The sequence below is a fragment of the Ischnura elegans genome, chromosome 1, assembly GCF_921293095.1.
Source record: "Ischnura elegans chromosome 1, ioIscEleg1.1, whole genome shotgun sequence".
Taxonomy (NCBI): domain Eukaryota; kingdom Metazoa; phylum Arthropoda; class Insecta; order Odonata; family Coenagrionidae; genus Ischnura; species Ischnura elegans.
In genome coordinates, this window is record NC_060246.1 from 91414251 (window position 1) to 91471300 (window position 57050).

Genomic DNA, 57050 nt, shown 5'->3' on the forward strand with positions numbered 1-57050 from the left:
AAGAACTTCCACCACATCGTACCTCATATCATACAGGACTCGCTTGATACTCAATCAATCATCTAGAAAGTTTCAGAGCACATAGAGTGGCTCCTTTTCAACTTTTCCCTCTTCCTCAAATTTGAAAATTATATCTCGTCATTTTCTCTGTGGTCAAATTTTAATATTTGAGGTACTTACATGCTTAATGCTTACAAGATTTTGCTACGCATTTGCTGAATTTTTCGGTATCATGGCGTGAGCTTTAAACGAACGAGTAGTTTTCGCTTAGGTGGTGGTCTCTTCCCCCAGCCTCTCCCGGAGAATTCCTGCGGCCTTCTCAGGTAACTCTGGCAGTTTTTACAATTTTCGCCAGCCGTTTGCTCTTCAAGCATCTTTTTTTCGGTGATATAAAATCTGGTTAAATTCAATACTAGGAATACCAAACAGTTCTAGGATTGGAGGCTTTCTCACTCTTACAATGCTTGGACTAATGGCCGCCGCAATGACTTTGGTGCATTAACAAGCTTCTCCACGATTTTCAAATTCCTCTTTACCATAGATTATTTGACCCTCAAACGCCCCCAAAATAGTAGAGGAATGGTGGCAAATGGCGATATTATAGATTAAAAAATATAGTGTTTCGACAATTTTTCCTTGGGCTTCAGACGATTTTGGAAAGGGTCTATTCTATGATTTTTGTCGCATCTTGGCTCATTCACCCCAAACATTCGTAAAGGCCGTTTTCCACGGTATACGGAATTGCGCAATCTGACGTACGTGCGAAGGCGCAAAATTGCGTCGTGTAAAGCGGTGAATTGCTAGAACACATGCGAGAATGCGTGGATGCGAGACGGCAAAATAGCCCCTGTTCTAATTTCGTTCATGCATTCGCGCAATTCCACGCCATTCATTAGAAATGAATGCAGCTCTAACCTGCGCTATTCCGTGCCCCGTGTAAAACGGCCTTAAGAATCAATCAGTCACCGGTCGAAAGTGGGTTTTTAATTATACAGATACGCTACTAAAAAAAAGAAAAAATATTCTACCGGGCGAGAGGGAATGATACGTCATCTTAAGACATCGGTGAGGCAATGATAGGTGGGGAAGGGTTATGGGGAGCGTCTGGGATCTTCTCGGCCCCTTCTCCTCCAGCAGCAGATCCCCATCCCAGACTAGAAGGGAGGTAGGGGGGGGGCGGGAGTCCATAGGGGATCCGTTGAGAGCCTCCCCGTGAGATTAGCACTCAACATCTCGCGCCTATGCAAGCGGACCATCATCATCACCATCGTGTAGTACCAGACTTGATTCGGAGCGATCAGCTCCCCAAACTGCCGCAGTCTCCCTCGCGATCTCAGCTCAGTGGTCCGAAGCCGTTTACGTTTTGCCCGCGATACCTCCACGGGATGTTTACCCATCAACATACTCCCGCGTCGTCTCCTTAAACGCCTTTTTGCGCGGTCGCTCGCGGGTGCAAGCACGTCTTGAGGCCGGAGGACCGTTCGTCTTGTGATCACGCCTCCTGTTTATTGTTGCGAGTCGTCAAGGTAACTAGACGTAGTACTAACACTCAATTAACGTCAGTTGAGGTTGATGGTAACGCTCCTTCAATGTTTTCTACTAAAACATTATGTGCGCTAATTATAATTCTGCATTTTATGATCTTCTCAACCCTTGAACGACTTTGATGGAATGAGTTGGCGCTCAAATATTTCTTCTCTTATTTCGAAATTTCTATTCGAGAATTTCTCGATCGACCGAGAAATCAATCTCAAATTTTGGGTTTTCGTATCTTCTTACCTTTGATCAAATGGATTACTTGAAATTCGTCGCATCTATTTAAATGATTATGGGGTTCCATATGGAAATTTCTGGAAGTGTGATGTTTTCTATTGTCAGAGCGCTTCAAATAATCTGTATTGGAATCGGAAATAATTGGAAAACGCCATGCGTCTATACCTTCACAAAAATAAAATTCAACGTAGATATCTACAGGAAACACTAATTTTATGAATAGAAGCAAACTTATTCAGCTCATATCTTGGATACATGTGTGCTTATGATCATTAACTCGTTTGTGTGAAATTTTTCATTCCACAATTCGTACGGCTTATAATTAGGAAACTATTCGAATCAAATCATAGGCTCTGATTTGAAACGAATCCTATGGGTATATTTTCCTTCATACACAGTTATTGTGTCTAGATTTTTAAGATTCTAAATTTAATACTTTATAAAGGAACTTACTTTCATGGGTAGGGTGGTGTGTGACCTAATCTTATTTTTATTCATGTGGGAAAAATTAAAATAATAAATACCAATCACCTGCGGCTCTCTTTGATAGAGTAAAAAACACTGCAGTTTTTCTCGGTAATAACTCCATCTCTTACTCTTACAGTAAAAATTAATTTTTGTTGATTACCTTTGCGTATTGTGAGGTTAAAATAAATTCCAATGGATTTTTCGCAAGGAGAGTAAATTTCTGATTGATACCTTTATGTGTTTGTTGCAAAGTAGGCGTAAATGTGAACGATTATTTTTACCACTGTTTCTTGATGCTGTGCAGTGGCAACTAATAAACTTTTAATTTTTCTTATTTTGTGATAAACTGCTTAGGCTAAAGAAACCTCTCGAGAAGGCATAAACATTGGAATACTTAATATGAATCTGTAACTGTTACTTACTTTATAAAATGAGTAGGCGATCTCTATGATACATACCTATATCAGCTTTTGGAAGTGTACTCTTGAGCCCTTTTCTGGAACTCCAATGGAAAATCCATGGCATAAATTCCCTCTCAGACTGTATTCATGAAAAAATAAAGCCATCAATATTTTAGTATGAGTCCGTCTTTTTTTACATTTTTAGAGTTAGAGCTTCCGCATGGACCAGCAGTTTGTGTTCCATTTTTGATTTTTTTACTATATCATCCATTTTTTGGGTTTCAGATAAGCCCTATGGATGAATAATCTTAAAAATAAAGTGGGTGATCCTATGATCCTGGAAAAGATAGAGAATCTCCATTTTTTTGGCCCGTGACCAAACGTCCCTCTTCCAACCTTTGGATGACCTAAAAAGAGGGTGCCTCTTTCAAAAGCGCTCTCGAAGCACATTTTCTTGCCAGGAAGAGCATGAAATTCGCATAGGAAACATTTGCAGTAGAAAGTACAGACATTTTCATCATTTCATTAGTATTCTCATGTCTCCCTTAAAAAGCAACCAAATATTGAGGGATAATTATGTACTGAATGCCAAAATATTTAAGCGAAAATAATTGTTACCAAAGCATAATTGCGTTTTTATATCCTTTTACTTATTTTTTAAAATTTTGATTCTTCAATTGGGCAGCATTTGATAAGAATCTCATAGCAAGGTTAATTTCTCACTAAATATATTGTATTTAGAGCAATAAATATGATTGCGTGAATTGTCTTTTGTCTCTAAATTTTATATTTTTTATTTCATCCTTAGGTCGGTCTCAAATTAAAGTCTTTAACTTTTTTTGATGGGTTGATAAAAGTTATTGAGCATGTAAAAAATAGCATGAAGTAACGTGTGACGTGGTATTCAGTTATTCTAATTTATTATACCGTGAAGATGGGACAGCTTTGGAGGCCACATTATGAGGACTGATGGCCTAATAAAAAAAATCGCAGAAGGAAAGACGGAAAAGGAAAGTACTCGAATGAGTTACATAGGACAGGCTATAATGGATGTAAAAGAGAAGAAATGTATCACTATGAAAAAGCCAGCGGATTCGAAAGCGGAATGGAGAGCTGAGTCAAATTAATCTTAGGATTGTTGACTAATGATGATGATCGTTAGCTTAAATTAGGTATTTGCCTCGCTCTCCTCTTGACCTTGGTTTGGTATTTGTATTCTCAACTGTAGTAGCTTAACTAATGCAGAAACCCTATTTATGCATCTCTAGTTCAAACCAACGGAGCTATCAAATCCCTCTTTCAGTTTGAAAGCGTATAAAATCCAACGTAAACATGTTTGCTATCGCTACTTTTTATAAAAACATGGCCCCATCAAAAGACTGTGATCGTTGACTCGGAATGCTTAGCTTTTTATACAATTTTACGGCGCGAAGGTTCACAAAACCTTTTCAAGTTCAGTTTTAAATCGTTTGCTTTTGTTCTTTTCTCAGAGAGAATCATTAAATAGTTTAATATAAAATAAAGCATTAACGGCAAATGTTGTGAAAATCTGAGTCATCAGTAAAAGTTTAATTGTTTATTTAACAGAAGTTTTTGTTAAATTACTAAAGGTTTCGCGGTCCATGTTTGTAGATTTATGGCTTTTTGGGAATATCCCGCGTCAGGTTATTAAAATGGCCGACGTTTCTTCTCCTATGCCGGAGACCTCATCAGGGCGAATGACCGTGTTGTCTTTATTTCGCATCAATTTATAGGTGGTGGGTGGTGGTAGGGAGTTAGGGAGGGTTAGGGAGTAGGGTAGGAGGGTTAGGGACCCCTCCCTAACTCCCTACCACCACCCACCACCTATAAATTGATGCGAAATAAAGACAACACGGTCATTCGCCCTGATGAGGTCTCCGGCATAGGAGAAGAAACGTCGGCCATTTTAATAACCTGACGCGGGATATTCCCAAAAAACCATAAATCTACAGTTTTTGTTAAATTTATTAAATTGAGTTTATTTCTTTTTTCCCCTTTTTATTGAATTCAATTTTTAACGTTGATTACTGTCTTAAGAATTGAATGCAAAATTTTTTGCCAACTTTTTGGTATATTTTTATACCTTCATCTTTTTTGCAATGTGAAGATACTGCTTGGTCGTACTGGTCAGGTGAATAGTGTTCTCCTCCTACCCCCCCTGGCGCCGGGTTAGAATTTTGAACGTATTTATGTTGGCCACAGCTATATTATGGGCACTACTAGTCTCGATCTCTTCAAGCCATTTACAAGAGAACAATATTATTTCTCAAGAATACGACATTGCACATCCATCGGTCCTAAAGAGGCCGACTTTGGTTGAATGTCTCCCATATCTTCGTGAAGTAGAGAAACGCATATTCATTATACCGGGTTGAAATCCTGGTGGCGGCAGAGATTTTCCGTACCCTGCTTGAGTATCATGTGGGGAGCACTGTTAGGACGTGCACTTCGTCCGTCAAATGGAACGTTAAGCCGTAGTCCTCTTGTCGCCTTTCGTAAATAGGAGGCTAATGCCGACCACTGGGGGGTGTTTCAGAGTCTCCCTTTCCGAGCGGATCGGGAGACTTGACGCGGATTCTGCGTCACTTACTATCGGCCAGGCAATCCGTGCGTTTCAGACTGGCTTCCTATCGACTCAAGGCCGGCTTTCCTATCGGATAGAAGTCGAGTGGGCTAGAGGTGCCGGAAACTCATTCCCGTGGCGAGTGGAGATATGTTATATTGCTGTTTTTTATTAAGTATTTGGCTATAATAAAATCATACCACTTTATTTCATGAGTGCTGATATATGCGGATATTCTGATAGAGTAATATAAGTGCAAGTGACTTTAATTCTCGTGCAAATTAGGCGATAAATAGGCAGACTGTATCATTGACGGTACAAGTTCGTTTGCGTTGTTATTTGGACGAGTAATTTGGCAAAAAGAACGTGAAACAAGTTGGAATGCATGGCGTAACGACTTACAAATATGCAGGTAGCATAATGCATTGAATATGTGTCCGTGGGTTAGGAAGTATAACAATTTGTATAGTTTGAAATGATTGTGTGTGTGACTTGACATCGTAGTCACATCGAAATTAGACGTGGTTATGTACCTAATTCAGCTGATTACGTGGTACATGGTTTCAGTACATTCCATGTACATTCTAAATATTCATTTTAATATTAAATACTAGTTCAAGCATAACGGGAATAGCCACGATAACAACTATACCGAAGCTCCCTCATACCATCCTTCTATTTATAGGTTACAAATTTCGGCCTTTTTGTAACAATTGACGGTGGCGCAGCGGGTTAAGGCAGTATGCAGCGAGGTAAAGGTTATAGGTTCGACTCCCTTTTGCAGCGAATTTTTTTTTTGTGGAATTATCGCTCACTGAAATATAATTTAGAAGATGTATTTCAAGTTTCATCAGTAGCAACAATTTGTCATTTTCGTACCAAATAAAATGGTGTTATAGAAATAACCGAGAACGTGCAAAACAGATAACAAACTAACAAAATTATTTTGCGTTATTTTAACGTACATAACTCAAGCCATTACTAATAATGGACACTATTCAACCTATTTTAATCGCTGTATTTCCTTTCAGCGTACCTTCACTTTCACGGAAAAATTGTAAGACGTTTACGGCATATCATGAAGGCCATAACATCATTTATGATGGACAACATAGGCGGATCCAGGGGGGGGGCACGGGGGCACGTGCCCCCCCCAGACCCTCAAAAATATGCAAGATTTTTAATACGCTCCCATTATCATTGCATTCGTTTTGTATTACTAGGTATCCTTGTGCCCCACCCAGAACAAAATCCTGGATACGGCCTTGCTTGTGCCCCTCCCAGAAAAAAATCCTGGATCCGCCCCTGATGGACAATATTAATATTTAATTGAGATACTGAATGAAAATATGACAATTTGGTTAAACAATAGAGTAAGTAAACCATATGTTGTTGGAAAAAATGATGGATATCGCGACTACCAGTAGTTTAGTTCTTAAAAACAATCAACTATGCTCTCACGAGAATGAAAAGAACAAACTCGTTCAAAATTTTCCTTCACTCCCGTAATTTGCTCAAAACGACAGGGTATTACGTTAAAAAAAACTACAGACGAACAATTCTAAAATAATTTTACCCGGCAACAACGTCAATTATGTGACAATGTATCAATTAGCACTTATTTATGCCCGTACATACCTTTCGCCTCCCTTGTCAAGTATCAAATCTTGCGGGAGGTTATTTTCGCTGCTCACTTGTCAATTGAAAATTGTGACGTTTTCTCGTTTCCCGGAGGAGGATGACTGTTGACGTCATACCAAAAGCGGAACGCTTTCCGATAGTATGTGTGAAACGCACGGAAGACGAGCGTAGGATAGGTTCCCGATCGACTCGGAATGAATCCGTTTCCGACGCCGCCAATCCTACGAGACTCTGAAACACCCCCCTGGTTTCTCTCCACCTAACCAAACTGCAAATGACCAAAGATGTCGGTCGCCTCGTCCAATTATCTATCTTTGGTGGAGAGACCAAACAAAATTGAGGAAACAAGCTGGCGGGCAATGTAACTGGGGTGTGGCGCGAGCTGCCCCAGCGATACATGAGGCTCAATGTTCAATGATGGCCCAGAGATTTCTCTCTAGTTCTCCCATTGCAACCATGGGGAATAATTTCTAAACTGTAGAAGCACCCAAAAAATACGGAAAGATTGGCAACCCTACTAGTCGAATTAAATCCAGCCATCTTTATCTCAACTTTATCGTAAGGGAGATGAGAGTAAGGCGCGTGAGATGGAATTTGGAGGATGATAGACAAATATACTGAAGGCCGGTTTTATAATGTCTAAATAGCTTTAACCGGAACACGATATTGTCGTAACCTCAACTTGAGAATATTTAAAAGTTGAGATAAAACGAGTAGATCAGAATAACATTCAGTAACAGGTGATCTTAAGTGAAAGACATCGTTAAGTCTGATTTTCAAGTACTGAAAAAAGTTTAACTACACATTATAAACCGGCCCTTGAGAGCGTGAAGAAGGGCTTAATATCACCGGTGAGGTGAGGATTTTGCTAAAGGAGACTAAAAGGAGGCTATAAGGTGTGAATAAATCACATCGTTAAAGTTCATAAGGACGCTGTGGCCTGTAGTAGTGGAAAGAATATTCGGTAAGAAGCAGAAGGAGGAATGTTCATTGAGATAATCCAGGGAGAATGGCGTTGAATTCTAAAATTGAGGCGGAATGAAATAGGTTCTTTAGCTTTTGGCTCAGAGGTCAAAAGTTGAGTAGGCTGAGCCACCAAGCATGACGTGTAATGAGGACGCCACGAATTGACTTTCCGCAGCCGTGTTCCCTGCTCTCAGACTTACTCGTGCAAACTTTTCATATTCCCCTTGCAGTACAGTAATTTGACAAGTATTCAGTTGAAAAGTTATACGAACGATTACCTAGGTTCTCTACTCCATTGTGGAAATTATGGTTTTGAGTACGCAGCCCTGCTTCGAGTCTCGAGAAAGGAAAATCATTTATTTTTTTGCTGTAGGATTTTTGAATTTGACCGTCATAGCTCCTGAAGATCTCTGTTTTAATTATTTCCTTACCAGAAGTTATTGATAAATTTATTGACTATTGTATTTACAAATAGTAATGTAAAGCAAGTATGTGTAACTTTGCGTATGTCTGAGAGTTCCACCTTACTGTGGGCTTTATAAAGAATTTAAATGTCTCCATAAATTTTGTCCCTAGTTTTCTTTATTATTTCGTATATTTAGTTAATTTAATGAATCCGGCGATGAAATTAGCTAAAAATTTAGCGAAAATTAAGCTAGATTCCGAAAGATATTAAGTTATTAGAATATTTTCACAGTGTAATTTCTCGCCTCATGGCGCACGTTTCTTAATCTACGATTTAAAGACCTCGGTTCCAGTACCTGATACGGAAGCAGCTGAAAATTTTTTCCACATGATGACTTGATAATGTCATTTTTAAGCTAAATATCTTGGAAGTGACTAAACGGCCTAATCTGAAAATGACGCATCGACTAGTCGTTTGCGGTCACGGAGTGTATGGTCGGTTTTAATGGAATTAGCCTTTATCAGGAGAACTTTGTGGCATTTCCTTTAACGTGATTATATGGTTTTGAAAATGTGTCTAAGAGTGTTTACAGCTCCAAGGTCATACAACTTGTTCTTAAGTTTCGTTCCCTGTTAAGGTCTTGCGATTAGAAAAGAAAATGAGAAACAGGAAATACCTGTCGTCTTAACTACTTTGCCGGTACATATATCTATATTTTATCAGTATAAATTTGGAAAAAGAGAAAAGATTCTTGTGACCACTGATTATGTCAAATATGTGAAAGCTCTTAAGAGAACGCTTCACTACCGATTAGCCGGTCTTTTTTCGTTACTTATTTCTTTTTTAAATTACGCTACCAATTTGAATGTCTTGTCTTTTGGTTTCCATTTTATTTTATGTTGCGCATTAGGTTGCCTCTTTCCTAGCCGTCCACCAAATCACTTCCTTACCTAACCCTTTTATTTTCCCAGTGATCGATACGGTCTATCTGGGGTGTTTTTATTTCTTTCAATAACGCCATTATCATGAAATTTTCAGAATATTTTGATTAGAATTATGACAGAATTTGCTTGTATCGTATTTATGAAGGTTTGCTCCAAAATTTAGCTGTACAATTTTTTTAATTGAAATGCATTAAATTATTTTTTATTAAAATTTCGACGAGGTTTTATTCTATATGATTCCGTTAGAAAAACTATTCCTGTACATTTTTAAGACTTAACTCTCCTATTTGCGCTAATCTTCACTTCTTGCCTATTTTATGAGGGCCGCTCGCTACTAATGCAAATAGTATTATTTCAACCGCTAGAATAACGATTGTTACACGTATGTCTTTGATACAGCTACTGAAGGTGTCTTTTCATATTGTAATGAAGGTTTCTTAAGTTTTGGACGAAACCGAGCAATATTTCCTAGGAACTTTGATGAATGTGTTCAACGAATCCAGTTGATTAAGTGCGTCCATTATTTGCGTCAATAGCATCAATTAAATTACAGCGAATCGATAAACCATGGTAAAATCAGGTTCATCACATATGAACATTATTCATTTTTAACCGTACCTTTCCCATCCATTTTTCCCTCCACGTTTAGAATTTTGCCCCTGATTACAAAACAATGTAATTTTGATACCAATGCAGATTTTCTGGTGAGCTACTTTGGTGATTTAGTCGTAAGGGATGTAAGAATATTAGGAGCTTGAAAAATGTAACATAGTTAAGGAATGTATACATGTAAATGTCTTTGAAGCGGTATGCTAAGATAGAAGCAAAGTTTTTGAAAAGCAGTGTAGGAACCCTTGCAAGAAAATATTCTTCTCCGAAGAAAATGATGTCAAAATTTGTTTTTACAAAAGTGTTAGTTGCGAGCCAGCATTTTATGAAAGTATTATTTTGAGTGATTTTTCCTTAAATCATTGCATTTCTCAGATTTTTTGGAGTCTTATTATATTCCTGACATCTGTATTGGATTTTCTGTGTCCAAATAATCATGGGTCCAAATCATCCAAATAATCTTGAATATTTTCCTAATTTGATAGCTTAGCCCTAATGTAATCATTTTTTAAATGTTATTCAAAACCATAACACTGAGTAATTTATCGTCACGCTGAATTCCATGCGTTAATCTATAGTTATTGCTTTCATTCCTTGAGTTACCGAAGGTTCTTCTTCATGCACCCCAAGTAATTATCTCTTTTCTTCCTAGGAAGACAAATCCTTCAATGTTTTCCACAACTACTCGATATTGACTGTTTCTTCTAAAAATGTAATTCTCGATTTCAATAAGATGTGTTTTTATTACGAAAATTTAATGCCAGGACTAATTATTTATCAAGTTAATGAAGCAACTTAGGTGGCAGAGCATACAATATTTAAAGTTTAGCTAGGCTGATACGTCCGTTTAGATGACGTCAATTTTTCCGTGTGTAATAATGACCTGGGTCAACGACTCCATTTTAAAGAGGACGAATCACTCCTTCTCGACCAGTCGCATTTTGCCCGTTTTCGCGACAAATCAGTCGCTTAAAAAGTCAGGTACGTTATCATACACCTAGCATGAAATTCGCCGTGAAAAAAATCACTTGCCTTTGCCAAGATTCGAACCCGGATAAGCCAAATGATATTTTCATTGCGAACTACAATTTTCGTAGGTATAACTTTGCACATGGGAGCGTGACTGCGTACGAAGTCACTTATCCAATGCAGTGCTTAGAAATTAACTTATCATCTAGGAATTTTCAGACTACATATGCTTAGTTTACCCTTTACGAAATTTTCTTATATCTCAAGCATAAAATTTCTACGTCTTAGAAATTTTTGAGGTAAACTTTTATACGCGTAATATACAGAAAATTTTTATTAAGGGTCTACTCCATGAACCCCGGAAATATAATGATGATACCTATGTTTTCAGTGACCTATCACCAAAATAGACCAGCCGAGTGGGAGTGATAGGTCTTATCGAGAAGGGCCATTACTGTTCTCAGAGCTATGAATTAAAAATGCGAAAATGTTATTTCTTTTTTATCTGGATTTAAAGGTCTTAATTATTTTTATTGGCAGTGCATGAATGCAGAGCGGAATGAAATTGTCATCGAGGTGTGTCTGGGCGGTCCTCATTTTTGGGTTCAACGGGATTAGTTTGTCTGCCTTAGCCGCAGTCATTTCGACAACCGAATCTCCTGGCCAAGTCCACCCTCAAGCTGTCTGCCCGAATCAACTCTGCAGTTCATCCTCCCAGGAGAAGGTTCGGTGAGTTATTCTTCTTGCTAAGGAGTTATTACGGAGAGGTTTTATGTGGTTTCGATTTTCTCGATAATTTTGGCTTTATATTTATGTACAATCACTTGTTGCTTGTGCAGAATGAGATAAGTCATCCTTCAGCATTTATACGTGATTTGGTTTCATATTTTATTTACTGATAAATTTCAATTCAACTGTTCCTAGATGAACTAGTGGGATATCGAAGTTGTCATACTGGTAGAAATGAACCATTTGTAATAAAATGGAGTTAATCGTGTGCCCTTATTAATGACGCAGTAGCTTGGAAACCCGTTGGACTTAGATAAGTGGAGAATTACGAGCACTTCAATTCTCCTAGTAAGAAAAGGAACAGATATTCTGATCCGAAATTTTGAATTCGTATTTACTTTTTTTGACTTTAAAATATGTTAATCATGTATTTACTTCGCAGGATTTTAGTTTTTTGCTCAATTATGAGTCAGTACATATCAGGATGAATGTATTAAATGGAATGTTCTATTCCGAACATTTCCCTACTCTCGCCTCAAGAAGTGTTATATCTAAAGGTTGGTTGGGATGGGCGAGGGCACACCCCACACCATGCTTAGTCACAAGCTTTCAATATCATATATTCAGGGTAAGGGGAGTTCCTTTCCCTGAGCTGCCATGCACCGCGAGGATCTTGTTAGGACTATCCGAACTCCCGACAAGAATTCCAAAGGGTTCCCTCGGCAATTCTCTCAACTCATCCCTCACCTTCCCGAACCATCCTTTGAGTTGAATCTGCTGCGGAATGAGTTGCATTTACGCAGCTAGCACATTCGCTCAGTTGATTAGAGCGTTTTGCTAACTACGCGAAGGTCGATAGTGCGATCCCTTCGTGGGCCAAATTTTTTTTTTGCTTCAGCGGCAGAGGGTTCGGGTGAGATATCGAGCCAGTGGCGTAGCCAGGAATTTTGTTCGGGTGAGTCCAAAATCAGAGGGAGGAATTTTTGGAAAACAGGGTGCTAAGGAGAGGGTTTTTAACCAATTTTAATACTTTTCACAATCGAAAAACTTCACTGGTCAAAGAAATCTTCTGTACATTCATAATTTTCCAATATTTTGTCTTCTTTTATGAAGCAAAGTAATTGTCATGTTAAGTAAAAACTTTTGGGCTATGTCGCCCCGTCAATTTAGGGGTGGCACCAACATTTTCCGACCGACCGATGCTGACCGCTTTCTGAATTCGGAAAGCGACCAGTATCGTTCGGGAAACGTTGGGGCCATCCAAAACAATTGACGCGGCGGCATAGCCCAAAGTTTTTATGTAACATGACGAGTACCCGCGCAAGTTTTAACGAAGAATTACAGAGTAATTGTGTTTTATATTTCGGGGGGGTCCGGACCCCCCGCCCCCTTCGGTACGCCACTTTACCTACTATACAGGTCATGGAATCATGTGTTTGTCCAAACATGAAAATTGAAAGAAAGGACTTCATTGTCCTTAATTCGCTTATGAATGAAGACATTATTCTCACATCCTACCTGATACTGCGCATTTTAACTATTTATGAGACTACGTGGTTTTGATTCATCGTAATTAATCGCCAAATGTTCAGATTCTTTTGCATTAGTGTGCTGATTGTAGTTATCCACTGTTTTCAGATGGTGCAGATGTGATCCGATTTGTGTTAAATTTGGAGACTGCTGCTACGATTATGGCAAAGAAGAAAGTGGAAAACAGAACGTTGAATATCAGGAACCATTCGGAGAAGCGGAACCGAAGTGCACCTACGTACCCAATCTGGTAAGAAAATACAATTCTTTCTTGAATTGCAAAAAAATCTCAATCGCTCTCATAAAAAATGCCCAAACAAAATATAAAATTAAGTGACGTGTATTTATGATCAGAATGAAAGAAGAGAGAAGTATGTCCACAATCAATACCCATACTTGTAAAAGAAGTATCAATGGAAAATTACACTCCAGCAGCTTAGTTGTTGTAATAGAGGTTCCATTATTCCAGGCGTAGAGAACCTTTGGAACTGTACAAGTACTTCATGAGATTTTAACCTTAAATATATTGCGTGAATACCCTGGTGCAGCTGCACAAGGTAAAGCGACGCGGGGTGCCTCTTTAAGTATTTGATGGCTATCGAAATTCATGAATGGCATTTTTTGCGTTCCAAGGGATAAAAATGAAAGTACATATATAAAATTATTACTGCCCTTCACTTTTGGTATTTATACCGCCCACTATGCTTAATATTAAGAAATTGATTAATATTATTGTTTATTAATTTATAATTTTATATTTATTGATTAATTATTTAATAAGAAAAATTAAATAACTTTTATGAATAAATAAAAAAACTTTTCAAAACTTGCCGTCCCCTGAAATCTGCCGTTCGGGACCCGTGCCCCCTTTTCCTGCCCTGGTTCCGGGCTTGCCCAGAACCATTAAGTAAGTATAAGTATATACTCGCTCTATGCCAGAACCCATGCATCGAAAATCCTGTTTTGGAGAAATCGCTGGAGTCACGTACTTCCAGTGTTTTCCTCGACATTCCCATTCCTCATGTGATTTAATTTTGTGAACTCTTGGTCGTGGTTATGGATATATTTCATGAGTAACTGGAAAATATGCTGTGTGTGGGCAACTTACTAAATAAATAAACTGAATGTCGTCTTCCCTATAGCGCTAAATTTCGACCGGGACGCACCGAAACGGCGTAACGGCACCTCTCGGAGAAAAAAGGGTTATAATAAAAAAGTCATCGTTTTTATGCTTGGTTCAAAATGGTTCCTCATTGTAACTTTTATTACAAGTTTGATAAATCGGAATTTTTTTATGGGGAACTCTGGATAATATTTGAAAAATATTTATGAATAAAATGTATGATTATGCGTTCCCGTAACCTATACTTTTTAGAAATTAAGCACAGGCTCCCTATCCACTTATCTGAATGAGTTTCTTCCTCTCAATCCCCACTAAAATATATTGTCAATTCGTCAGGAGATAGTCTAGTTAACTCTTCCTCGAAGGCACAGTTTAGGGACCAACAGAATAGGGTGGTTTCCTATTATTTTTTTATTGCCTAAATTGAAAGATTATTACTCCTGGAGTTCGTATTTCACGCTTTTAAATTTTTAAATGACGATATCTATTTTTCGCGATTAAATGAAAAGTGAAAATTTTCAAGCGCGCGAAAACGCGACGCGTAAGTATGAATGCCGGGAAATCTCTCCGCGTGACGTATTTTTGGTTCCCGTTGCCGCCCTGCGAGGTGACCTTGAGGCGAGGCTTAGCGCTGATACGACGCAGGCTGCTAGCGGGTAGCCTAGTACCCTGTTGGCTGGTAGCGTTTGGCTTAAATAAGGATTATTAATAACTTATCAAACGAGGAAAACTTTCCGACCTTAGCCAGTTTTAATAAGTGATTATTAAGACATGTTTCCCTGAGCTCTGCGCCTCATGCATGCATTGGTAACCTCAGATGATTTATAACTCCTATCATCTCCTATAGAAACTAGGTCCCTGTGGCGTCACGTGGAGTGGCATCGCATGGGCGCCAATCTGGCCCTTTTCAAATGAGGATAAAAATGGACCATTGCCATTCGTCTAACCCGGTATTTCTAAAACAAAATAATTTGTGTATTATGAATACACTAATGGTGGGTAACGAATCGCAATCAATGCCTTTCGTTTTCTTTGATGAAGGAAACCACCCTATTCCGTGACGCAGGGGCGGTCTGGCCGTCTCGGATAGTCGGAAATCGTCGAGGGCCCAGAGGCCCAGAGCTTAGGGGGCCCCCACAATGCTCGCGTTTATCGTTTTTTTTACATTTCAGTGCAGATTCAAGGAATAAATTCACTAAATAGATAATAGAACCATTATGCATTATTAAACTTTATTAGCTGAGAAATTCTCACTTTTCGCTATATTTTTTCTTACGAAATTGCTAATTTCTATTAACACTTACCTAGTTTTTAAGAGCCAGAATAGCGTCAAAATCCATTTCCGGGAATGCAATTTCCCAAAATTTTCCGGATGAAGACCCCCGATTCCCTAGGTAAGGTGGGCCTAATCATGAGGCTAGGCCGAGAGCCCCATATCACCCCAGACCGCCGGTGCTTCCACGTTTTCTCCGTCTCATCATACTGTTGGTGGAAAGTGTAAATTCTTCTGATTTTCGACCATTTGCTGCCTTTGACTCCCGTATTCCGAGGCTCATCTGTCACTGCCGCACTGTAGTGAAGTCGTCAACTTATCTGCGATTAGGGCCTCATATTTTCGAGGTCGACGACGGACCGATAAATGGTAAAAAAAAAAAAGCGGTGGCAAAAAGCGGAACTATTTCGTTTTGTAAACTCTATTCGAGAGCTGATTAAGGATCCCATATTTTGTTTAAAAAGTTCCCTCATGGTAGCATCGCGGAATGTAAATGTTGAAGAAAGTTCTTTGAAAACGGCCGAATGGCTTACCTGCATTCAGTTTAATTTCAAAATCCTGAAAATTATATCTTTCCATATATATACTCCAAATTCCTCCATGTACGTATTTTCATCACTTTTATGCTTTCTTCCGATTGCCTTCATACTTTTATTTCTTCATACTTCATACTGATTATATACATACCTTTGAAATATGCACACAGCTTTGAGACAGTAAATTGCAGAGGCGAAGTAAGGGGATGAGCGGGGGAATTATTGATTTTAATTCTGAAATAATTCAAGTTATGGTAATCTTTAATGTGACTGTCCAATTTTTTTTATTTCACTAGTTTAACAAACATTGATGAAAATGAATTCATGAATATCTACAAGCCACTTGCTTAAGCATATTCCCAGAACTCATACGCCGCTAGGTATTGCATACCACCAAGGCGCCGCGAAAAGTAATGGGCCTATCTTTTAATTCTCGCAATTAAGAAAAAAAAATTCTCCTGATACTATAACGGTTATTCTACTGTATTTGGACAAATAATGGTTCTATAGAGTCTACGATTATGATTTTAAAAATTTTATGGAAAAAAAAACATGAACTAAACAATTAGTGGCACCAGGATGGTATGCAATACTTCTCAGTAAAAGGGAGGGCTCAGGGACCTCTTTGAAAAAAATTATAGTGGTGTAACCTATGCAGCTAACGGATTAATTTTGTACCCGATTTAATACCGAACAGTACTAGAAAGTTACCCTGATTACTGATATTTTTCTCTTTGCTCTGAAATTACAGTGGACAAACAGTCCCCCAGGCTCATCCTACACTATCCACTGCATGAATACTTCAATTTTAATAAGCCTGAAACATCGATGTGCTAGCTTTATAAATCCTGAATTGTACTGAAAAGACTTTCAGAACAATCTTTTGTAGCATATACTATGATAGAAATTTTAAATGACACAACATCATTTAAAACTTAGATTGCAGAAAATTACTTGTTTAAAACCCAATAATGCTGATTTTATTATTCTCACTGGCTTTGATGTTGGGTAGTGGGTAGTAGTAGCATCCATATATTTTCACATGAGGCCACTTTTTCAACTTCAAGCATGCATAACTTACATTATTTATAGGAAAAGTGACAGCATGTCCATCCATGTACTTTGCCAATGGTGGAAGGTGAAGGGAAGTGTTTCAAAGTCAATATGCTAAATTTAAATTAAATTTAAAAATTAAGAGAAATTTTATATACTTAATTTGAGTATTACTATTTATCTATGAAATTATGAGTTTTGAAAACTCTTCAGGAAGATTCAAAGCAATGGTACCAGAAAATAACCTCAGAATTTAATTTTCATTCTCAGGGATGGCACTTGATTGTGTCATCGTGTGCCTTTGGGTCAAAAGCTAGTCCAAAAGTCAACCGGTTGAGCGAGCAGCTTTGCAATGGCAGTGGAGAAGTACAATCCCATTTGCTTGACATCCCGGTCACCTCTGCTACAACTGGAAGGACTTACAAGAATGTTCATTGTGCTGTCTGCAATGAAGATGCGGAAAATCTTCTGCCACAGACAGCTGTGTTACTAGCTGATGGTGAATTTTCAGTGGAAGATGCTCATTATCTAGATGGTAGCCTCTCTTGGGTGCAAGTTTCTAAGTACTCGTCAAAAGGCCCTTTCAGTACTACAGAAGAAAATTCTGTGGGAGCAGATGACTATTCTCATATAGAAAGTGACTATAGTCCCATAGAGATGTTCAAGAGTGTCTTTTCCCCCCTAAACATGTCTCTCTCAAACCTAAATTTCAGTGACGAATTTCACCAACCAGACTTTTCTGATCCTGAAATCCCATATGGAGAGAGGAATCTTAATGACGAAATGGGAAAGGAAATGCCTCAGGAAAACTTCAACAAGGTCACTCCTCCAGAATTTACTTCAGACTTAATGAGCAACTCCAGTAACCGCCATGCCTTAAGAGCTCTAAAATACTTGTTGAGTAAAGACTTTTGGGGAGATGTTCACTCTGCATCAAGTTCTACGAAAGGTTTTATGGACTTCAGTGGGGAATTGATGCAGCAGAAGGAGAAACAAAAAAAATCACCTGAAAACTTCAGGAATACATCAAGATATCAACTGTTTCTCAGTGGAGAGTTCATGCAACGTTGTAAAAATGTAATCAATTCTTGTGAAAAAAGTTGGGAGGGGTGGCATGATGATACCCATAATCTATGTATCTCATACACAATGCCAGTTTATAAGTATGCAAAAGGAATGGTTTCAGTATTCAAAAATCCACATTGTGCTTTGTGCAACCATGTAGCTATTGATGAACTTGAGTGTCTGAATAGGCTGCCTGTACCATTTAATATGGAGATTGAAACTTTTATTTCAACACAGGTGAACTTCAGTTTTGGTAATGTTACTGCTGGGCATGAAAAATGTGGTATGAAGACTGTTTGGGACCCATTGTTTAAGCAATGCTACCACCTTGACGATGAAGAAGGAAACAGAAATTATTCAATGACGGTGTATCTAACTCCCAATCCCCCGACCAAATCTTCTGTAGTTCCAAAACAGGATGAGACTGTGCTTGAAAATGCTATAAATTTTGATGATGGTTGTAAAAATACCACATTAATGACAATGAGTGATGTCCAATGGTACTTGGGGTATGCTTTTTTTGGAGTCTCTATGACTTGCCTTATTTTGCATTTGGTCTCATATGCATACCCAAGGAAGTTTTTTGAGTTATCTTCCGGGGAAAACTCAAAATCATTTTATTCGTCTCCTACGTCCCTAGAGGGTAGACAAATCACTGGAAATTCCTTTTTAATCCTCTCATGGCTACTCTTGATTGGCCAGTTATTGTTTGTAGTTGGAGTTCCCCGTACAGAAGTAAGAGAGGTATGTCTATCAATTGCAGTTTTTCTCAATTTTCTTTCACTTGCTGCTGTTTCTTGGCTCTCCGTTTTTTGCCTTCAAGTTTTTGCATCTCATTTTTCTCTTCAATCTTTTAAAGCTATGAGCTCCCTAGAATCTGGATCTGGGCCTCCGCCATTGAAACTCAGTCTTATTGCTTGGATAATTCCTATTGTATTTTCAAGTCTGTTTTTAAGTTTTGATTTAGTACCTGGTGATTTAAAACCATGCCTTGCAAGAGGTGGAGCTTGCTGGTATGGTGACACAGTGAGTTTTAGAATATTTTTTGTACTCCCAGCTTTGCTTATGCTTGCTGGAGATGGTTGCATTTTTACAGCAATTATTTTTGGTACACATGATACGAGGGAGAGAAATAGATCAACCTCCACGAGAAGGAAAAGTAAATCTGGTAGACAGTGCAGTGCTGTTAGAAGTTATGATCATTTCTACTTTAGGTTTTGTGCTAGGCTGGGAATCATAATGACTATTTCTTGGTCATGTGCTGCTATTGCTTCGATATGGAATGTGCGCTCTATGTGGTATGGGTATGTGATTTTTTCTGGATTTCAAGGAATTTATATATTCTTGGCTTCTGGGTCCAAAGCTAGAATTACCGATTTGATTTGGGCCAAATATAAGGGACAGCAGGAGCCAGTAATTAGAGAGAGAAGCATAAAAAGATATTCAAAAGCAGCTAAAAACATATGAAGTGGCATATGTATTATTTATCACATTATCACTTCAGAGCTACATCCTGTGTAGAATACTGAGGACCTTGTCTCAGGTATATGAGAGATAGAGGGAGACAAATAAAAATACTCATGCAGAAGTGAGCGACTGGCAGCTGTAATACAGAACACATTCAAGCAATGGAAAACCATGCAATTTCCTTGCTTTCTTTCAGGGGTAAGCATGTCACCACTGTGATTGGTCATATGTAGGAGTAGAATGCTGGACTATGAGAAATGAATGAATGCTTAGAGAATTAAGGTGAAAGGTAGCACGATGCTGGGAAAAAGATTTCATCAAGAGGTATTTACTCAGTTATCAGAACTTATGTGGGTATGATCTAAATATGCAATAAAAAAATGAACACTACACTTATTCATGATAATAACATTTGGTTCCATCCCGTGCATTTTTATACTCATCATCCTGGATTTTGACACCTGTTCCATGTTTTGCATAGCATCAAAACCATAGCAGATGTGTATTAAGGGTGTGGAATAGAACCTTAAGTTTTAATCTAATGAGTGATATCATAAAAATCCACCAAGAGAATGTCAGTAACATCACCTTATATTCAAGACTCATTTTTCCATTATGTCAAGTAAAATGTCTAATACATAACTGAAGTAAGATGGATTTTTGATTCATGAATGTTTTATTATCAGGCAATTTTGAGAGTTATTGATTAAACATGTGAAATTTTAATCACGAGGAAAGAACTCTTGTGCAATTGTGTGCAGTTTTCATACAATACAAACTCTCACATGATTAACATTTATGAGTTCAAAATGCGACTGGGAAACAGTGCGTAGTGGAATTTTTCAACGGAATCATACATTTATCTAAGAATGTTATTTTTATTAATTTTTTGTTCCTAATTAAGAAATATTACTTTTTGGTTTGTATTTTTTAGAAATGGTTTAATAAATGCTTACGATGGTTGTATGTAAATTTTTTATTATCCTCTGGTGATTTATCAAGTGCTACATCATGCCAAATAGTAAAGGAATGAGCTGATGAAATAGTTGCTATTAGTGGTGCATGGGAGTTGTTAATAGCTGTAGAAAATTAACCTATGGCAGAATTATCTAAAGTATTTTTCAAAATTTAGGAGACAATTTTTATAAATTTGGCAAAGCTCAATGATGTAATTATCAATTTACATGATTAATTAGACGGAAATACATCTTGTAACCATTTACACCTTTCGCTCCAGAATTTGAAAAATGTGCGAAACTGTCAAGTGACAACTTACCTTTTAAAAAAAAATTATTTATTAAAAAAATAGGTCATTTTTAAAGTTGATATTTTATATAAAATTTATTAAGTGTATTTTTCTCGTGTTAGAGGTAGAATGATGAGAAAGCATGAGTTAAAATCCCACTTCTATTTTGATTTACTTCCGGTCTGTTGGCTGCGAACAACATGGCTGCGGAGTACCAGTATTTTTATGAAGACGAAGTTTACAGAATTAATAAACGGGGAAATGTGGAATTTGGAATGGTTTTGGAAAATGCAGAGCTTGTCAGTGGTGATGAAAATTCAGACGTTGAGGAGGGAGGCCGGATGAAGAAGGGGCACATCAGAGTTGCGTGGCATCCCAAAGGAGTAGAAGAGGTTATCCCCGAGAGAAAAGTAAGGAATCTTTTCGTCTGGCAGCTGTCGCGTGCTCGTTTAATATTTTATACAGCGCGAAAAATATAATCTACTCCCTAAACAAAATTATTTCAGCCTATAATTTAACCTCAGTAAATAACTCTTAAGAGATAATGATGTAAAGCGAACGGTTGCCCTTGCATCGACTGTTGTCATTGTAATTATGTCCAGTGTGTTTTTCTGTATTGCTCTTATCGTTTGCTAAGTATTAAAACCTATAAATTCGATATATTTGCTTTTAACATACAAATCTAGAATGTAATTTTGGGAAGTAGTGGAAAATAAGACTGATGGAAATGACTTCGTACTTCAGGTGGGACTTGCCGATAGATCTCTAATGCCTGGTGATGTTGTTCGACGAATGATAAAGGGTAAAGATACTCAGAGAGGGTACTGCCGAAATATAAATGTGCTGGCTAGTGTTCAAATTGTGGGCTCCAAACAAGTGATAATTAACGTCAAAAGTGCCGATCTGACACCATTGGAGGTATGTGTTATTGATGTGTAGTATTTGATCGTGAGCTAGGTGCTTGGTGTTGCACAGGTTACCTATTGCGACGTTAATGTTATTTTGGTATCTAGTTATGTTTGGCGGAATTGACATGTGACCATTTTTGTATTTTTTGAAGGAATTTTCGGCGGATATAGCAGTTTGTCTTGATTCATGGGTGGGTGGGGTCAAATCGGTTCATTCTAAGATTTACCTGCAGTGGCCTGATGGGTCTCGATGTGTTTTGGATGACCTTGATGCCTGCGGCCTGGAAGACGTTGAAGAGAAAAAGGAGAAGGTAGATGTGTGTATCTCTTTGTGTTGTGATACTTACTATTGGCATTACTTTGTCTCTTCCTCTTTATCTGGGTCTGTGCTATGTTGCTGTTGAAAACCTTTTTTACACACTTAAACTAGTTTTTCCACAATATTCTTGTTCATTTTCACCCTCAAACGTAGTTTCTCTTTGTCAGCACTCGCACTTGTAAATAGTTTGGAAATTTTCATTTTTTTCATCATTTTGTATGTCATTTTTTTACACTTGCAAGAAAATCGGCCAATAAATTCCATTAATCAATATATTGCTGGCATATGAACTGAATGGTTATCTGTGAAGTTATATTTTTGATATGCATCTAATGATATAGTTTCTCCTTATACCACTTTCTTGACTGTCCATTGCACTGTTTTACCTCGTTTTATTTGATTTATAAAGTGCTCAATTTTTCCTAGATGTTGGTATCTGAAGTTGCTTAGCCAAAGATGTGTGTGTGTGATTCATGTGTTATTGCAATGTCTTCTTAAACTGAACTGATAATTTTGCCATTCATATTTCCCACCCATTTTGAGTTTATTTCATGGTTTTTAAAACTCACATGCTTCATTTCACTGTCAACATTTCTTATAGTATGTCCTGGAGAAGAAAAGAGTATGTTGCTAATCTTGAACACCAAATTAAATAACTATAGCTTTTATTTTAGCTGCCCACTGCCAACTTCTTTACTTATTGTGCATGGTTTCTTTGCCTGATGGCTAATTTTGTTGTCACAAAAGGCATCTGGGAAACCTGTGCGATTTTTTTGTGTCTTAAACTAATAGGGTGGTTTCCTATTATTTTTTTATTGCCTAAATCGAAAGATTATTACTCCTGGAGTACGTATTTCACGCTTTTAGATTTTTAAATGACGATATCTATTTTTCGCGATTAAATGAAAAGTGAAAATTTTCAAGCACGCGAAAACGCGACGCTTAAGTATGAATGTCGGGAAGTCTCTCCGCGTGACGTATTTCTGGTTCCCCCTCCCACCCTGCGAGGTGACCTTGAGGCGAGGCTTAGCGCTGATACGACGCAGGCTGCTAGCGGCTAGCCTAGTACCCTGCTGGCTGGTAGCTCTTGGCTTAAATAAGGATTATTAATAACTTATCAAACGAGGAAAACTTTCCGACCTTAGCCAGTTTTAATAAGTGATTGTGAAGACATGTTTTCCTGAGCTCTGCGCCTCATGCATGCAATGGTAACCTCAGACGACGTATAACTCCTATCTTCTCGTATAGAAACTAGGTCCCTGTGACGTCACGTGGAGTGGCATCGCATGGGCGCCAATCTGGCCCTTTTCAAATGAGGATAAAAATGGACCATTGCCATTCGTCTAACCCGGTATTTCTAAAACAAAATAATTTGTATATTATGAATACACTATTGGTGGGTAACGAATCGCAATCAATGCCTTTCGTTTTCTTTGATGAAGGAAACCACCCTATTCAGTGTTCATAATACCCTTGATAGCTTTTATTCAAGTTTCTTTCATGTACAACTTTTAGAAAGAATATCACCGTTACTGTGTTGTTCATAATTTTGTGAATGTTTTCGCTCCCTCCCTCCATATTATGAGGATAAGTTTTTCTGAAAGGTTGGATAGGTGGTAGCTTTAGAGTCACTGCAGACATAGAAATGTAAATATGTACCCAAATGGAGTTTGCTGGGATGAGGTGTCATTAAGCGGCCTTAGGAAGTCCGCCAATGAGGAGATTCAGCTATTAAGGTTTTATGGGACTGGTGGGAAAAGAACATACTGTGCAGTGTTAAGGGCAGGAGAGGATGTTCTTGTTGGCTGGCCTGCACACATTTACTAGGTTCTAGCCATTTCAGCAATTTCAATTTCAAAGTGCCACGTTCACTGAGTAAAGGAAAAATAGGGGCCATGAAAAAAGAAACAATACAGGGAAAGATAAAAATATGAATCTTATGAATGACCTCAAGTTTCTCGCATCTCCCTCCCCTATCCTCTCCATCACTTTCCCCCATATACTCCATCCCTGGCCTGCCCTACCTCCCTCCAATATCGTTTTGTGTGCAGGGTGGCTGACTACAGCATGTTATTTATTTTTATTTATTTATTTCTCCACCAAAAACGGCACGAAGGCTTTTGCATTGGCTGTTTCTCAAATAAATAATAGCTAAAAGATAACAAGCAATTACATGATGAATAAAAATAACAGAAAACTAAATTTTTAAGCATAAGAAAGGGGCACTATGGATTAGATAATGGTGAATTATTCAGATAGCATTTTAAGGAGGATTTGTAAATATGTAGTGGCAGAGGAAAAGAGGTCCAGGAAAGAGATATTTGAAGCCATGGAATTAAATAAGGACAGGATTCAGTAGAACAGAGAGCGTTGATAGATGGAAAGATGGAAAAGCGGAATGTTAAGCAGAGATTTATTACGTAAGGGGCGAGGAGGAACATGAAAACGGAAAAGAGGGAGAATTTCAATTGTCAGGAGAGAATCACTAAAAGATTCTATGCAGAAACTTGAGATCAGATAAGACACTGTGGCTAGTTATGGTAGAGATCTTGAGGTTTATGGCTGATGGCCTTTTCCCTTCCCCAAATAAGTTAATGTCACCATCTTACTGAGTGGGTCACTGGTTCTCAACTACTCCTCAGCCTCATGCATCAATCTCGTGTGGTTTGTTTGTGTGTTAACGCTAAAAAGTTTACACTCTAGTGAGTGATTCCTGCCCTCAGTGATAGGTCTTCTCTGTGTGAGAGAATGAAAGAGAACTTTAATGGCTTCAATAACTCATATAAAGTGTTGGTGGCACATTTTCTCATTTTTAACTTGTGAGTGAATGGCTGAATGGGTAAGTTTTTTCTTCGTAAATTGTCTTTCACTTCGTTCTGCAAAATTCTTTGATGAATTGTGATTTCAGCCTGGAGTGAACAACGCCATTCATCCCATTCTTGTGGAATGAAAAGTGATGGGAATATGTGGGTCAATGAATGTATTTTCAAAATTGTTGTTTTAAGTACAATTTATTGCTATTGTCTTTGCAAACATCACTTACAGGACTCTGAATTCCAGAATGGGGATTTTTACCCGGGACAAACACTGTGTGGCCCAATGCACTGTCTAGCTGAGGCTAAATGGGTCACTTGCACAAAAGAGATGAAGGCATTGAGACAGAAGATGAACAAAAATGTTCGTGCTGTGGTGGAGCAAGTGAAAGTTGATTCCGTTGGTGTCCACTGGCAATGTCGTGCTTACTCTAAAGATGGTGCTTGCTTGGAAAAGGAACAACCAAAATTTCTTGTCCAAGGAGAAGATTTGAAAAAGTAAGTCTATTTAAGGAACATAATTAGATAGGTATGGTTGTATTTGAACAAATTGATATGTTTTTATCGAAACTTTTGGCTGAACTTCCATTTTTTTCATTGCATGCATATGTCATTTATTTTCATTCCAGGTTGAAACTTCTCAATGTTTTTGAGCCATGCACATTACAAGTTGGTGATAGAAATTACTATACATTCCAAGAAGGAGATGTGATAATGATGAAAGACCAGTGGCGCAGAATGCAACGTGATCACATGCTCTCTCTGGGAAATAGTCCTTTGAGGCCGAAACCAAATTTAAGGCATCCTCAGGCAGATAAAAAAGGTGTATATTTCATTTTTATCTGAGTGGGTGGTGAATTTTATTTGAACTTGATTTCTTGCATGCTTATGATAATTTTTTATCATAAAGTGTTGAACAGACATGTTCATTGAACAGTATATTATATAAAGAAGTTATTGCATTACTCCATTTTAGGGCAGTGTCTTAACAAATAATCAATTTAGCCATTTTGAAGTCAGGAACTGTTTAGCGTTTCGCCCATTCTTCCTTTCTAAGGGCAGCGAAAAATATTCGTCTCCAGCCACAAGAAAACTGCAAGTTAGTTTGTCAGCACCGTGAGTTAAATTGTAATGCAGTGTTGTGTAATGCAGGATAACTACACTTCTCGTTATATTGCTTCGGTGTTTCAACTTACGAACAAGGTCTCGGATGGCATCTTGTACTTATGTCGAGAACTTACTGTAGTGTAATTGATGTTGATGAAATTATCATTTTTTACTGATACCTGCTCATTCATCTATTTTGTTTCCAAAACAGCAGGGAAAAATGAAATTTTACCAAAAGTTCCACAGAGTGAAGTGGGTTCATGTGTTTTGTTGGAAGTCTGGTTGTCAGTAGACTCCCAAATGAATGGATTGAGCGTGAGTGTACTGAGGCCTTTTACCTCAGTGCACTTATAACAGATTCAGTGTGATTTTTGAGTGGCGAGAGTCTAGTCTTTGCTTAGACTAGAAAGCTTTGGAGAGGTTGGAATAGTTGACCATAGCATGTTTTTAATTTTTTATTAAATCAGAGCTAAATCAATTCATGGCTCAAGATTTATGTGTGAGACCACAAAAAATGTGTCGAAAAGAGTAAGAATAAAAAATGGTCTGCCAGGAGTGTCCAAGGAATTGAAGCGTATTGAAAGACTTTGAAAAAGAAACATTGATGATGGACTGATAAAAGAGTGGTGAACATATAATTTTAGTTTAAGTTTATATTTAGGTTTATATTAAGGACATAGAATACGTTTAAGCAGCCAATGGACTAGAATAACCTCTACAATACCTTTTGCTTAACGATTGGCATTTGGCACATATACGTGGGTTGTGGAGATAGCTTGTTGAGGTTGGGTAGAGGACAATGGCAAAGTGGAGGTGAGATGCATGCATGGCAACTTTTGGGAAAAGCTTCACAAAATACTAATAAAAAAAGTAAAATGCAAAATTGTCATGCACAGCTGTGTGGTATGGATAACTTCACTTTTGATTGCCTGTATGTTTTTTAACTTCCAAACAATAAGTAATTGCATAACTTGTTTTTGTAATGAGGAATTATTGGTTTCATACGAATTGTAAATGAAACCTTTCACTGACTAAGTGAATTGCTCATTCAGAAAGTGCAAGGACATCAACCCTATGCTAGGTATTAGTTTTCTGAATCTAGATTACATTTCATTTTATTTGTTGACCTTCTAAAAACACAAGACTTCAACTCTTTCAGCTTCTAAACCAACATTAGGTATTGGCAGCATTTATTTTGTATTCTTATGGTTGTTTTGGCTGTATTTTGGTTTCATGCAATGGTGATCAAACTAAATGTTTTCTTGCATGCATCTAAAAGAGCCTAGCTTTATAGTGACATGTTATTTTTATATTTGTTTTTTTGATAGAGTTAATTTTATATCCCTTGCGTTTCAGAAAATTTAAGGGTTAGTAATAATAGACATTTTTTTCATCCAGCCCCTCAACTCTGGCCAGCTGATTCATCCGAAGTTCCTGCTAACTCAGAAGCTAATGGCACTGCTTCTGCTTCTCGAAATGCAATACCTCCTATTCCTCTCCAAAACAACCATACTACTCCAGCATCAAATAGTCCTGTTCCTTTGGTTGTTGTCGATGGCAGTGGTGGAACTGCAGATGGCAATAACAGTGATCAATATGAGGATAATGACTCTGATGAAACGGCCAGCCAGTCAGATACTGCATCAGCCAGCAGTGGTTGCAGTACAGGATCTTTTGGTATGTTGCTTATGGATTTCATCTTTACCTTGAAAGAAATTATTGCAGCTTCGGATTAATTTTGAATTGGCTTGTTTCTCATCTTTGAATTGTTGATTGTGAAAGGGTTTGACTTTGTTTTCACATGTGCAAGGATGCATAATTTTTTTTACCTAATTACTGAAAATGCAAAATTAACTTGCCAATCTAGCTTAGTTCCTAGGAAATTAGTTGACACTGAGGGTTAATCAGATCTCGTTTTTTTATTGTTTATATTGTATGCTCTCATTTATTAATTAAGGAATCTTTACTTGCAAAATTTTATGTCAAATATTTATTTCATTTAAAAATTCGGCCTTTTGCCCATAATACTAGCTTGTGGTTAATTTAAAATGTGCTGGTTTGCATGTATTTGTAGTTGTTGATTGTGAAAGGGTTTAAAAAAGAAACCCGTACTTTCCCATGTTTCTATATGTCGTCTACTTCAGCTATTTGCAGCAAAAAACTGGTGGCCATAAACCTATCGCAGATATGTTGATGATGTGACGGACGCTTGCCTAGGAGTTTGCTCCATCTCAGCTACTCTGTAGCCTTGAGGGTCAGTTTTGTGTGGTTCGTTGCTGTTAACACTATTGTGAGCGATTCCTTCTGTAGTGAGGGTTTCTCTTAGAAGGAGGAAATGAACCAGAATTCAAATGACATCAACTAAGGGAAAGTGGTTGACTAGTCTTGTGATTTTGTATTATAAAATAAGGAGATAATGGCTGAGTGAGGAATATTTCATCATAGCCATCTGCCTGTAACAGAGTTTAAGAGAGCCATGATATGCTCTGGGAACTTCTTGCCAGGTGCTACTTACAGCTGGCTCCCAATTCTCCCCTAACCCTCAGTGAATCAGGTGTGAAATCATCACATGTGGAATCCGTAGAATAACTAAGATCTCTTTGGATATGTGTGTCAACAGCTGATTTTTTTGTTTTTATTCTTTCTTCTTCGGCTTACAGCTTTTTCTCGCATACTATATGTATGAAATTTGAACAACTATGGATTCAAAACAAATTTTTATTTAATAGGACCAGGAAACCAAATTACTTTATTGCAAAATATTAATATATGTTACTTAATTAGTGACTACCAATGAATGAAAAGCTTGCTAGTTTGGGGCAGATGTTGGAGCTATATTGATAAGAATATATTCTCAAATATATGTACATAACTCAGAATACAGATTCAATTATTCATATCAAGTGCTGCATTGTGCCTAATGTGGGGCCTTGGGGACTCCAAAGGAAGATTTTTTTATGAATTTATCCGATTTTATTGCTGGAGTTACTAAGTTGCATTTGTTACGTAAGGGTACTCTTAATTTGCTGTTTCTTAACTGTAGTCTGTTGGGCCCTTTATGTTTCTCAGATCATTAGACTATATTCTCACTTATTGAAATTAAATGAATTTGCACTTTTATTTAATGTGTTGTACACTTTTAAGCTCACAGAGCCATCCTCTGGTACAAGAGGATGGCTAACTTCCAATTTATAACACCTGAATCAGTTGAATATACAGTGGAATCCCGATCTATTGTTCCTGCATTCATTGTTCTCCGTTCCTGGTCCCAAATAAAGTGCCATACAGACAATTTAATTTCTTCCCGCATCTATCATTCCCCAAAGTATTTTTTCCCACTTTCATTGTTTGAAGATTGTGCTCCCAACGTCTGATGAAATATAGAAATATATACAATGTGTCATTAATGGCTAATAATGGCAGATGGAACTATCATAGGGAGAGCCAGTGCCTAAGGGCAGTAACACAAACATTTGCGCATTTCCCAAAATCTGCTATCCCCCTCCATTCAGCAGTTGCCCCCCCCCCCCCCCATCTGATGCTTTCCTCTTCTCTGATATCAAACAAGGTCCCAGCTGGCGCAGGGATCCTATTCGGAAGACCATAAATCATTAGCCTCGAAAGAAAATACCTGGTTACATGAGGACAATAAAAATATGTGTTTTGCACCTACCCTTTTCTCCCCCATGGGCCTTTTTCAGCCTAAGGGCTTCAAAATTCTCCATTTCTGTTGGTCAACTGCTGCATGAGTCACCTATTAGCCCAAAAGGTGTCTAACAATGACTTTCGGCTGTTGAAATTATACTTTTATTAGATTGGAATATTAATAATGTGCACGTAATTCCAATAAGAATGAGACCAAACAGGATGCATTTCCTACATTATTTCAGCATTTTAAGCAATTAAGTAGTTGGAAAAATACAATGGAGACTTAGCTTTCTGGCAAAACTCAATATCCAAGCAGCTGAGCTTCTATGCAATTGTTGCTGCATTTTTTTCTGAAAACAAGATGTCAGAGTTACTGACGAAGGGATATAAATATCTTCTTATACATAAGGGATAAATATCTTCTCAGGATATTTTGTTTCTTCCTACTAGCAATTGGAATTCTTCTCCTTATCTGGTGCTATGCTACTTAGAAATGAGTGGGTAAGTTGTCTTCTCTTTAGGACGAAAAATTTCATGGCACATCCATGTGTTCATGCTTCACCCTCTGCAGTTGGCTCTGAATATGCCGTATGCGATAGCATCAGTTGCGAAGTTCATCTTGTACGAGTGGTTCCGTACTTTCCAGGATGGGTTGACTTCAAACCAGCGAGTGTTTTCCATGTGCGTTTAATAAAGTTAGGTTTCATTTTTATTAGTTCTATTTTTATCTGTCTTCGGACTATGACCCTTCCGAAGAAACAAGGAAGAACTTTAAAAGATTGACTGAAAATAACTGAAGAAAACAATCCAGGCCAGAAGCGTGTGAATATTGTCAAATGCCTCAGGTTGTCAGCCAGCACATGATAGTAGGGGTGGGGGTAGAGCGAGCTACCTGGTGAAAACAAGAAGTGGTATGAAGCCGAGGATCAGGTGGGCGTGCCGCTGTCGACTAACGCAACATTGTTCATGCTTTACACGATTGCCTCAGTTATATTTAGAATATACTTACTAGAAAGGAACATTTCAGATAATAGACTATTTTTGGCCATTGTGATCCATCTCACCACCAATCACTGCTCCGTCAAAAGCTATTGTTTTAGGCATAACATGCACATTACTCTCGTAAATATGTGTAATTGAAATGGTGTTTGATGGATAAGAATATTTACATCAACCTACTCAAACATCCCCGTATTCTTCGTTTTTTTTACCGTCCATCCCCTTGAAAAACGATAGATCGAGGTTCCACTGTATTTTCACCATAAACCTTGCCATTTATAGCCATTCTCTTGTTAACCAGGAAAGCACCTCACTAAGCTTTCGTCCCTAGATTGGTATCATCAGGGATTCCATTCTTTCGTCGCCACATTTTTCGTTGCAGACCCTCAATTACATTTGAATAAATTTGTCAACGAACTACAATATTTGTTATAGTATTGTGTGACCCCCTTTCAAATAGAATCTTTGCCAAAACAGTTTTTATTGTAAATATATGTTCCATGTAAAGCTATAAAAATATTTTTTCATTATATTGATTTGGCTCAGCTAATGTGTACAGTTTCATTCTGTGTCATTGCTTTTTATTCAAGTATTACCTGAATGAGAGATGGCCTTGTTACATCATGATGGCTACTATAATTGTGATACGTTTAGAAAAATTGTAAAAAAATGTGCTTATTAATGGAAATACCCATTATTGAATGGTTTTAATAGATACTTTCCATAGGAACTCTCTGTATCAAGTTTTTCACTGAGGTTAAAGAGAGCTCATGGAGAATGCCACATTATATGATAAATCCTCAATACAGATAAGTTCCCGAATTCTTTGCGAGTTGAATGTGGTCCTTGGATCGGTTTTCTTAAAATAAGAATTTTATTTCGCCTAGTCAACTAAACAATTATTATTGAAGATGGTATATTTTGGTGAAATCTTTATTCCAGGGTTTTTCAGGAAGGCTCTAAGTACAGTTTGTTATATTTTTTGTTAGTAGATTAGCAGGATATTTTTTATTGTAGTTAACTAGAATGAAATTCTTCTTTGAATATTTAGGCAAAAAGAAGAAGGGTCCTGCTCTCATGACCAAAGTTTTAAAGAGGAAGAAATTAAGACGAGCTAGAAAACGAGCCCCGATGGTGGTGGTCAAGCCTGGTGATCGCTTGGTGGTTGAAACCTTGTCTACAACCTCTCAAGCCGATGTTGTTTGGCAGGTGAGTTTCTTTTATGCTCTTTTAGCATTCTGTTATATGGAGACATTTTTTTCATTCACCACTTGCTTCTGTGCTTGTGTTTATTGCCATAGGATGGATCTGTTGAGCATGGAATACCATCTACTCAGCTTTATCCAATCCATCACTTGGATGATCAAGAATTCTTCCCTGGTGACTTTGTAATAGAAAGCAAAGAAGATTCATCTATGAGGGTGTATGGCGTAGTTCAGAGTGTTGATCATGCAGGTCGCACAGCGCGAGTGAAATGGTTCAGGACTTACACTTCAACAGATGAGCCACAGTGAGTCTTCATACGTATTGTTGTGTTGTAGTGTAGAAGTTTGTCTTTAGTGTGATGAGGTTTGTGTGTCAGCATTCTTCCCTAGCCATAATCCTTACCTTTTATCCTCCTCTGGACATCACTAATACTTGATAAATACAGGCATGCCTCTCTAAGGTCATTGATATAGTAGGGATCTATCCAAGAATAATGGGAATGCAGTTAAGCATGTTTACCTACCTACTCACGTAAGTTATTAAATAAACTTTTTGGAGGAGAAAGAATCCATTCTAATGGTTTTTTTTAATGGTAATTATGTCAGGCTACTTCAACCCCTGAGCAGTTGTGTCATCTGGCAAAATATGAGCAATTGCAGTTGCTCAGTGCCTTGGGGTTACTTTTTGCATTATTTCTTCACACCTACTAATGTCTTTACTCTTATATAAGCAGTTGTACATGAAATTTAGGCTTCCATAATTCTGTATTCACCTGTTGCCTGACTTAATGACAGATCGTTACCCTGGATTTTTCCAATGGAATTCTGGATGGTTTAAGAGCATGAAATAAGTTAACAATGAAAAATTTAACCCCTGGTGGACACAGTTCACCTGGATGACTGCTTGACTGTTGTCATCATGTCGCAATCATCACTTTATCAGAAAAGTAATGCCTATAGTCATTAATCACCCTCGGCAGTACATTGCTAGACCTGGTCCTTGTCCAAGCTCTCATTTCAGTAGGGAAAGTGATTATGTTGACACATTTGGTGCTGTAAGCCTTGAAAATCTTTTTTTCTTCTTTTTTTTTCCTTAAATATTTGCTGGGACTGGGAATATACAAGTGAAGAAAGGATATTTGGAAAATATTTAATAGAAGAGTGTGGCTAGTTCATGCCTATATTGAGGATCTCGGCCTAAAAAATGGCTATTAATGTCTAATAACAGCTTTTATTAATATCAAGGCTAGTTTGGCATTACAGGCGGTCCCTGACTTTCCCACACAATGCATTCCCGAAAACTTATACGAAAGTCGAACCATTGACTTCCATACTAATTAGGGGTTACGTTCCAAAAGAGCGGAATATACGTACTATAACCTTTTTTTCACGGATTTTATTTCAATTCACTAAATTTTAATAATATGTTGATAAAATTCCTCAAATCATCTAATTTCTTTCGAAAATATGTAGAGAATGCAAATAAAAGTTTAAAAAACTAGAACTCCGTTGGCTATCGAGTGAAACTTCCTCTTGGTGTTTAAGTTGACATTCCACTTATTATGTCCACTATAAATAAAAAGACATATCAAGAAGCATAACAAAATGTCATTGTTGAACCCGCACTCTGGATACCTTTTAATTTTCACACCAAAATTCGACATTCGGCAGGTGACGTTTGTGATCGCGTATATTTTGCATGTTATTCAAAAAAGACAAAAGACAAACGGAATTCAGGTGATATTTCGTGCAATATCGTTGCCGAAGGTGTACATGAATTAAACAGCCCTCAAACGAAAAAACACAATTAGAAAGAAGAACTTACTAGTTTCATTGAAAGCTATTTGATGATGTCTAGTCAACTTTTTTGAAAAATCTCTCCAATGAAGGCTTTCTTTTTCTCTTGATGAAGGAGCCTATAGCAGGCAGTCTCTCTCCCAAATAAATCACCTAGATTAGAGTCAACTACCAACAATTCCCTTCATTGTATACGTTCGTATTGTTCACATATTGTAATTGTTCCATTTGAAGCCATGTTCCATTGAATGTTGGGATGTGCAGTAAACATCGCAGGAATTTAAAAAAATTACAGACCAACGTCCGAAATTCCGAATTTAGTGTACGGAAGTCAAGTAAAAGGTGTCAGTTTTGAATGTACGAAAGTGCAAACTGTACGAAAGTCGAGGACCGCCTGTACCGAATAGGGTAGTGACTTTATTCAAAGGGCACAATCCTTTTATTTAAATTTTTGGCTAACAATTAGTCCTTTTTTGTTTGAAAATAATTTAGTTAAGAAATCCAATTTCATTTGGAAATTAAATGCTGTATTTAAGCTCATTTGATTATGCTTGGAATTGATTTTAAAGTTTCATCTTTCATTGTGAGAGGTAGGTAACCCATCATCCGTTAAACTAGTAATACCATTTGGAAGTTCTGCAAAAATATATTAATAATTGCTTATGGAAAATATCTATGAGTAAAAACTTCTTTCAATGAGAGAATTACTGGTAATGTATTTATCTGAATATAGTCCCCCCTTTTTTTTGCAATGCCCACAGTAAAAGTAAAGGGGGGGGGGGGCTATATTCAAACCCATTTCTTAAAATCCTCCCTAAGCTGGAGCCTCAAAATTAGGGGGAGGGACTATATACAAAAGGGGACTACATTTGGAGAAATATGGTATTTGTTGGTATTCTACCTGGTAGAAGAATACTCTACTAACACAAAGCTGGACTGTTTTTGTGACTCGATACTGAGAAATGAATAATAAAATACAGTAAAACCTCTTTACATCGTAATGTAGGGACCAAAATTTGGGCAATTTGATGTATGGAGGTTCACTATAGAAAGGTTTTAGTGATAGACACGATTATTTCATATCATTCGGAAATTAAAGGCACTACTGTCTTTTAAACCATTATATTTATGTGTTGAAACAAACATGCATGAATTAGAGAATGTATGTTATTATTTAATGATAACAAAGGGAGTGCAATTGTGTGATTTTTACCATGATTCGAGAGAAAATGATGTGATTTCTGCTAATTCAACAGTCACTTAAAATAATTTGGATAGTTCAATACCTTTTTTCTTATTAACTGTTATGTATGCTCTTATACGGAACAAAATGGCCATAACTAATGATTAATGTGAAAATTACTGCATATTAAAGGTGTATAAGAAAAAAAAATAAGAGTGAAACATTTATCGCTGAAAATGTCATGCCATGTTCTGTAGCCAGGAAACAACATGTATATTTAATTTACAACATGTTTGCAGTTTTGAATTTGTTTTGATAAAATTTTACATAGCGGTAGGACAATTTTACAAAACAATACTCCTTATCAAATGAATGAGACTTCTATCAAATGCAGATATTGAGATCTTCAATGTTTTCAGAGCTTCAAACAAAAAGAGCTTCGATGCCAAGTGGCACCACTTGGGGTGGTATGCACCCAGTCTTGGGACCATATATCAGTACCTACCGGTCAGAATTGAATAATTTTAGGTAAATAGTATGCCATCACAAAAAGTCAGTTGTACGTAACCTGGAAATGAAAAATATCCATAAGATAATTTCATTTTTGAATGAACTCGGACCGCAAGAATATATGGAAAAATTTTAATTTCAAGAGAAGCTGTATTGAAAATTCAGGATCACGTTGATGTGTAGAATTTTAACTAGAGGTAAAATTTTAAAAGAATACCGTGCGCTCCATAGTTGCACCTAGGCCACGCCCATTGGCAGGGTTCTTATAATAAAGATTACTTCTGCTGCTTTTGCGCAGCTGTCCTGTTAGAAGGTTTGTATGAGCAGAAAATGCCCAGAATGAATGTCCAAATGACAGTTATGACCCTCGGAAATATTTATTGTTTCTTAAATTCCTAAGTCTATTCACGCTCGAATTTCCAAGTACATAATGTTTTGGTCAGTGGCCAGCCTTGTTAGCCACGCAGTCATAGTCATTATTTAAAATGATTCTTATTTTAAGTTCATAATGAGAATGCATATGTGATGTACACCGTGTTTGGGTATTCGCATGGTCAGTCGACCAACTTGTTGACTTTTTGACCTTGATGTAATTATATTCCAGCAAAGGGACTAATTGGTCAATTTTTTAAGTTGAAATGCTTATTTTAAAAGCATTTACTCATTCTCTTTTCTTGAATAGCTTGGTGGTCTATATTTTCCAATAAATGTTTGTTCCGCCATATAATTAGTACATACTGTTAAGGCAAAGTATCTCATTACTTTTCAGGCCCAAATTTTTGGAGGAGAATGAAGTAAGTGTGTATGATTTGAAGGATCACCCTGATTTCCAGTACAGACCGGGAACTGTTGTCATCAGAGTGGCCAATTTTGAGGGAGAAGATGCCAACTGCACTGGAGGTCAAGTTCTGGACAACTATCCTGAAGGCAGAGTGAGTAATATTGCCATAATTCCATGTTGGCGCTAAGTGTTAACCGTGCCCTTAATTTGAACCAGATTCTCTTCAATTTGGATTAACCCCTTAAATTAATTGAACTACCAAAGGATGAATCCCCCACGAGGTGCTAAGTGTTCTCTTTACCCTACAATTCATAATTATTTGCAGAAACAAAAATTGTGGTTGCACCTTTCATAGCCTCTGAGATGTAAGTCTTTGTAAAAGAATCCCTCTTCAAAGGCTCTTGTATTATTAAGGAAAGATCAAGGCAGGGTGAATATTGGAATCTCTCCTTTGTATTTTGTAATAAGTTGCATCAAAATATACTCTTCAAACTTGATGGAATCTGTATGTTAACAATTCAAGGCTTCAGTTCTTAAGCATGTAGTTAAGTATGTAGCAGACGTGAATACATATGAATAAGTGAAACATGAATGAATGCATAGAAGAGAATTCTCTTTCAAGCGAGTAGTATACCTTGGGTGGTATAGTTTACCCTTTGAATGAAAAAAAAACTCCTTATCCATTATCATGCCTTCATTGGTATGAACATGAAGCCATAATAGAATGAGTAAAAGTGCTTTTATGAGGAAATAAATTTTTATGTAATTTGTAAATAAATGTGTTATAGGTTCAAGTTTGGTGGGTTGATGGGCACATCTCCATGTGCTGGCCTCAAGACTTATACAAAGTGGGCGAGTATGATAGTGATGAAGGAGAGCTTTGGGATGATGGTAGCAGTGATGCATCGTGGGAAACTGAATCAGAAGACTGTTTTGTGGCTGACGTTAGGTATGGAATCCATCAAAAATTACAATTCCTATTTTTAGAAATTCTTTTGTATGTGTGTGAAACCTTCCCTTGGGCTACAACCTTGTCACAGTGCTAAAGCTTGCGCATTGTCATGACCCCTAGAGCTGCAGTAATTTACAATTACTCTCGGTGGGGCCACATGGATTGCACATGGTAATTACTTAAGAGAAAATGGTTTTGCTGTTTTCCATGTGGTCAAAACAGTTATTTCAAAATAAATTTCCAAACAATGAAACCCAGAAGCCGTGAAGATATCTTCAAATCTCTGACATGGGAAATGAGTTATTGCCTTCAATGATGTGTCAGTTTTCATCTAGGGAAATATTCTAACAAATTGAGTTTTGATACTTAGGGGCTAGGAAAATTCTCATCAGGATCTTACTTTCCAATGTATTTTTTGTAAATGCTTTGTCTTTGTGCAACATATCTTGTCATAACCTCTTGTATATTTGAACATTTATTTTATTTTAATACAGTGATGAAGTGGACTTAATTTCCTGAAAGTCTCATTCAGAGGTTTTCTGATTGTTTTTAATATGTAGAAGTGATTAGCTTGACAGTACTAAGGGTCGGTAAAATGTTTTTGGGATTCCTCTTAGAAATTAAGTATGTAGTTGATATTGAATTTGGTCAAGTTTTGTTTTATCAAGGTTTTCATTGTATCAATATAAGTATCATTAGTACAGGTTTCTCAAGCTTAATTGTTTCTATCTTTATAGTTGTACAGAAGAGGACATGGATGAAGTTCTAAAGCCAAAACTTGCTGCAAATATTGAGAAAGCCAGAATTGCTATGTCTAGGCTGGAAGAAATCTTCACCCAAAATCCTTCCTTGCAAACTACTGGTGTTATGAGGCAGTTGTTAGAAGTGTACAAAGATTGCAGGTGGGTAGATTGATTTGGTTTAAGAAATACATTGTTAGACTTCATTTTCCATGCCCAGTTTATTTTCATATCACATTTTTCTGTAGAAACTGATGTCTTATTTCTGGTGTTGGTATATATTATAGGTTATTGATTTTTCTCCCTGTGTCATATAAATTTTTATACCAATAATATGATAATACCTCTGTAATCCATAGCAAATACTGTCAGTTTTGTGATGACTCAATTGTTTGTAAAATCTCAAAGTGATGTCTTTAGTTTCTTGATGGAAAAGTCCTGTCATTCACTTAAGCATAGTACATTATTTGTAATTAAGGATGGATTGGTACCACTGTTTTGTCTATCCTGGTTCTGTTCTGGTTATTGGCACTAATTCTGGTTTCCTGTTCTTAATCAGGTGTTTCATTTTTGTGGAATGGTTTTGAAAATATGATAGTAATTCATATTAGGTCATTATGAAATCTGCCTAAAGTTACACATCATGTTAACTAACAACTTATAGATCCATTAAATCTCCCTATTTAAAGTATGTATTGTAAAATGTACTGTGGAAAATTTTTTTCTCTTTGATTTTTATTAAAATCATTTCAGTCCCGATTCTTATTGCCTTTGGTTCCAATTCCAGTTTCGAACTCAAGAACCGGTGGAACAAATGTGATCCATCCTTAATTTTATTGCTTTCAGAGCTTCATTTCCCTTTTTTTGTCTCTGAATCAATTCATGGTCTAAAGTTTTACCTACTGTTGACTTCTTTTTTCAGGTATTTGGACAAGTTGATGGGCACTTCATTTTTTCATGAGAGTCATTTCCAAGGCTTGCTAGAGAGGGTGAGAGAGAGGGGGAGAGTCAATGCTGCTCAGAGGGTTGCTGATCAAGTTAGCCGCTTGTTTCACTCGAATCAGGCTGATGGTGGGGATGCAGAGGTTGCAGCTAAGTCGAAAACTGGTGAGGAAGCCAAAGGGGAAGACGCCAATCAGAGGAGTTGGGCCTCTGTAGTCAAATTTGGTGCCGAGGACAACACTCTACCACCTCCGACCCCTGAAGGAAGTGAAACAATGCCAACTCCCTCTCCTGATGTGAACACCTCTGTGGGTCCCATCTCTGTGGACGATTCAGGTTTATTCTCAATCTCGGCTAAAGACAGTGCTGGCAGCAGTAGTGCTGGGGAGTCATTTGCATCGGGTGAATTCCTCTTGAGTGAAAACCTGGCTAGTTTAGAGAGGAGGGTGACGACGGCAGCCATTAACGTGCGTAACTTGGAGGACACCTCGGCAGCTGCATCTTCTCCCACTGTTGGGGAGACGATTGAGCAGGTGGCCAGCAGGGAGCGCATTACGTCGGGTAGTGTGGGTGGAAGGTCATCGTCTGCCCGTGCTTCGGGAGGGGCAAAGGCAGTCAGTGAGGAAGAGGTGAACTCGGCACATGTTTGTGTGCGTCTCTGCTCTCTGATCAAAGCGCAGCTTGTCAGGGCGCATGCGGAGGTGACAAAACGCTTTGGTGGGCGGAGGGTCCGCTTCAGTGAGGTTGAAATGATTGTCGATTCTCCAGAGAATGGCGAGGAGGCGGACGATGAAGGGGACGAGTCAGAGGAAGGAGAGAGAGCCAAACAGCCAAAGGCTGCTAAGACTGCAAAGAGGGATGGACCTGCTGCCTCAGAGGAGGGGGGCAAGCCTTGCAATGGGGGAGTTGAAGCGGAGGTGACGGAACCAAAAGAGGCCTTGAAAAATGCACTGCCCACAGCGACAGCCAAGAGGAAAACTTCGGAGCCACCACCTGCTGACCCTGTGGAGGAAGTATCCGAAAAGCAAGGTGGCTCCATGGAAGGTATGTTTGTTGGTGATTGAATTTTTGTTTAGTATTCCTATGTAACTCTAAGAGGAGCCTGATTCTACGGCAATTTCCCCTTTTTTAAAACTCCACTGATAAAATGAATTTGAACAACAGTAAAATGCTGAGGAATGCATTGTTATTAGCACTCATGAACTCACTTTTAAAAGAAGGTGAAAATATTGTCAGTTGATAATATTGTTGAAGGCAAGATGCTGTACCTAATGCTAAGATTTCAAAGCTAGTAGTACCTTGAAAGGGCAAGTGGGAATTTAAAAATGAACACTTAAACTGCCAGCTAATTCAAATACATATTGATCACTTTACTTATCTAGATCATTCCAATCATTGTCTCTCTTTGCTTTTGAATTTGTAATAAATTCACTTTCTCCAGAAGCCTAGAAAGCAACAGAAAACATGAATAAAAAGCATTGGGCAATTCTTTCCATTCATGTACGATCACACTTCAAGGTATCCATTTCGACTAATGCTTTTGTCCTTTCGATAATTTTTAAACAGGTTTTTCAATTGTTGAAACTGCTCCAGACAGCCATAAGTTTAAGCTTACAATGTTCCTGCCAACTGATTCCAAGTCTTTCTTCAAAACTGTTCGTAAAGAATTGAAGCTCTTGAGAAATTCTCTTCCATCTGGAATTTGGGTGAAGGGATTCGAAGACAGAATGGTAATTTAGTATTTTTATTTGTCCCAATAATATTAGACTTATCATAGCTCCGAGTCAAATCTAAACCATCTTAAGTAACCATTTTATTAATTATTTCAGCAGTAAACTTGATAATGTCAACAAAATTATGCGAGAGAATGCTGTCTTATAATAGAGAATAAATAACTCAATCCTCAATATGTCATTTTTACGTAATGGATTTCAAATAATTTTTTTTCAGGATCTATACTCCGTAATGATACGAGGACCTGAGAAAACGCCATACGAGGACGGTCTATTTTTCTTTGACTTCCAATTGTCTGCTGATTATCCTAAGGCTCCTCCTGTGTGTCACTATATTAGCTATTGCAGTGATCGTCTTAATCCTAATCTTTATGAGGATGGCAAAGTTTGTGTTAGCCTTTTAGGCACGTGGAGTGGAAAGGGGACTGAAGTGTGGACTTCTAATTCTAACCTCTTACAAGTTATAGTTTCTATTCAAGGTAGGCATAATTACTAGGAAAAAGTATCATTAAAACCTATGGAAGTTGTGCAGTATTATTTGTGTATTCTTATTTTATTTCAGTTGTGGTTCATTGATCATCAATTTCATTGCCAGCATTTCATTATGTCTGTTGGCTGCATAAGTGATATTGACGTAAATCAAGAAATAAAATGCACTACCTAAGTGGAAGAACATATTTTTGCCATTGTCACCTATTTATGATGTGATTTTTGTTTTTTGATTGATAGTATTACTAAACTTGAGAATTATAAAAAACTTGCAAAGAGGCCATGAAATAAGTAGCTATGATTGGACCGAAAGTCCATGTAAGGAATACAGTGAATACAATAGATTCTCAAGTGGTCAGGAAATTCCTTATTAATTTATAATTATATAGTCTTGGTGATGCATTTTATTTGTCTCATTGATGGTGTTATGCTTTTTACCAAACGTTTTGCTAACAGTCTTATTGACTGGGGCTTAAACATAGTCGTAATGCATTTTAATGGCGTGAAGTAAATGTTACCTGCCCATTAAGTATAATACATTCACTAGATGGTTAGTTTTGGTCGTGATGACTTGAACTTTTATTCCGTGAACTGTGGTTTTTAAATGGTCAAATTCACTGATGCTCTTTAAGTTAAACCTTCAAGCCCCCTTTGGATTATCTTGATAATTAATTGCTTTGAAAGCCTCCATATTTTATGTCAAGTTAGTGGAGTTTATGTAAAGCTCTTAAAATACTGTTTTTAATGATTTTTTTAAATTTCTTGGTTTTACTTTCCAAATGAATTATTCCCTTTAAATTGTCAATATGTGTTTACTGTTCATATGTGTTTACTTTACAAAATTGTGTGGGGCTAAGTGGAGGAAATAAATATTATCTTTTGATTTCAGGTTTAATATTGGTGAGTGAACCATATTTCAATGAGGCTGGCTATGAAAAACAGAAAGGATCACAGCAAGGAAAAGAAAATTCAAGAATGTACAATGAAATGGTTGTTCTAAAGCAAGTTCAAGCACTTACCAAAATAATTCTCAGTCCACCTCCTGTATTTAAAGAAGAAATATTTGAACACTTCAGGCTTCATGCATACAAGTGAGTATTTTTGATAGGTATGATCCGTATTCATGAAGTTTATTTACCGTATATAAGTTGCATATCCATTCTGTATTTTGGAGATGGCATTATTTCTCCATGTTCAATTTATGTATTGATTTGAAATGTCCATCTTAGAATTTTGCCAATGAGGTCATGTCAAAACGTCTAGAATGCTATTTAATTGATAAACTAGAGAATTTTAATGCATTTAATTTCATCCATCCTGAGAGCCATGCTCTTATTTGTTAATACAAGTTTGGTCAGCTATAGAAAAGATGAATCTGTCTCCGATCTGCTTTCTCTGTCATTCCTGTCTAAAATCCTGTGAGTGCATGGTATTGCAAGACTAAATGATGGTGAGATCTCATGGACCATGAAGTCCCATTTACGCCCAGTTACTGAAAATCACTATTTAGTCGATCCATAAAAAAAGTTAGCTCTAATCAGAACAATGCTATTTGAATAATTTCCCATTGAGACTAGTTTCATTAAATTATATTCATATCTGAAGGACTGATTAGAGGGGATTTTAATCGTAAATAAACTTCATCATAAATATAATTATTTTTCATTTACATTGTGAAAATTACGTGAATGCAAAAATTAATAGAAAAATACCTTATTTATCTTAATGTAGTCCCCCATTTTTTTTTTTTTCAAAAATACCCATGGTGAAAGTAAAGGTATTCAAACACATTTGTTATATTTTTCCTAAAACTGAAGCCTCAAAATTAGGGGGGGGGGGGATTATATATTTGGAGAAATACGGTATTTGTAACTTGTCCATCACACCCCATTGAAAATATTACAAATTTCACTATATATAATGGGTGGCTATATAAAATCATTTAAAAAATTACATCGCCACTCAGGATGCTTATTGTAGGTCTCAAAGAGCAGTTCCATAAAGTTCCATAATAAAAGATATCCAATGATAGCTTTCAGTGTAAACTGTTGAGATTAAAAAAAAGAAAACACTTGAAAGTGTCCATTCAGTAAATCTTTTGTCGCTGCAAGAATTCTAATAATTTTTGTATGGCAAATGTAAATTACTTGCGTTTAAAATGTCTGAATTGCTGATGAGGAATTGTGTTAATCAGACCAGAAAAGGACTAATTAGGAAGTTGGTGTATTGCTAACCTTGAGATACTCAAAAACGGTGGTGAAATACAATTCATTTAATCCCCTAAGATTTTCATGAGACTCAGGGTGGAATTAAGGCCTGAACATTTATTAGGAAATATTATGGACCTCAATTCTTCTTACCTGCCCATGTTTAATTTTGTCTTTGAATCAATGCATGCATCAATTTTGGGTGTTTTTACTGGGGCAGTTGTTAAAAGTAGAGTACCTGTCATTACTTATTGGCTGGTGTTAGAGTTGTGATCATTTTTCCTTTGCAGGTTGATGAACCGTTTGGAGACTTGGCTGCAAATATCAGAAAGGTATAATAACTCTCATCCTCTCTCGCCCACAACACCAACATCATTCCGAGAACTACATGGTGAAGGTAAGCAGAGTAGACCATTGTTATGGGTCTTTGCAAGTGAAATTTTGTGTATCTAGCCCCTATTAAGTTGAATTCAACGTCTGATTACCGTATAAGCGCGTGTAAGAGGCGCACCTTTTATCCCAGATATTGCAGCCGAAAATGGGGGTGCGCCTCTTACACAAACTTCTTATCTTCCCCCCCTCCCCTTCACCGGTTGCAAGTTCAAGGGGAACTGAGTGGCCTTGGTTTTCAGCGTGAGTCAGTCATCTGAAACCCTGGGTCAAAATCAAGCGGCAGGCAGGGGAGTTTCTCCCTTAGTGACGTATTTTTAAAATGCTCCTGTTTGAATTTCTTGCAAGCATCGCGCCGTCACGTCGGTACCCCAGAGGTGAACATTGAAAAGATCGCGCGGGGTGATTCGCTCCGGAGCGCGCGCTAAATTTATTGCCACGAGTGGGCATCCCGCGGCATTTATACTACATATAGTAATATTGGTGTCAAAACCTGCGGTTGAAAAACTTCGAACGAGTGTGCTCATTGTTGGACTTAATGGTGGATAGAAGAAATCAGAAATGCTTATAAGTGAAGAGCGCTGAAGGAGAGGTCGAGGGGAAGAGGGCTCCCTCCCCTCCGTATTTAAAGCTACGAGCGAAGGAGCAAGGGAAGAACACGTCCGATCTTGCATGTGACGTCATTGCCTTTAAAGCGAAGGGGCGAAGGCGCAGCAATGTGATATACGCAGTTTGCGTTGCCTGAGTTTCCAGTCCGTCTCGTCTTGTTTGAATGCGCTTATGCTGCGCTTGTTTCTTCCGTAATTGTGCTGTTTGGACTATGTTGAATATTAGTAGCCTTATTTTAGCTATAAATCTTTGTGTCAATCAATTAGAGCTCAAAAAACTTAAATGCTGTAAGATATACGTCGCTTTAGGTCTAATTCTTTTTAGAACCTCGTGCGTGTCATACAATTGCTGAAAGATATCGAGATATCTTCGAGCTCAGAAGGTGACTCACGTAGCATTTGACCTCCAGAAACTCGGGGAATTGAACCTGGTAGACCGAAAAAGGTCAGTTGGTTGAATGGGGTAGGGATGAAACACGTTTCCATTGTTCCCCTGTAACTTGATATTTTCCTGTGGAGTCTCGGAAAGGAAAAAAACGGCAGAGGCATTAGCTGATGGAGAGCCGAGTGTAGTTCCGTTAGGCCCCTTGCACACACACCGATTTTGGACGGCCGGTAAAATATTGGCCGATATTTTACCGGCGAAGCGATGCTTGCACACACGCCAGATTTTTACCGGTCAAACGATACGTTGCTAAGTTTTTGAGCCGGCGTCGGCGATCCACAGTGACAATAGCCGGCAGCTAAACGGCATTTTACCGGTGCCGGCGTGTGGTCGGTACGTGTGCAAGCTCCAATGCTCTCCCATTGTTCACCATTGGAATGTGGACGGCTGATATTTTACCGGCCGTCCAAAATCGGTGTGTGTGCAAGGGGCCTTAAATCTACGACGTGGTTATTATCCTACGGCGCTGAGATTGCCCCGATTGTTGTTCAATCTCTTGGGGAAAGCTCATGCCATTTGCCTTTCGTGTTTTGCCTTAAAATTTTCCACGGCTGCAATTCTATTGCAATACTCCTGCGAGAGCTTTTAAACAAAATTGTTCGTGAGTAGAACAAGCAAGGTAGAGCGATGGCGTATGCAAAGAGAGGATCGGAACTCTTTCTACTCCCTCTTATGCCGCCGCAGTTATCAAAATTTCCTCTTTCAAATAGTACTGAAAGAGGACATTTCGATAACTGTCGAAATTCCAGGCATACGTCTGCAACACCGCACGATAGGATAAAAAAAATGTCGCAAAATTTTTTTTCTTCATAGCTTTGATGCTCAAAATAGGGGTGCGCCTCTTACACGTGTGCGCCTCTTACACAAGCTTATACGGTATTTTTTTGCCAATTCAATGATAGCATAACCTCTTGTGACATCTCCTCATTTAGCCACATTATTGATAGCATTGTCCTACCCTTTCTACCTTTATTTTATAATACTATCACCTCTAAGCAGTTATGTCATCCAAATTGTGAATTAGCCAAAACTGTATGCTAATACAGTACACTCTCATTATTACGAAGTTCACGGGACTGAAAAACCGGAGGTTCGTAATAACAAAGTTTGTACGAATGTTTCTTTTAGGAATCATCGAAAGAAAGAGAAAACATTTTTCGTCAAAATTTCTTGTCTCTTCAATCTCCCGCACTTAAAATCTTCAGAGTCAAGTGTATAATACAAGCGATTAAATTACGCGATATACGATGCTTTCCAAGACCTTGCTCATTAGTTGATAAACCTATACAAGGCATCGAGGAGAGTGGTTATCCTGCTGAATGCAACACAGCATCAAAGTCTTGCATTAACTCACGATTGTGATGAACTGATCTAGCTTGCAAAGTAGCTTTCGCCAAAAAAAAAATTGCTGTCGGTGGGAAGAGAGAATGGGTTAAGCGCTGACCAGTTCCTGACTTTTCACCAGGTTAAATGATACTTTGTTCAGATTATGCCCAAAGTACGAGTTACTCTTTGCCACGTCGTGCCGCATCAGCAAATTCCGAAGGTGCCAAATTTGAAATTTTGGGCGCGCTTCAATTTTTCGAATGTTCGTATCTCTGAAAGTTTGTAAATCCAATGTTTGCAGGAAGAGGACTAACTGTATGTCCAATTTACGAGCGTTAATGAGTGGATCACCATAATTCCACAGGAATGAAGCTTATTATATTGTGTTGCATGCATATTGAAGTATCGCCAATTGAAGAAAGAACCAAAATTGATGCTCTTGGACACAGTACAAGAAGAGAACTTAGATGTAGATCAATGATGATAATGTAGTGTACATCCACTTAAATGCCGTTGCTTTTTTGTGGAACTTCGTAATAAAGTTCATTTTGTGACTTCTGGGACCAGGACTGAGGTTTGTAATTTCGTAATAACGTTTCTTTTACAATACATTGGATAGGACTTTTCGTCGGGATCAATGAATTGCTTCGTAATAACGAGAACTTTGTAATAACGTTGTTCGTATTAATGAGAGTCTACTGTATAACAGTGTGATGTATGGCTGAAGAGTGATTTCCCGTATGGATTAACCACCCAACTTAGGGATGAGAATAACTTAATACACTGAATGTAGTTCCCCAAATTTTTGAGCCTAAATTTTTAGTTGTAAATTCTCTTGCAAAAAGTAGGCAATCTAGCAGTTTTCATTGTGTGTATTTATTTTATTTTTCTCTTACAGCAATTTCTAGTGCCATCAATGTTCAGCTTCCGGAATTTCCTCTCATACCAGCCTCTAAAGGATTTTGCTTGACGCTACGCAAGACGCTAGTCTCCTTCAGAGAAGTCCTGACATCTTTGGGAATATCTGATGCCACGAATGAGGATGAGGCGAAGGGAGTGGAACCAGCCCAGTCAGAAAAAGAACAGCAGCAGCTCACATCCAATCCAGTGGAGGAAAAGGGTCGTTTCAAGAGTTAGTTGTTGGGGTTACTCGCAGTGGAGGTATGCATCCTGCTCACTTACGAAGATGCATGTTCCAGCATTATCTACATGACTTTCAAGAAAATATTTTGTGGGATATTCGTTGGGTCTGCAGATTATGCTTGGGAAATGGAAATATGCTGCCTCAAGTGGCCATTGAAAATTTGCTGAAGCGGCATCCAGTGAAATTTGCCAGAATGAAGAAATTGGGAAATAAAAATGTTGTGCTGTGTGGGTGTGTCTGTGTGGATGAATGGTTGCGAGAAAGTGTTACCTTCGATTACAATAAAATCCAGTGAAGGTACGGGCTGATTTTTTAAGCCATTTTTTTGTTCCCAAGTGATGATTTATGTTTTTTTAGGGCTTAGGGAGAATGATGATAAATGACTCATTCCCAGAAACCCTTGGCAGTGTGCTTTCCTATCCCAAGATGTATATGTATACCATACTTTGCGTAAAGTTTACAGTTTTTGATAATATGTTTTACTGCACTTAGAATGCCATCCAGTACTTAACAAGATTGATAATCTAGTTGTTTGGAATCTTTGCATTTCCATAAAAAAGCAGTCAGTAATCAGATCCTCTTTAATGTGTCCAGTACATATTGTAATTCCTATTAATATGTATACAATATTATTACCAGCTAAGCTAGGCTGTGTATTTAAATATTAAATATTTGATGGTTATATTTTTTGTAGTGGCATACATTTTTGCTTTAATGTGCTCTGACCTTTATGTGCAATCAGAGTTCTGATGCCAGTATTTTATGCTATTTAAGACATGATGTCATAATAGTTCTGTTTGATAGATCGACCATAGTACAATATTTTTCTTGTCTTCATGAACATATGAGTTTCTTGCATAGTGTGATTGGGTGTCAGTTTTCACTATGTGTTATTTATTTAGCCTGGAAATATAGCTTGATATTTATTTAGCATTATATCAGTGGCATTAGTTCTCCTTATTCCAGTGGTTAATTTTAAAGGGTATGTTTTCCCCACATTTTAATGTGACTATTGTTAAATTATTGAGGCAGCAGTTTATTATAATTAAAGTAGCTAATGATTAACCTGTCTATGATTGATATTGTGGTGAAGTATTGATTTACTCTTTTGATTTGAGCCTGCAAATCTGGCCTCACATTCCATCATACCACTTTTGGTGGAATGCTGAATGAGCATTTTTTGTCTTTAAAAATTTCAGAGCGCCTTTCCATAGCTATTTTTCTCATAATATCAGTGCACGCATTATTTTTCAGCTCATTACTTGCCAAGTAGTGATGATTAGATTTCACAGTAAATGCTTTTTACAATGTCTATTATGGGAGCTCAAAATCTTGTGCCCATAGATGAATTGATAAGTTATCAGTTGCATTCGATTTATGAATTTGGGAAGTTTTTGTTTATTGGTGTGTAGGCATTATTTCTGCGATGTTTAGTTTATTTCCCTTAATTTCCATGAGGTTGTAATAGCGCATACATTTGGGTGTTCATGATCATTGTTGGTGATGACTACGAGAATTTTTATCTCAATCTTCAATAACTGACTGGATTACTTTATTGAAGTATGTTTTGTGGGTCAGATATTATGATTGCGTATGATAGGGGAATTGGTTCCAGTTTTACTGAAATCCTGGTTAAGAGGCTAAGATCAGAATCCAGAAGAGTCCATGGTATTGGGCCTCATTTAGAATAATGTAGCACACAATTGTGATTCATTCATTGTTCGGTTAACACTCTTGGAAAATTCATGAAAAACTTTTTATTGCTCGGCATGTAAAAATCTCAACTCCTACTTCTTGATTCTCTGTGCAGTAAAGATTACTTTGATAAATCTTTGATGTGGCTTATTCATTATTCGTAAACATTTCCTTGTTATTCGATTGGAATTGTTCTTATCCATTCAATATATGTCACTTATCTTCTTTTCCTGTCTCTTCTTCCCTTTTATAATCAACTTATTTGCTCATGTGAAGTCTAAGTGCATCTTACTTCAGTGTTGTGTTAATTGTCGATGAATATGTGTTGGGTGAAATTTTATTTGACTGCATGAAAATTTGGAAACCATCAAATGCAAAAGCAAACGGCACATGTTGAGGTTTAATACCAACCCTTGTGTAAATAATCCTTCAAGTGTACTAAGCGTGGTTGATCATGTGGTGTGGAATGTTTGGCTGGTGTCATACTTAAGACTTTGTATGTGTTGTTTTGGCAAATGAATATATTTGTGGGGGCTGTACTTATTGTTGCATGCATTCATTTCTCTCAGGGATTGCCGATAACTTTGTATTAATTTTCATTTTGTTTTTGTTGTTTGATTGAAATCTCTATGTATAAATATATCAATTATAAGTGTGTATATGTATGCATGTACACTTACCATGATCCAGTTAAAAGGTTTGTATATGCTGCTTACAACATGAGAATGTAGTGTCTTGCGTCCTCAGATATGTTCTACATGTGGTTCTACCTTTTGCATTATTACAGTTTCTGAATTTTCTTTAAGGGTGGTCCAGAAGACATGTAGTTAACAACTGCAAAGATAAAAACTGTTATAAAGAATGAATGAGGAAAGAATGGAAGATTTGCCTGTACAACAACCTGTTTCCCTCTGGGTGTGTACAGAAAAAAGTGGTGCTCTTCTTTGAAAAAAATATCATTATACATACTCTGCTGTTTGGACTCGTTTATTTTCTTGTTGAGTCTACAAAGGGTGTAAATTATTTAAAAACTATGTAAATCCCAAGTATCAGAGCTGTAAAATTACCTTGCGATTATGTTTAACCTGTACGCTCAGTGTTACTGCTTGTAAATTTGAATATTTGCTTCAGTCATGTAAACTTTGTGTGTTGTACATCATTTTTTCTGAGTTTCAATGTGTAGTATCATTTTTGAAAAACTGTCCAATGCAGTCATAGTTTTATTTAGTATTTTTTGTTTTATTACAGATGGGTTAATATTGTAAGACTGCATTGAAGTATCCAATGATAGTCTCTTTGGTGTTGTTTACCCATTACACCTTCATATCAATAAGCCAAATAATACTCCAGTTGTTTTCAACCATTATAATTTATGATCAATGATGGATTGTGGTTTATGTTGTGAAAGAAATTGCTCAGTTAATTACCTCCATTACTTGTAGATTTTATTCTCCTCTTTTCCTGTGCCCTGTTATGTATTAAACATGCACAATAAATATTGGTTGATATAATGAAACGTTTTCTTTTCTCCTTACTTACGCCTTAGTTATCCCTATTTTTTTTCATCTGCTGGTTAGTTGCCTTGGATTATTTTATACACAGTAATACTAATATATGGGAACAAAACTGATTGGACATAAATTGATGTTCAATTTTAAGAATCTAGCTGGTAGTCTAACTCACTTCCATTTTCCTCACCTTATCATTTGATATGTTTCTTTATATGCTGAGGCATAACTAAAAGAAATGTGGAATACTTCGAGAGTTACATACATTCATTGCATACTGCCCTGACATGACTTTGATGTGTTGTACGAATACATAGTAGCACATGGAGCTCGTCCAGTATTGCCAATGTAATTACTCCAGTCTGCGTTATTCCATTCATAGCATTCGAGTGCATTAACGGACTTAATGTTGTGAACCAAATTTTGTGTGAATATGTGCATGGCTATCAAAAATCATGTATTTCATGCATGTAAAACCCACCCATTGGTTGTTTAAAATAGTGTATTATTAAGAAAAACTGCCCACTAACCATGTTTGATGTTTATTTGGAGAGGTTTTCAGATAAATAACGCTTAAATGGGTGAGGAAAGGGACAGATACTCCGCGGAAACCAATGCGTAAATGGGAGACAGCATATGAAATGCTACATTGAGAGAGCTCACACATCATTGTTTCACTGGAGAAAGTATGATTTCCCCTGAATATGAAATACATATGTAATGGTGAGGTCTATTCTCTCATCATTAGGTCTCTGAGACAGAATTTTTGTATTGCAATCAAAGTATATAACTTTGAAGACTAAAATGTTGTTGGTGTAAGTAAACCTGATCACTGCGTACAAAGTTACTTGTTCCATGCACTACTTTGTCAGTTGTTTATCTGTACAAATTACGTTGTTTCTGTTGTAAAATTTTGATTTAGTTTGATGAGGATTTGAAATTGGCAGCTCAGAATCCTGATTGTCAGTGGAGTAGCGAGGGGGTGTCTGAAACCCCCCAAAATATTAAAGCATACTTTGCATCACAAAAGAAAATCAATTACTGAAAAATCATGAATTTAGAAAAGATTTCTTTGAAAAATGAAGTTATTTCCATTATGAAAAGTGTTAAAATTAGTTTTAAACCAAGAACTCTGTTTTTCAACAGTTTTCTCCCCTGGTTTTGGACCCCCTTTGAACAAAATTTCTGGCTATGCCACAGTTGGGTTATAGTGATGTTTTCAAAAGAATCCAGATCCCTGCTTGGGTGTTGTGCTGAGGGCACATCAAGAACAATAACCTGTCTGTGGAATAGGGTGTTAAGTTCTGGTTCCCCGGATAATAGATTCAAAGCAAACCTAAGTACCTAAAAAAAAAAGTGGGGCACACATTTAGGTGAGCAATTTTTATGACAAACAAAGTCAATAAGCTAAAATGTGAATACTGCACATACTAAAGAGAGCGGGATAGGGATCACCAATTTATCTTGATAATTATGATGTTTGAGCGTTCACGAGAGTGAGATGAAAGAGAGACTGGCCGTAACCACTGCAGGGGTCTAGCATATTCTTTCGTTTTCAGTTAGGTACCGTACTTTCAAGGTCCAAGGAAATTGGAATGCACTGAAAGAGCGTAAGACTCCCCGATACCATCTTGGGCCCCACGGGACTTGGCCCCAGAGGATTCCAGTTTAGAGTTTTATATTGGGGGGACCATCAAGTCCTGCAGGGAGTATAGGGGCTGTGAAATATATTCCCTACTGGCACAGGGAGTCCCTGGTGCCCTTCCTGGAAAATTTGTTCAGATTAGCCTCTGAAAACAGCACTTTAAGTTCTAACCAAGACTAAAATATTTTGGCATTTATAAAGATTTTGGACTTTTTTCAGACATATTACTATTCAAGTGAGGGTGGGGGCAAGCTCCCCTTCGGCCCCCCAAAACTCCGCCCATGGGGGATTCCCGCTGACCTGCCCTGGCCATTCCGCCTCCGGCTGCTAGATCTAGGCAAGGGATTTTTATGTTCTATACTATTCATCTCTGAATCAACTATCGATACTCTATGCCCCAGCAAAATACAATGTTGCAGGGGATCACCAGAGGAGGGGTTGCATTTCAGGTGTGAGGAAATCATTGGAGTGAGAAAGTAGGGTTTCTGGGAGGGATGTTTTGAACACTTAGACCCCTTGTAGGTCCTATTTGAGTGCTTTGTAGAAAACACTTCAAGTGCGGTACTCCGTCAATTGGATGGGAGGTTAAGCAGGGTCCTCATGGCGCCTGAAAGTTGGTCTTTGTCGATGCTGGGTTTTTCTTCACCCAGAGCTGCCTACATTTCCTGTGTCGGAAATTACCAGAGCAGTGGGTTGCCGCTTCCAAATACTATACCATAGTATTACCCAAAGCAGAGAGCTACCGACAGCCGTCCATTGACAGCTACTGAATTTAATCAAATGTATTTCAGGGGTGGTTAACTTCTTTCCGGCATTTGGGGAGGGATTAAAAAAGGGATAAGTCGATTACACTTTTTTTCAGCATGTATTCATTTAGCCTGCTGTCGCCGCAAATCGGAATCACTCGAGTGCCGTGGCCAAGAGGACTGCATACAGGAGGCTCAATTCCATCCCATTAAAGGATGGGTTCTGTTGCCACTTCGGTCCCATTTTAATCGGTTTTCAAAAATATCCGCGGCGCGGTGGTGAGTGCAATGCGATCCACTTTTTTCCAAAATTTTGGATTAGAATGTTTGTAATCGCGAGGAATACCATTGAAAATTTGTGAATTTGATAGATGATATCATCACGTATATAATTTTCGGTTAACAATTATAATTATACCTTATTTCCCCGCGAAACTCGGATCAATTTTTCCGTCAGCGACGCGAGTGGCGACTTTTGTAAACCCATTTAAATGCGCCTTGGGTGACAACACATTTAGAAGCAGACTTGAGGATTCTCTTATGTAATATTCGTGGCCGTGACAATGAAGTGAGGTCGAATAATTGTAAGTGAAACGATGCCTGAGAGGGAAGGGGCACTTGATCGTCTCTTAGGGGAGGGAAGGAGCACCCCTTTGGCTGAATTCTGCTACATCAAACCGTGTGTTCATCAACCTGAACGCTCGCGCTGTCGACAACGAGGGCCGCTGAGGCGTATGCGGTTCCGTTTGACAACCGCTCCGGTACGTGAGGAGTCGATGCGTCGACGCCGCGGCTGGAGTCTCCAGCGACTCCACAGCTGGTGGAAGCGAGGAGGATATTGAAGCGGAGTGAGAGCGAAAGTTACATGGTGATTGCACGTACCGAAGAGATAGACTAAATGTTTACTTAGAATAAATATCTTTGATACGGACCGTATTTTTTGCGACGCGTCATCAGCGTAAGGAAGAGGACGATTTCCCCGCAGTTAAGGCTGGGTAAGTGATTTATTTTTTGTCGTACCCGTGGCATATATATATATATATATATATATATATATGCATATAAATTCACAGGTAAGGAAAGAAAGGGAAAGGAACATGGAATAGAAAAAGGACAAGGACAACGGTGCTGTGGTAGATGGAAAAAGCCAGAAATCAGAGGGTAAAAATGCGGCCTGAGGTTCGTGTCCCAGTCAGGCCGCATTTTTACCCTCTGATTTCTGGCTTTTTCCATCTACCACAGCACCGTTGTCCTTGTCCTTTTTCTATTCCATGTTCCTTTCCCTTTCTTTCCTTACCTGTGAATTTATATGCATATTTGCGCTTAAGCATCTATTGGTTACTCTCGTGGGCCACAGCAAAGGGAGTTTTCTGTGTATAAACCCCCGCCGAAATCATGGTAAATCTAAGCGTCCTGGTAGCGCTACTGATAGTGCACCTGGCCGGCAACCAGGAGATTCTGGGTTCGAGTCCCAGTCAGGCCGCATTTTTACCCTCTGATTTCTGGCTTTATTCCACCTACCTCAGCACCGTTGTCCTCGTCCTTTTTCCATCACATGTTCCTATCCCTTTCTTTCCTTACCTCTGAATTTATATGTATGTTTGCGCTTAAGGCGCCGTGTGAATGAATGAAGTGGGGCTAATAAGGGTGGCTCAGGGAGTCCGCTTCCCGTCCCCCGAAATTAGGCTCTCTATACGCCGCCGAATATTTGTACCTATAGAGGGCGAATCTCTCCTACCCCATTTTTTCGTGACGTAACTAGGAGTTTTGTAGGGGTGGGCAAAGATCTGTTTGTTACCTCCCCCCTCCCCTGATCTCCTATCGATCCCTCCGTCCCCCACCACTATAATGTAATACATCCGTTAGCTATTTTTTAGAAATGCGGTAGTTGAAATTACACCCCGTATGTTTGCCGTTAAGAAGTTTTATTAATATTATTGTTTAGTATTTTATAAATTAATAATTATTGTTAAATAATTTCATTACAATAAATTAAATAACTTTTTAAAATATAATTTTTTAATTTTGCTTCCCCCCTGAAATGTCACCCGGGGCACATGCCCCTTCTGCCCTGCCTTAGTTCTGGGCCTGGCCTGGAGAGTAACTTCCCAATAGTAATGGGGGTCCAGGAGGTTAAAAATTTTTGAGAATTTCGTTCCAGGCTTGTGGCAACACTTTAAGATTGTCTTGTGGCTATCCTCTGTATATTTTCGACAACTGAAAAAATTACCATTTTTATCTAGTGTGAATTAGATACCCCATGGGGGGCTATAGTCCCTCTTGCACCCCTCTGTATCCGCTACCAGGTCTAGTGGGAGTGATGTGTCCTCTCAACAGTTTGGTGAATATGTATGAGTCTTACGCCTCTGATGGTTTTCTTCTGGACCTGCAGAGATAACAAACAATAGCACGCGGTGCAGTGGCGGATACAGAAAACACTCAAGGGGGGCGCAAAAGATATATTGAGTTGCCTTTACTTTTATCGCGATAAAAAATAATCAAGTCACAGGCAGAGTAAAATAAAATTTTAATTAAAGTAATTATACATATATATATAAGACAATGCCATCTAATGATATAAAAAAGTCACAATCGTGGTTCTGCAATGTTTGCCAATACGGCCGGACCCGCAAGGGAGGGGCGCGCGTCCCCCGCGCCCCCAATCTGTATCCGCCACTGAAGCAGGCCGTATATGACAATTCAGAGAAAAGACAGAAAACAGCGAAAAACAGTGAATAAAACAACAACAAAAAATATATATGAAAATCAAGTGAGGGAAAAGATAGGTATAACAAGGTGATAAAGATTATGGATGGGTCTAACCGCGTAACCGATGTAAACCACCAAAAAGAAGCTCAGGTAGGCTGCGACGAGGAGCTCAGCAGAAACACGTCCGCTCTCGACGAAGTCTCGTGTGTGTAATCATGGGTAGGGTAGGGGTGGGTCGCGAAAATGGAAAAAATTAAAAGGTGGGTCGCTAGACATAAAGGGATGGGGACCACTGCTCTAGGCTATTGAGTGAAAGCTATGGGCCATGGGACGATGTCAGAGTTGGACATCGAAACGTCGGCAGTAATGCAATTCCTAACCCGGTGGCGATCCAGAGTACTTCAGTTCACGCATTCACGCATTTCAGTTGTGATTTTCTTTGACTGGGGAAAGCACGAATATTAAAAGAGGATCGTCATGTCGTCCTCTTAAAGTCCTCTCGAGGTGCTACAGAAGAATGATGAAAATCAAATGGATCGACCGAGTTAGTAACGAGGAAGTCCTAAGAATTGTAGGAGAGAAGAGAAGCCTCATGAAAACCTTAATAAGAAGACGGAACAACCTTATAGGCCACATCTTGAGACATAATGGCCTGATGAAGACAATCGGCGAAGGACAAGTGGAAGGCAAGAATGGAAAAGGAAGACCCCGAAAAAAATATATGGAACAAGTAATGAGAGATGTGAAAGAGAAGAAATACGTAGGAGTGAAAAGATTAGCTGATAGGAGAACTGAGTGGAGAGCTGCATCAAACCAATCCTAGGATTGTTGACCAGTGATGATGATGAGATTGATGTAATTTTATCATATTTATCCTGCGTGTGACGTCGTCCATAATATCATCCAGTCATAATTTCATCTATGATTTGGTGCTTTCCCGGCGAATAGATTCCGTGAAAATTTCTCGGGAGAACCACCGGATCAGGAACTGCATTATTGCCGTCGTTTCGATGCCCGACTCGGCCATAGTCCTCTAGGCCAGCGTTTCCCAACCAGTGGGTCGCGGGCGGAATTTAAGTGGGTCGCGGCGTGGCTCTGGAAAATGTACCAAATTTAAATGATTCACCAGATAATTTTAATTTTATGTAGGTATGTGTCATTTTTGTTATTTTTTAACAAACAAATCTTGGTGCAATGCTTGCCTATTACATTGAAACGAAAGCAATAGCGTATATAAATTAATATAAATACCAATTAAGTGTACAAAATGCATACATACGTATTTTTATGTGTGTGTGTGCGTAATCATGGGTGGGGTAGGGGTGGGTCGCGAAAATGGAAAAATTAAAAGGTGGGTCGCAAGACATAAAGGTTTGGGGACCACTGCTCTAGGCTATTGAGTGAAAGCAATCGTCCATGGGCCATGGGACGATGTCAGAGTTGGACATCGAAACGTCGGCAGAAATGCAGTTCCTAACCCGGTGGCGATCCAGAGTACTTCAGTTCACGCATTCACGCATTTCAGTTGTGATTTTCTTTGACTGGGGAAAACACGGATATTAAAAGAGGATCCTCATGTCGTCCTCTAAATATGTTGTCACCAAGGAGGTTGTAAATATCCTGGAGGGGGCACCACTGGTTTCGAGCGTGGAGCGAAGTGTGGCAGGAATGGGGATGCTTGGGTAATATAGCCACGCCCACTTTAACAAAAACATTAA

At 38.0% G+C, this 57050-nt stretch overlaps 2 protein-coding genes across 6 annotated transcripts; both read left to right on the top strand.

The window, feature by feature from the left end:
- The first annotated feature begins 1222 nt into the window (after window positions 1–1222).
- On the top strand, window positions 1223–20503 carry LOC124165849. Its single transcript, XM_046543377.1, has 4 exons — window positions 1223–1526; window positions 11302–11490; window positions 13129–13270; window positions 17276–20503. The coding sequence occupies exons 2-4, from the start codon at window positions 11309–11311 to the stop codon at window positions 19535–19537; spliced, it is 2586 nt and encodes an 861-aa protein (XP_046399333.1). The 5' UTR covers window positions 1223–1526; window positions 11302–11308; the 3' UTR covers window positions 19538–20503.
- Window positions 20504–20973: 470 nt separating this feature from the next.
- LOC124165858 ((E3-independent) E2 ubiquitin-conjugating enzyme) lies at window positions 20974–50240 on the top strand. Of its 5 annotated transcripts, XM_046543396.1 has the most exons (18): window positions 20974–21193; window positions 21528–21701; window positions 21844–22008; window positions 25056–25321; window positions 25453–25646; window positions 27329–27607; window positions 31629–31786; window positions 31879–32087; window positions 36042–36204; window positions 36842–37002; window positions 37743–37907; window positions 38668–39731; window positions 40254–40417; window positions 40638–40899; window positions 41799–42000; window positions 43407–43513; window positions 46784–47046; window positions 49531–50240. In XM_046543396.1, exons 1-17 carry the CDS (start codon window positions 20984–20986, stop codon window positions 47020–47022), a joined length of 4182 nt encoding a protein of 1393 aa, XP_046399352.1. In that variant the 5' UTR covers window positions 20974–20983; the 3' UTR covers window positions 47023–47046; window positions 49531–50240. The 5 variants fall into 5 exon arrangements, with proteins under 5 accessions (XP_046399352.1, XP_046399343.1, XP_046399368.1 ...); XM_046543387.1 differs by having other exon boundaries at window positions 46784–50240; XM_046543412.1 differs by having other exon boundaries at window positions 25071–25321; window positions 46784–50240.
- Window positions 50241–57050: the final 6810 nt, after the last annotated feature.

What these genes read in the sequence shown, in the direction of transcription:
- LOC124165858 (XM_046543387.1), top strand. Translation starts at nt 20,984, where the DNA reads ATGGCTGCGGAGTACCAGTATTTTTATGAAGACGAAGTTTACAGAATT. An exon ending in CAAGGAGAAGATTTGAAAAA is followed by an intron (nt 25,322 to 25,452) that starts GTAAGTCTATTT and finishes TTTTCATTCCAG; the next exon opens with GTTGAAACTTCTCAATGTTT. An exon ending in AAGCCGATGTTGTTTGGCAG is followed by an intron (nt 31,787 to 31,878) that starts GTGAGTTTCTTT and finishes TTATTGCCATAG; the next exon opens with GATGGATCTGTTGAGCATGG.
- LOC124165849 (XM_046543377.1), top strand. Translation starts at nt 11,309, where the DNA reads ATGCAGAGCGGAATGAAATTGTCATCGAGGTGTGTCTGGGCGGTCCTC. An exon ending in TCCTCCCAGGAGAAGGTTCG is followed by an intron (nt 11,491 to 13,128) that starts GTGAGTTATTCT and finishes CACTGTTTTCAG; the next exon opens with ATGGTGCAGATGTGATCCGA. An exon ending in GCACCTACGTACCCAATCTG is followed by an intron (nt 13,271 to 17,275) that starts GTAAGAAAATAC and finishes TTTCATTCTCAG; the next exon opens with GGATGGCACTTGATTGTGTC.